The sequence below is a fragment of the Aythya fuligula genome, unplaced genomic scaffold, assembly GCF_009819795.1.
Source record: "Aythya fuligula isolate bAytFul2 unplaced genomic scaffold, bAytFul2.pri scaffold_52_arrow_ctg1, whole genome shotgun sequence".
NCBI classification, from domain to species: domain Eukaryota; kingdom Metazoa; phylum Chordata; class Aves; order Anseriformes; family Anatidae; genus Aythya; species Aythya fuligula.
In genome coordinates this window covers 236296-307112 of record NW_022473991.1, presented here as the reverse complement: position 1 = coordinate 307112, position 70817 = coordinate 236296, and the positions used below count along the sequence as shown (strand labels likewise).

The window sequence follows — 70817 nt, the reverse complement described above, 5'->3', positions numbered from 1 at the left end:
TCCAACAGTAAGACTTTGGGGAATAATAAAGACCAGTTATACTGTTTTCTATATTATATAGTAAAGTATAAAAATAGTACCATGTAACAGAGAAGTGAGCTCAAGAAAAAAAAAGTAAAAATAGATTCCAAAGATGAGAGTGTTCTACTATCGATTTTCAAGTATCCAGGGGAAAAAAAAAAGTGCCTCGTTAAAAAAAAAAAAAAAAAAAAAGTATTACGTAAAAATATACACAGTACGCTATTTTACTTTTTAAAAATTTTCACGATATGGTGACTGGAAATAATGTCAAGGTAAAAAAACATATTTTACTGTTTCTAACAGTCTGTGAGAGAGATGTAAAATAATAACCTAGAAAGCAGATGTGTATTAAGTAACTATTTGCCACTGTCCTTCCTTGAAAGATATGTCTCTAAACTTACTTTGGAAATTTTAATTACTCCTTTCTATTTCAGGTATTTGAAATCTTTGCTGCTTTGATGGCTACCTGAAAGCCTTAAAAAAATGAAACATCATACAGCAAATGTTAAGTTACATATTTCCAAAGCTACCTGCTTAAGTTCGCAGGTAGTAGTCACAAACATTTGCAAGAAATACTGAACTGGGATTACTCTTCCAGTAGAGCACTCCTGTTTTCATTGCAGCCTACTCAAAAAGAACTTTACACCAGTAGGATGCTAATACCAATATGTATTTATATATACATCTTTTTCTCTTTAAGACCAAATATCCCAAAGTCATTACTGTAATAAAGGAATAAAACACTTCTTGGCAAAGCGGGGAAGGAAAGACGCAGGAAAGCGACTTTAGTCTTTGTCAGAAGACATGCTGTCAGTTTCATGAAGCAACTAATAAAAGCAATAAACAAAAAAATAAACTGAAATCTACATGTCCCTGCAACTACATAGTTATTGCCACCATATGCAATGTGGGAACATGCATCTCCACTATTAAATGGATTGAATTTTATCATATGCACATAATCTTCACAGTCCACCGTGTAAGCAGCATTTCTAGTAGACTCTTGCTTCATTTCCAGGGGACTATGTCAAAGTATCGTGGAAGTGATGTCTTCTTCAGGATGAAGGTCAATGTTCCTATATGGAAAGTATTAAAAAGCATGCATTATGTATTTGCATAAAGAAAAAAAAAAACTATTTGTGGCACAACAAATCAAGATTTCTTGTAACACCATATTTATAGACACAAAAGGTCAACTTAAACTCATTATATCCAGATTTAACACATAATTCCAACAATCAAGAGATTAACTAACCTAACTGACCTAATTCACTAACAGACATTCAAAACTTTTTCTACAGACATCAGTAACAACTGCAGATTTTGTGCTACTGATGGCAACCTATCAAGACATGGGATTAAGTAACTCTACGTACCAGAAAAGTCACACACGTAATTTTAAAAATTTCAAGCAAATGACAACAAAATATGTATTACTACCTTCAAATTCTCTTCCCTGGTGTACCTCTTTAAAGGACAATAGGTATCTAACTAAAAGCAGAATTAAACACACCAAACTCTAAATGCAAACACTATTCTGCAGATTACTTGTTTCATGGCATAAGCCAGCCCAACTGCAGACAGTGCCTCTATGCCTCTGTACTTGCACAGAAAAAGTTAATTTTCAACTGGATCAAAAGTATACCTAAACATTAATGCTTTACTCTATTCAAGCACTTTCCAAGAAAATCAGACTCCTGTGCTTGCACACAGCAGGCTGAGATACACAACTGATTTGGGGATCATCCCTGATTTGACATCAGCATACACCTTTTGAGAAATGACCATTTTCTCCACATGCAGCATGGAAAGATAGCTTTAAACTTCAGACCCTTGTCATATTTTGTTGCGTTAATGACCTGAAGGGCTCAGCACCGAGGCTGAACATCATGCCTGGGAGCCACCACAGCTTGATGGCGATATCACCGGGACTCAAAGAGGCTCTCCACGTTTGTAGCGTGTATTTATTAACCAACACAACAAACCACAGAGGTACATTAGCCACATAACTGGCATCGCCACGCTCCTAAGGCCAAACACAACTCCTCGCCACCTCGAAGGCTCCCCACCACGGCAGACCCCATGCCTTGGGGCAGCACCAGGGGAACAACCCGGCCGTGTGGCTCAGCCCCCCTTCCCGCACCCTTCACCTTCCCGCTCCCTCCTTTTCCCTTGGGGGCCCAGCGGCTGCCCCAAAGGAGCCCATCCCACACCGTGCGGCCCCACAACGCTACCAGCAAGGGCCCGGCCCCAACCCCCGGCGCAGCCCCGCTCCTGCTCGGGCCCGGGGGAAAGCACCGAGCCCTCTGCGGCTCCTCCGGGCCCTCCCCACGCACCTCTCCGGCCCCGCACGGCCGCGGTTCCCGGCAGCGCCTCCCAGTCCCGTGCCACACCCTGTGCTTCCGGGGCAGCGGCCCTGCGCTCCCTAATTGGGCGGCAGTGGAGGATTTAAAGTAAAACCGGCGGAAAGGGCCACTAGACGGCTCGCACCGGAGCCCTGCCGGCAGCCCCGGCCTCCCGAGGGCTGCCCGCCCGAGGCGGGCGGGGGCAGCCTCAGCCCGCTGGGACCTCGCGGCGTGCCCGGGGAGCCGGGCGGTGGGGAAGCGGGGGGGACCCTCGGAGCTTGGGGTGGGTCCCGGGTGGTGGTGGCGATGCCGGCACGTAATGCCGGGTATAGGGTCCAGGGCTTGTCCTGCGGGCTTTTTGGGGTTGTTAGGGTGGGTGCTGGCTCCCAGTGACTTGTATTGTTTTTCAGAAGCGTTTCCCGCTGAGGAGAGTGAGGGGGTAGAAACCCCTTATCGAGAGTTTGTTATGCCTGCCCTAGGCTGATTTGTACCTATCCAACAGTTTTGTTTGCTATGGCTCCTGTTTTTTTGTTCATGTCAAAGTAAAATGGGGTAAAATAAAGCAAATTAACTTACTTGGAGGGGGCCTGCAAGAAAGATAAGGAGGGACTGTTCATCAAGGAGTGTAATGATAAGACAAGGGAGAATAGGTTAAAAGTTAAATAACTTTTAACTTTAATAACTTAAATAAAACTTGTGGCTTTACATTAGATATTGGGAAGAAATTGTTTGCTTAGACAATGGTGAGGTGCTGGCACAGGTTGCCCAGAGAAGCCGTGGATCCCTGGAGGTGTTCAAGGCCAGGCTGCATGGGGCCCTGGGCAACCTGATATGGTGGGAGGTGTCCCTGCCCGTGACTTTCCATGGTTGGAAACTGATGGTTGTTAAGGGCCCTTCCAACCCAAACCATACTGTGATTCTAACTCTTCCTCTGCAAACATCTTGGTAAGTAAGTTGTTGCTTTGTCTTGCTTGTTGCAAGATGTCTCTTTGTTTTTCCCACCCCTCTCCTGTTCCTGATCATACTAATTACCAATAAATAAATAAGTGCAGTGGCAGTGTTAACAAGATGAAATAAGGGGAAAGGTTGGGTTTGTGTTCTGAAAGTAAAAGACGGGGGTCATGATTGTGTACTGCATGCAGCGTTAGGGAATTGTGTTTCAGAAATTAATGGGTTTAGAGAAGGCAGTTGAAGAGTCTCAGGTACTTTTGGCTTAGTAAATGCAAGAAAGTGAAAGACCAAAGCACGAAATAGTCAAATTCAAAACTGGTGTTGAAACTCGTTTCCAAAGGAAATAGGGAGAATGATGACTTATGGGAGGAAAGGAAAAAGGTTTTGTGCATAGATAACAACAACAACAAATCAGATTTTTTTTAATAACTTGGAAACAATAGTGAATGTCATCTTTACAGTTTTAAACTGTTTTAATAGATATGGACTGGACAAGCAGTGAAAGCAGGTAGTGCTGAAGATACACTTTAGGGTATTCAGATTGGGTCCTTGTGGAGACAAGAGTGTCCTTTGTAATAACTTTCATTCTTTCAAGTTAGTAAAATATACAAGGAGAATAAGGGGTCTTTGTGAAGACATCATGCATAAGCACTTTTTACCCTGCCTTTTCATTGTTGCTCTGTCATTAGTGAGGTGAGTCTTAATGCGCTGTGTTTAATGGAAAGAACTTATTCTCTGGACTTGATGTAAAAAAAAAAAAAAAAGAAATTAAAAAGAAAACAACAGCAGATATGTAGCTTAATGGAAGGTGAAAACATGCGTGGGCCTCTCATTTATTTTTCACATTTATTTCTCTTAATTTTGTGTTCTACTCTAGACAATGGTTGATTTCTAGCAAAAGATTTTAAACTTGATCAAACGTTTCAGAAGACAATGGCACTTATTTTCAAACTCAGAAAGAACTACTGTATGTGGAACAGATTGCATGCTGATGGTGTTACAACTGTCAATGGCTGAAGTCAATAAACAGGTCAGCGTTCTTTCAGAACATTCTTGGTACTGTGCAAAAAATCTCAAGTTTCTCAGACAGGGTCTTCTGTGAAGCTATTTTATTCGCAGTTGCAGTGGTGAGTGTCCTTCAAGCAGGAGCTCACAGTAAAAGTTTATCATAACCTTATATTCCCTATTATTCGACACCTGATTTCTCCCGTTCCCTCATTGGCTGAGTGCTACAGATTCACACACTGTTCGATGCACTTCTACACCATATATGTACAATTTTATTTGAGCAACTGTTAATTTCTCCTTTTCCTTTTTCTTTCTTTTGTGACTAGAGGGCCTGTGATTTTTGTTTTTACGGATTTTGTACTGCTCATCCTGGTTTTCTTAGCTATCTTCATTATTTTTGGACAGTGGAACCTTCCCTTTATCTGCTTAACATACTCCCTGTTATAAGTTGCCCCCTTAATTAATTTTCAGAGAGCATTGCATTTATAATAGAAAGGAATTTATTGAGTAAGCAACAGCAAGCAAAACAGCGCTGGGCGGCCGGGGAGTCTCGGCTCCACCAACGGCGCGCACCTCACCCCCCCCCACGGTCCCTTTTTATATCTTGGTGATTTCAGGATTACGCAGCACATCCTGGTGTATTCTGCGACTGCGCGCACTGTTGCTAGGGGGTCGTCTCTGTCCCTCTGGTGGTCGTGAAGATGAAGGCCGTAGTCTTCCTCAGCGTTGTGGTTCAACTTCTTTCTTTATTTGGTCATGTTGGCCCAGCGTGAGACAGGAAGGCAAGATGTTGATACACTAGTTTAGCGACTTATCAGGAGATGGTTACATGAACTTTGCAGCAGTGTTTTTTTAACAAAAGAGGCAACTGAGATGCAGAAGGAGAGAAGGGGAGGGGGTTCTCTATTTTGTTACATTAAGCAAAAGAATTTTCATAGTGTCTAGCAAAGGAGTTTTCACAACTCCCGTTCCTCAAACAGAACTCCTTGTTTTTATAATACAAAAGACAATGAACAAACATTTATTGTGTATTACACTCCCCACAGCTGTGTTACTGTCATGCCTGCACAATCACTTTTGAATATTCAAGGTTAGTGGATTTTCCACTGCAAAAACAACTTTAATGCAAAAATACAACTTTGTTTCTCACAGTATTTAGTGCATCTTAAACCAGGTTCACTTACTGGACTTTTTGTTTGGGCACCTATTTGAAACAACCATTTTGGTCAATTCAGTGTTTCATCTGAATGTTTGATGCCATGAGATGCTCTAAAAGTAATGATTAAGCACTTTGTCAAATTAGGGCTTAGAAAAAGAACACCAAGACAGATGAGAGGATAGAAGTGTTTTAAGTATCTATCTGAGTCTTCAGCTTTAAATACTAGTGTATTTTGTTTTCTTGTGCAACTTCAGTTTATTTCTACTGAGGGCTTCTCATTCTCTTTAGAGCAGAGTGAGGTAACTAGCATTTGGGATGTTCTTATCCCATCAAGGCAATTCATTTGGTCCACTGCTCAGCTCAAGGTTCTCCTTTTATCTTTTTCCTAAGGGCTCTGGAAATGCTTTGGAATGATAAGAGAAGAACGAGTGTAAGATGGATTGGGTATAGACTGCACAAGTTGCTTGCAACATTGCATTCTTGGCTGCTGTTTTTCCTAAGGCTCCTCAGTTGAAGTCCTATGCATCTGAGCTGTGAGTGTACCCAGTACTTCTAGGAAGTGTACAGTGTTCCTTGCATGTGATACGTCAAGGGATGAAGAAGAGATTGCTCCCTACCCAGCTAAACAGCGTGTCTTGTCACAGCTCTTTGGAAAACTACAGAAACATTTAAGTCTCATACTTGTAGACTTGAATTTCACTAAGTATAATGGTAGCAAACAGCCTGAGAAAAGTTAACTGAATAGTTGTGATGAAAGGGGAAAAATGTGTAATTTGAGTTCCTCTGAATGTATCTTCTGTTGTAGCTATAAGGCATAAAGCCGTTGGTGGCATATAGTGTGTAGTGAAAGTTAGTAATCAATCTAGGTAAAAGCTAAAAAAACTTAGGTAAACTTTCAAGAAGAGACACCTTTCTTGAGGTTTGGAATAGAAGTAAATTTTCAAGGTGAAGTTCAATTGAGAGTAATTGTCTTGTTGATTATGTTTGTACCTGTGGACCTCCCTTTATTAAAGCAGGGCCACCTAGAAACTGTTCCTAGGATTGGTCCAGACAGCTTTTGAGTCTCAAGGAGGGAGAATTCTCCCTCCCAGGGAGTGAGATTTCATAGCCTTTATAGGCAACCTGTGCCAGAGCTCAGTGACCCTCACAGACTTTCCTGATGATCAGATGGACCCTCCTGTGTTTGTGCCTGTTATATCTTCTCATGTCAGTGGGGCACTACTGCAAGGAGCCTGGCTCCCTTCCTTGCACCCTCTGTTCTGCTGTTTGTACTCATTGACACATTCCCTGCTGAGCCTTCTCTTCTCAGGGCTGAACAGCCCTGGCTCTCTCAGCCCCTCTTCAGAGGAGGGGTGCTTTGATCATCTTTGTGGCTCATCACTGGGGTCTCTTCAGTATGTCAGTGTGCCTCTTGTACTGAGGACTACCCTCTAAAACATTGTGCAGTCCCAAACCATTAGCTGTGCAAGTTACACTGGCTTTTCTAAGCCTGGGATCTTGGCCTGAAAGTTCATTGCCTTTGCTTCTGCCAGCCTTCAATGTCACAGCTATCAGATACTTATGTCTCTATATTTGCTCTTACATGGATGGGTTTCTAAATCTTCATGCAGCCCTATCGACATTTCCTGGAATAGGAAACCCATCTGAAGTGTTGCTTTATATTGCATAATGTGCTTTATAGGCCACAGTTTGGGAGCCTCCCTCTTAGAAGAGAGCACATGCAAGCACTAAAAGCTCAGTGTAGGGTTGGAGACTGCAAGATTGCAGAATCTCACAAATCAGGAAGAGTGCCGGACAGGAATACTGCAATCTAGGAATATGCCTGAAAAACTAGAATTAGAGACAACACCGGGATGGTGGTTAAACACAGCAATCTTGAAAGCACATGTTTGAAAAGTGGTTAATGGCCATTAATTTAGGGAAGGTAGGAGAGACCATAATATTGCTGGAATATGCATCATGTTTGTGTTTTTTTTTTTTTTTTTTTAAACAACTCTATGGCAAAATAGAAATGGCTTTGCTATGTAGTTAGCCCTAAAAAGTTCACAATACCTAGAAAATACTAAAAAGGTGTATTTAGGCATGAAATGTTGCTACTGGATTTCAAACATGCTAAAATAAGAATCCAAGGAGATTTAATGTGCTACATTATCAAGAAGCACAGGAAGTGAAGATGCTTTATAACATGTTTTTTCTATGCCCATGAAACACAATATTTGCAATGTCTATTATGGAATGAAAGTCCAGAACTTTTTGAACTTCATTTAGACATTAGTCAGCTGGCATATGCTTGTTGGAAACCATCGCGCACTTATTTTTTCATTTAACATCAGACTTGCGACAATTGACTGTGTAAGTAATAGAATACACTGCCACAGTGAGCACCTGATCATGAAAGTTAATATCTGGAGTGCAATTTTACTTATATTAGTGCTGCAAAAATATTTTAAACTTTGCTCATCTCTGCATGTCCTTTGTCTTGCAAGGAATGGCTTTGGTTTACTAAATAACTATATTAAAGTTCTACTTTGTTTTTAAACAAATTCTTCCACAAGTACCAAGCTAAAATGAGACTTTTTTTTTCTCTGACCAGCTGCTAATCTCTTTGAGTTGTGCTTATAATATTATATATTTAATTTTTGGAGGGGCTGAAGTGGAAAGAGTTCATATCATAGAATGGTTTGGGTTGCAAGAGACCTTAAAGGCCATTTATTTCCAACTTCCCCTGGCAGCAGGCAGGGATACCTCCCACCAGCCCAGTTGTCCAAAGCCCCATCCAACCCAGCCTTGAACATTTCCAGGGATGGGGCATCCACAGCTTCTCTGGACAGCCTGTTCCAGTGCCTCACCACCCTCACAGCAAAGAATGTCTTCCTAAAGTCTAATCTAAATCGACCCTCTTTTGGTGTAAAGCCATTCCCCCTTGTCTTATCCCTACATTCTCTGATAGAGTCCCTCCCCAGCTTTGCTGTAGGACCCCTTAAGGTCTCTGGAGCCTTCTCTTCTGAACAGTCTCAACTCCCACACCCTGCCTTTGTAGGTGAGGTGCTCCAACCCCTTGATTGTCTTTGTGACCTTCCTCTGGACTCATTGTAACAGGTCTATGCCCTTCTTGTGATGGGGGGGCCCCCAGATGAGTAGCAGAAGCCTTTGCTATGTATTTTAACTTACAGTCAGGTTCTGACTGTAATTCTTTGTGAATGTAGTTTTGCTTAAAGGGATTGAACTTATTTTATGGCTTTCTCATTATTGCAGTCTTTAACCACTGACAATAGTCATCTCCTTTAAATAAGAGATCCTCTAAGTAGTGTTATATACTGTACCCAAGTGCAGCATTTCCTAAACTCTCCCGTCTTCTTGCTGACAATGAAGGTTGTAGGCTGCAATCCAGCTAACACCTCATTCAGTTTTACTCAAATAAGAGGGATGTGTCACTTACTCTTTTTGATTTAAAACTGTGAATCCCATCCTTATTTGTTCCTGCCTTCTGTGACTTTTTTACCTTTTTGCTTTTCACTTGTGCCCTGCTGTTGTTCTTGTAAACCCCGACTATGGCACCTTTGCTAACAACTTTGGTCCTTTAGTTTTCCACTTATTTACAAGACTGTATGCAGTCCATAATCCCATGTTTAGTCTTTTATTTTTAGTCTCTTCGGTTCTTCCATGTAAAGACTTAATAAAAAGCATTTTCTATATTTTCCCTTTTGGTTTCTGCATAATAAAACTGCAAGCTATTGCTTTACAGTCAAGCGTTTGCACATCTCAGAAGTGCTTAGGGATCATTATTTGACGCACCCCTATTTATAAATGCATTTATAGCAGATGACCTTATTTTGATGTAAATCCTTTGGGGGGAGGGGAGGGGGAAAGTAACTGATAGATAAATCAAATGTGATTTTAGTCCTTCTTCTTGATGTATTTTCTGTTTCTGTCTGTCAAAGGTCAACGGAGTGCTCTTCTCTCGAGAGTAGGAAAAGGAAAGGGACGAAAGGGACTGCAGCTGTGAAACCAGCCTCTTACATTACTTGGATACACATGAATTTTATTTTTTGCCTAGAATAGGGAAAGATTCTTCAGTTGCTGAAAACATGCTGGTAGTTATTGTGCTACCCACATTATATCATTTTTTTTTGCCTACTTTATTTGCACTTTATTAATTGCTATTAAATCTTCTAATTGACTGTCAAGTTATAATTCTCTTTCATTTGGGGGTGGGGGGGGGGAAGAACTAAAGGGAAGGAGGCAGATGGGTGCATGGGAATGTAATCTAATCATTCTGTAAGGGAGTGTGGGCCCAAAGCTGGGTATAAGATAGTGCCATATGATTGATGTTATTTATGATACTAGTAAGGGATATATGGATATAATTAGGTGTGTGTTGCTTTAACGCATTTGTTAGATCTGTGTAGCAATGCTATCAACATTATAGTAAACTATTAACATGGGAGGGGGGGAAAAAAGTTCATTTTTGTTGGAAGATGATGTATGTTTTCCCAGATCACTACTTGAAGCATGTTAATATTATTTACTGCTTTTGGAAGGTAAATGTCTGCTGTGATGAATGCTATTTCTGCAAATAATTAACTGTATTTATGCAGTAGTCCTGTGAAAATCAATTTATTTTCTTATGAGTAAAGTTCAAAATATATGCCTGGCATTTTAAAGATCAGGATAAAGGACTTTATTTCAAAAAGTTAGCTCTAAGACCAAAGCACTGGAATAACTTCAATTATAAGTAATACTTTGTTCGTTACAAATGCAAATATTTAGTTTATAATTTTGTTCTGTAAGATATATATATGTATCTTGTTTTAAAGTAACTTTTAAAGCTATGCTGAACATAAAACATTGTGTTTTTTTTTCTGTCCTATTAGCACCACGGAGATTTCACGGTATTACTTAATGATGTGATGGAAACTTGGAAATATTTGTTACATGACAAACTAGGATTATCACATGAAAACATGGAAGAGCCAGAAAATTATGCTGACATTAAAAAAGCCTATGATACCTTCTTAGCAAGCAGCAATATGTTAGATATCATAGATATATGTCAGAAGTGCTATGCTCTTGCACTTGTATCTGAAGAGGAAAGCATAGCCCCTGTAAGTATTTTGTTTGTTTGATCTGTTTTACCATATTTCTGATTCCAGTTATGGATTTACAGTGCATCTAAAATATATACGGAAGTCTTGAATTAGTCACAAATGACTTTCCTGTTCTCTGGAGGAACAGATGACTTTAAATTATTAAATCTTTAAGAGATCTTAGATCCATTCAAAAATTGCATATTTCTGCTGTCTTGCTGGATGGATAGGTCACAGCTCCACTGAGTATATTGTTCTTTCTCACAAACAGAACTGAAAACTGAATTGTAGAGACTTGATGTAGATGGATCAAAGCTTAGTGATTAATGTGTCATGGAGATTTGGATATATGTTGATAGGCAGTCCAAATATTTTTGGTTTTCATTTTAAAAAAATACCTTGCTCTTAATGGCAAAAAAAAAATCTCCATATTCTTTATGTATCGTCGTGTTAGATTTTTCCAGAGACCGCAAGAAGTTCCACTTCAGCTACTCAGTCAAGCATCGGTTGCAGTTTATTGTGCTTCAGATGTTATAACACTACACATGAGGCCGTGCTCCAGGCTAGAGAAGTTGTAGTACATACTGCAGTCTGACTATGAAAATAACAAAAAATTGGTTATATATTTTGATCTGATAACAAAGATCAGAATAAGATGGATGCAGTTGGAAGGGACCTGCAAAAATTGAGTCCAAATGTCATACTGTGAGTCTGTTTTCCTCACAGTTAGGCAATTTGTCTAGAAGGACCATGAGGGACAAAATCAAAAACCATGTGAAAATCCAGAAAAACTACATCCACTGCTTTCCCTTCCTCTACTAAGAGTGTGATCTTATCATAAAAGGATATCAAATTAGTGAGATGGACTTTCCTGAACCCATGTTGCTGGGTCTGATGGTTGTGTATTAGTAGCAATTAAAATAAGTTTAAAATACAAGCATGCCACATGATTGTATTTGATTCTGTGCTCTCTAGAGCATGGGAAGATTAAAAGACAAAGGAAACTTATAATGAAAAAATAGTAAACATTGGATTTAGCTGCACCTGTTTCTAGCTTGTAACAAAAATTACAGAGAGGAGTTATCTGTCTGCTTGCAGGAAGGTAACATGCATTATTAGAGGAAAAATTAGTCAGTAAAGGACAGGATATTTCAATTGCTTGGAGTAACTCTTCCTCCTGAGTTGGGAATAAAGCTGTGTCCATGAAAAAGTAGTCAAATACTGGAGCAGGTTGCCCGGAGAAGATGTGGAATCTTGCCTTTAGAGATATTAAACTTGGCTTGGGGTAAGGGATATGTCTTGTAGGGATAAGACATCACTGAGCAACCTGGTCCAACTTGTCTCGTTTCAAGCAAGTAACTGTACTAGGTGATCTCAAAAGATCCCTTCTAACCTAAATTGTTGTATGAGTCTGACAGGTATGCTTGTAACAAACTTGCCTACTTAAGTTTAGAGAATCTGCACTCAAACAGTTCTACAAAAGACATAAAGGAGGACTAAAATTTAGGAAGATGCAATTGCTTTTCTTTTATTTTTTTGCTACTTTCATGGGGAAGGTAGAAAACTTTGGAGGATTAATGAGTTCTTTATAATTATGGCATAGTGCTAACTTTTTTTTTTTTTTTTTTTTTTTTTTTTTTAAAAAAAAAAAAAGCAGCTGCTTTTAGGGCAGTAACTGTAAAGGTTCTCCTGAGTTAATTTGAATCTTACATGTCATTACTCTTAGAACAGTTGTATTTCTAAAGACTAAAGAAAAAGTAGCTTTTGGTGTTCAAAACATTAGCAAGCTGGAGAAAATCATAGCTTTACTTGGTGTTAGTACTACTTTTGTGTTTCAGTCGTCTTTGTATTTAAATTTATTCAATTCTTTTTATTAAAGGTTCAACTGCCAGAATTTATTACTGGCATAATGAATGTACCAGAAAATAGAGGCTGTGTGCCTTCACAGGACCAGAGCAATGTGAAGGTAAAAAAAAACAAAAACAAAAACAAAAACAAAACAAAAACAAACAAACAAAAAAAAATAAAAAAATGTGTGTGTGTATAAATACATAAATTCTTTTTCAATGCTTTTTAGATACGGAAAATTTAATGGAAGATGAAATACAGATTTCCTTTTCCAGTTATTTCTATTAAGATACTGTTTTTTTAAAGTATATTCAAGCTCTGTATCTCTTTGGTATGAGCGTGTGCATGGGGCAAGTGCACACATCTATTCCCTGGGAGACAGTCCTTTTATGGCAGGGACTTGACGTAGATTTAATCTGCCTTTAAACAATAGGGAATACATATTTTTTGCAAGTATATTATCATTCAAATATTGTCTTGACTGAGAGTTAAAGAATTTGCCTGATGCTGCAAAGTGAAATGGTAAGAGATAAATTTAGGTTTAACTTTTCAACTTAAGTAATGCTTATTTACTTTCAGAAGAAATCTGAGCACCAACTGTAGTGGTAGCTGTAGAAATGCAGACAATGCTGATCTGTTGCAGTAGACAACTGAGGACTTTGTGGGGATACTGGATTCAACCAGCTAAACAGTATCAGTATAACAGTGTTTGAATGGTGAAGCTTAAGTCATTTCCAAGCTTGCTTTCCTCATTGAGTGTCAATTTCAGTACAATATTTGGGTACAACTCAAAATAGTTCCCAACAAGTGAGCAAGCATCTTCCCAGCAATCTGACATCAGGATAACAGTGTTTCAGTAAAATGCACTTGGGTGCTTTTCTCTTTGTTACTGAGTTTATGCCCTAGATAGCACTTCTACCAATAGGTTCACTTGGTGCTCTGATTGTGACATGTATAATAAGAAGGGGCCAAGAATATTTTTTTTGACTGCTTACATTTGTCATATTTCCTGTTGAATACGAAGAAATTCCACAGCTACCAAAGGTTTATATCTTTCCTTTTCTTGTCTTTGCTTTCTTTGCTTATGACAAAACTATAAATTCTTAAATTCTGAGAATTTTGTTCCTATAGGATCCTGAACTGCAATATAAGTAATTATAATTTTGTGTTTTTGGATATAAGGGTAGAGCTGGGTTGTAATTTAATATAAACTTGAAAACTTTAATCAGTGGGACTTCTGTTATTGAAATCCCAGGGAACCAATAGGGAAAAATTAGTGGATCCGAGCTGGAGCTGGTGAGGTGTTGAAAGTCTTTAGCTTATTTGAAGTTAATGTAAAATCATCGTGTTTTAATGGTGTTACTATTTTGGCTTGGGATGTAAAAGGGATATTTGTGGAGAGATTGCTAAATAGAAATAGAAACCCAACTTTAATAGCTGGAGATATAGATCTCAAATATTTTGTGAATACTCAAGTATAGTATATGTAGTGGTATGTCTAGTACTGCGTGCGGTTTTGGGCACCATAGTATAAGACACAAAACTACTGTAGAGCCTCCAAAGGAAGGCTACAAACATGGGGAAAGGTCTAGAGGGCAAGACAGATGAGGAGCAGCTGAGGTCCCTTGGTTTGTTCAGCCCAGAGCAGAGCAGGCTTGGGGGGGGGGCTCATGGTGGCCTGCAGCTCCCTCACGAGGGGAGTAGAGGGGCAGGCACTGAGCTCTGCTTTCTGGGGACAGCGACAGGACCCGAGGGAACAGCATGGAGCTGCGACAGGGGAGGATGAGGCTGGGTGTTAGGAACTGCATAGTTAGGTTCTGCACCCACAGGGTGGTCAGGCACTGGGACAGGCTCCCTAAGTGTCATGGCACCAAGCTTACTGGAGTTCAAGTGTTTGGGTACTGCGCTCAGACATGGTCTGAATTTTGGTGGTTCTACGTGGAGCCAGGATTTGGACTCAATGATCCTGTGGGTCCCTTCAACTCTGGATATTTTGTGATTCTAATTTTAACATATTAATCACGCTTGCCTTTGTCAATGCTTCCATAATAGCATCCATAATTATTTTTCTTGTGTGTGTCTTGGGGCGGGGGGGGATTGAAAGAAGATCTAATCATTTACTTATTTCAGAGTAAGTGTCTAAACTTTAAATATTTTTCTAAAAAAAGTTTAATTTTGAAAAGCAAGTGGGGTAAGCTTTTAGATTTTGAGGGTGTTCCTTGTATCCCAAGGATATTCAGTACCTTGGAGAGCTATTGTAACAAGCTCGGAGGATAAGAGGGTGGTGAAGGAGAAAGGGGGAGTGATCAAGGAGGATAAGGGGGTGGTGAAGGAGAGAGGGAGAGTGATCGAGTAAGAAAAAATATCTTCCCCTTTCCTGTCCACAGATTGACTCCCTGATGAAAAAAAGCAACAGGTATAATTGCTAATAGTTTCCGAGATACAGTTTCCAAAGTATAGAGTTGACGATTTACTAAGTACAAATACCAAGTTAGAGTCATGACCAGATATTTCATTGTCTCATAAGCCACTGTTACAACACACAGTACCATAATGATCTGAAACCAGGGCCTGGATAAGATAAACAACATGACAGAGAGCACATACGGAAAATAATGTGCTATAATACTCAATTTGGAAAACAGGCGCAGCTGACAGAATTTCTAGGTTGGAAGAGACCTCAAGATCATCGAGTCCAACCTCTGACCTAACACTAACAGTCCCCACTAAACCATATCCCTAAGCTCTACATCTAAACGTCTTTTAAAGACCTCCAGGGATGGTGACTCCACCACTTCCCTGGGCAGCCTGTTCCAATGCCTCACAACCCTTTCGGTAAAGAAGTTCTTCCTAACATCCAACCTAAAACTCCCCTGGCTCAACTTTAGCCCATTCCCCCTCGTCCTGTCACCAGGCACGTGGGAGAACAGACCAACCCCCACCTTGCTACAGCCTCCCTTGAGGTACCTATAGAGAGCAATAAGGTCACCCCTGAGCCTCCTCTTCTCCAGGCTGAACAAGCCCAGCTCCCTCAGCTGCTCCTCGTAGGACTTGTTCTCCAGGCCCCTCACCAGCTTCGTCGCCCTTCTCTGGACTTGAGATTAAAGCAATCAGCATTATGACAAGTAACTATTAAGCAGATATAATACTTATACCAATTTTAGTTTAACACACTCTGGTCAGATCTGCCATTATCTCGACCTTTCAGGCCCCACGTTGGGCGCCAAAAAGACTGTCGTGGTTTAACCCGGCCGGCAGCTAAACACCACGCAGCCATTCGCTCACCCTCCCCCCTCCCTCTCTGGGACGGAGGAGAGAAATGGAAAGTGAAGCCTGTGGGTTGAGATAAAGACAGTTTAATAAGACAGGAAAATAATAATAATAATAACAACAATAAAAATAATACAATGGTGATAATAGTACTACTAATAATGTGTACAAACAAGTGATGCACAATGCAATTGCTCACCACCCGCTGACCAATGCCCAGCCTAACCCCAAGCAGTCTGGCCGCCCTCCCCCGGCTGGCCACCCCTACATATTGCTTAGCATGACATCAGATGGTATGGAATACCCCTTTGGCTAGTTTGGGTCACCTGTCCTGGGTCTGTCCCCTCCCAGCTCTTGCTGCACCCCAAGCCTGCCCGTTGGCAGGACAGAGCAAAAAGCTGAGACGTCCTTGGCTTAGTATAAGCACTGCTCTGCAACAATTAAAACATCAGGATGTTATCAGCACTCTTCTCATCCTAAGCCAAAACACAGCATTCCACCAGCTACTAGGAAGAAAATAAACTCTGTTCTAAATGAAACCAGGACAGGGGCACACAAGTATCTCATTGGAGATGGGAAGCATCTCCCTTGGAACCCCAGAGCTTCTGCGGGGGGCAGGAGCCCCTCCCTGGGTCACTCAAGTATGTCAGCAGGGCACCCAAGCATATCCCCAGGGGACGTAAGCATTTTCCTGGTGGACCCATGCATCTCCTATTGGCACTCAAGCATCTCCCTGTGGATGCACTGAAAAATTTTTTCTCCCACACCACAAAAACATCTCCTTGGAGAAGTTAGGATTCTGCGTAGAGCACCAAATCATCTCCCTTGGGCACCCAAGTACATCCTTCAAGTATCTCCTGTTGCATCCCAGAACCTCTTTGCGTTACCCAAAAGCATCTCCCCTTAGAAAAGAAGCATCTCCTTGGAGGGAGGACCCAAGCACCTCCCTGGGAAAGAGCAGCATCAACTGTGGGCATCCAGCTGTGTAAAAGAGGCACCCAAGAACATCCTTGTAGCACCCAGGCATCTCCCTAAGGTAAACCAGCACGGGACAGCCAAACACCTTGCTGGAGAACGCAATCACCTCCCTTGAAGACCAAGGATCTCCCTGGTGTACCCAAGCATTTTCCTAGGGCATGCTGGCATCTCCTCAGGGCATCCAAGCACCTTGCAGGAGCACACCATCTTCTCATGGAGGCACCCAAGAACATGCCCAGAGTGCCCAAGCCTAGATTTGGGGCAAGGAGGCACAACACAGGGGCACCCCAGCATGTCTCTGGAGCATGCAAGCATCTCCTTTGTGCAATGTAGCATCTCCTCAAGGTACACAAGCACAACGTCCAAGGGCATCCAGGCATTTTCTTGGGGACCCGCAGCACTTCCCTGTGGTCCACAAACACCTCCCAGGGGGACACGAGTTTGTTTCCAGTGAACCAGTGCTTCTCATCTGAGGAAACACACATCTCCCCAAAGCACCCAAACATCGTTCTCTTTATTCCTGTCAATAACAAACTACAGTAGTGAGAATCGAAAGCAAACGAGAAACACCTTCCTCGCTTGCACACTCTTCTACCTCCTTCCCACAAGCAGCACAGGAGAATGGGGAAGGGGGGCCCGGGCCTCCTGCTCCACTGTGGGCTGCTCTGCACAGGCAGCAGCTCCACTCCAGAGTGTGCTTCTCTGGGGCTTCTCCACGGACTGCAGCCTCCTTCAGGACAGATCCACCTCCTCCTCCATGGGCTCCTCCGGCAGCGAGTCCTTTTTGGAGCCCTCTGGGGATGGTCCTCGCTTGCCTTGCAGCATCCCCTGGGCTCTTCTCACACAAGCTGCCCCTGCAGAACCCCCCTATCAAAACCTTGCCACATAAGACAAATACTGAAGGATACCAAGGGACTGATCGTGTAGTTGCAGTTTTATTCAGAGAGATCTTCCCCAGGGAAGCTTTGCGGCTCCCTGGCTTTTCACGGCCAGCAGCGCAGTGCTTTTAGCCTAGCCCATCTTGATGCGGGTTGCTGCTGTACTTGACGTTGCAGGATCTCTATGGTCGCAGCTGCCAGGTTACGGACTGATGGATGGGTGTCACATTGCATTCGGAGGACTGCGACAGAAAGACACAGAGCAGAGATGAAACCTGTTGACCTACAGAGACCATCCAGCATCACTCTGGACCGTGCCAACCCCATCGTATACTTCTAGGGCCAGCAGGAACAGGTCCGGCTAGCACGTCCCTTTGCCCCTGCAGCATTTCCCTGGAGCAGGACAAGGCTGCAGACTGCATGGGCTCTGCCCCCTGTCACTTGGTCCCAGCACCCCCAGCACTGCCCTCACTCACAGGTGATGATCGCATGCAGGTCTTCTTTGTCTAGGTCCCTGGAGTGCATTGCAGCAAACGCTAGGAAAAGAGCACCAGTCAGATCCTGCTCCCCATCACAGCCCCTGGTATAGACAGGCGCTGCCCCCTGCCCCCAACCCCCCTGCAAGCACAGTGCCCAAGGAGGAACCTGAGCAAGGCACACACCAGGCCCACGTGCATGGGCAGGGGGCTGAGGGAGGCACAGGGCTCCTGGGGGTACAATCAGGGGCTTCAGGGCCCACAGGGCTGGGCCTTGCTGCCAGGGCAGGGCCCAGACAGGGAAGCAGGGCCTTGGCTTACCGATGAATTTGACAGCCTTCTGTCGCAAGTTGGCCTGAGCATCCTTCAGGTATTGCAGGCTCTGCTGCAGGTATCCTTCCACCCTGCTCTTCTTCTGCTTGAGCTGGAGAAAGCACAAGGGCACAGAGCTCACAGACCCTCCCCAGCCAGCTGGACGACTCCCTCCTGCCAGCACCCCCTTTCCCCTTTCCCCCAGGCCATCCGGAGCTCCCAGCCAGGAGCTCTGTGGGGCTGAGGTTTGGAAAGAGTTGGGAGACCCTTCTGTCCCGCTGCCAAGGCCCAGATGGGCTAGGGTCTCCTCCCGCATCCTGGGGGTGGGGAAGGCAGAGGGGCCTGCAGAAGAGCCCTTGGGGCTCTGTGCTGGAGGGAACGGAGCCACGATGCAGCAGCAGGCGGGGGACTCTGGGCTGGAGCAGCCTGGGCATGTCAGACAGGCTTGTCCATATGGGGCCTGGGGCTGTGTGGTTCTCCTTACCAAGTACTCCCAAATCTTAATGACGTCTTCGTTCTGAGCCAGCTGCTCAAGCTCTTTCCACTTCAGGAACTTTGCACAAGCAAGTAGGACTACTGCAGAGACCTGTGGAGAAGCAGAGGCAGGGAGATGGCACCGCACACACATACCTAAAGTGTCTGATTGCCTGCTGCCCTGGCCCCCCCATGCTCAGAATACCCTTCTGGTGTCAGCACACCCAGTGCCCTCGTCAATGGCCAGGTCTGAAATCTGTACCTTGGCCACACTCTCAGTCTCGTCACTCATCCGGAAAAGCAGTGGAATAATGGCCCTGTGCACGGTCTTCTTCATTTCTCCTTTTTTCCACCACAGCACAGACTCCATCAAGTCTTTGAAGAGGAGCATGGAGCATTCTCGCACCTCACTGGACACCTGTTAGGGAGGACAAAAGGAGGACTTCTCCAACTGCCAGCCTCCCCCTGTCCATGGGGAGCAAGGGCCGTAGGGTGGCTGATGTGAAGGGTGAAGCCTCGTGTTCGGAACAAAGGAGCTGGAGGCCCGCACAAGGCAAAGCAACAGGTTTCCTGCACGGGGTGCCTGTACCATGGAGTGTGCTACAAGCCAGCCCACTTTTACTAGTAGCTGCACCAGCTATGTCAAAGCAGAGCTCCCCTGGGAAAGGGCTGAGGAGGATATATGGCTGGCCTTCGGTAAGGCTTCTGGGGCACACTCTGTCTCCTCAGCTTCTGCCTTTCTGCCTCAGCACAGGGAACTTTTGGCTGTGCTGAGTTGTCTACCTGACAGCGAGAAGCCCTGCTGGACTGCAGAGCCCAGAAGACAGCCCACAAGAGTCCAGAGGAGCAGAGAGAGGAGAAGGCCCGGCGTGAGTGCTGCCCGCAGGCCTGGGCCGAAGGGCAGTGCCATTGCAGGGTGCCCGTCTGCGGGGCTCAGTCACCAACAGCAGTCTTACATCGTTAAACAGAGGCAGGAGTCTCCCAGCCAGTGCCAGAGCGATGGGGCTGGCCTCCTTCTTCTCCAGATGACGAATCACGTTTTTGAAGATAGTCAGGGCCTTCATGTTGATGTGCGTGTTTTCATACTGCAGAGCCTCCATGACTTCTGGCAGCAGGACCTGCACGTCCGTCACCTGTACAGAAAGACACCGTATGTTTTTAGTCAAGAGGTGGACAGCCACCCTGGCCAGGATGCTCTGGTTCCAGAGCACCAGCCTCCTGCTCACTTCCTGGCAGCTGCCATGGGAATCTCACCAGCAACCTTCCATCAGGCAACAGCCACGAATGTGGTGATTAAGTAGCTGGGAGAGCAGGGCATGGGGAAGGGAGGTGATGAGAGCAAGGGCTCCATTTCCCCCCCTGAGTCACCCGCTTTGCACATGTCCCCCAGGGAATCCATCTGGAAAGCTCCTGGGACGCTGCACAGGCAGCCACCAGGCCCCACCGCCACCATCACCCCACCTCCTGACTCCCAGCTAATGACAAGCCATGGTGTTGCCTCCTGTCCCAGCACCAGGCTGCCAACAGGGCTTTGTTTGGCAAAGTCCGACTCACCATCTGAGATGTCTCCGAGAGCATGACGAGGGCTCTGAGCACCAGCCAGAGGATCGGCAGGCTGCTAAGACTCAGAAGCGTCAGGAGCTTTTTTGGGTCACATAAATTCAATAGTACATGTTTGGTTGGATGCATCATCTGAAAAGAACACAGCCGTGAGAGAGGGGCCGAGCCTGCAGCATGCCCATCACCACGCAGCTCCTGGCTCCCCTGGCAGCTCAGGGCAGGGTGTGGGGGACATGCACCCAGGTGCCTGTCCAGATGCTCATCCTGGGGCAGCTGTGCCTGCAGAAGAAAACAGGGCCCCTCTGTGCCCTGTGCATGGCACCACGCGGCACCTTTTCTTTGCCTGCTCCTCCTGCCCTCTGGCTGTCCGCAGCCTCTTGCTGCCATGCCTCTGAGGAGCAACAGAGCAGCATGAACTGGCACAAGGCAGGCTACAGGTGCTACTTGTCCCCGGCCTCACAGCCTGCCCAGGCTGTGCAAAGACCATGGCTCTGTCCCAGCCTCAGCCATTGCTGTGATAGTACCCCTGGCCCTGCCACTGCTGCAGGTTTCCATTCTGAAGGGCAAGGTAGGGGGATGCCGGAGATGGAGAAAAGTGAGCACTGCCTGTAAAGGGGTAGGCTTTGTCTTTGTGCACAGGGACCCCGTATGGCTGATGTAGGGGGGCTGGTGCTGGCCCTAAGGGGCTGTGTCTATGAGTCCTGGAAGAGGCGACAGTTTGGGGAAGATGGGGCAGGGAGAGGACTGTGCCTCTCCTGGAGGAGCACACACAGCCCTGAAGAGGAGCAAGGTGTGTTCTCTGGTTACTCACAGCGAAGTTAAGAAGGCTGGTGTGCACAGGGTGGGCTTGCAGAGACGCGCACACCCGTTTGTCCTGGAGAACATTCTCTAGCTCCTGCAAGATCTTCTCTGAAGTCATTGGAAAGGAAAGCATCACCTTCCACATGTCCAGCGTAGTGCTGCAAGCCCAGAACACTGTGTTGGCAGGGCTGCCCTGGCCACAAAGCTGTGACCCAGACAAGCCCCGCAGGTCCCAGGCTATCCTGCAGCCCTGGCCCTGACCCGCTGTGTGCTTAGGGAGCTGTTGGGGTGGTACCTGTCAAGTGGCGGAAGGTTGGTCAGCACGCTTATGAGAGCTTCCCTGGGAAACTGGTTAGTCAGTGCCTTCAGTACTAAGAAGAAGCTCTGCCGGAGTAAAGATGTGCTGTCGCTCCTTTTCAGGTTTTCATGGAGGAATCTCAGAATCGTTTCCACCTGGAAGGGACACAGGAGAGAACGTGGCTGCCGCTGGACTGCAGCCAGTTGCCCAGCTGCCACTGGAACTGCTGCTGGGTATGAGAGGCAGGATGTGAGCAAGGGATGAAAGGGCTCAAGGGCAGGGCAATCCGCTGCTTACATCCATCAGCCAGGAGGCAGAGTCTCTCGCGGCCACTTCCAGCGTGAACTTGGCCCACTGATTCTTCTCGTCATCGATGCAGCAGTCTCTAATGGTCTCAAGTGTCCTGAGGACAATGGTTGTCCTCTGAGAAGACTGGAAGTATTTTCCAATTGGCTATGGAAGGAAAAAAAGGATGAAAGGGAGGAAGGGAGAAAGGAAGGGAGGGAGGAAAGACATGACACAATAAGTCAGAGAGCAGCACCTGGGGAGGGAAGATCAGGGGGAAGGAGAAAGAAAGACCCTCCCTTCAGGGCAGAGCTGTGCTGACGGCCCCCACCTGTGCCCAGCTTTGCCTCACAGGCACCCCTGAGCTGCAGGCTGCTCTGGAACATAGGGAAGGGCAGACAGCCTGGCTGGAGGGTGCCTGTGTCCTCACCTCGTGATGAAAACGGGTAGAAACGAAACCAATCAGCCTCCAGATCCTCTCCATGGCTCTCTCCTTTCCAACTTTGTTCTGAGAGCTCGTGAAGCATAGCAGCACCTGCAGGAAGCAAAGCTGCTGGTCTACTCTGGGAGCTGACAACTGCTCCAGCAGAAGCAGCACTGCTGAACTCCTGGCTGGAGTCACAATGTTCATTAGGGATTCCCAGAGCTGGAACAAAGCCCTCAGTGGGTCACTGAGCCATGGGGTCCCTTCACACAAATCCCAAGGCCAACCCTGTAGCCAGGCAAGTAGGCAGATGCCATGCCAGGGAAGGCCTAGCTCCTTCCCATTCCTGCCCCCAAAACACAGTTCTCTGTCCCCTCTCCATGAAGGCTGGCTTTTGGAGCAATGTCCTGGTTTCAGCTAGGATAGAGATAATTTTCCTCCTCCTAGCTGGTGTGGTGCTGTGTTTTGCATTTAGGGTGAGAATAACGTTGATAACACGCTGATGTTTTAATTGTCGCAGAGCAGTGCTTACACTAAGCCAAGGACTTCTCAGCTTCTCGCTCTGTCCTGCCAGCAGGCAGGCTGGGGGTGCAGCAGGAGCTGGGAGGGGACAGACCCAGGACAGCTGACCCAAAGTGGCCAAAGGGGTATTCCATCCCATCTGACGTTACACTGAACAATTATGGGGGGGCTGGCTGGGGTGGGGGGAGCGGGTGCTCAGGGATAGGCTGGGCATTGGTCAGCAGGTGGTAAGCAATTGCATTGTGTATTATTAGTAGTACTATAATCATTATTATGATTATTTTCCCTTCTTTTCTGTCCTAATAAACTGGCTTTATCTCAACCCTCTGGCCAGGTTAAACCACTGCAGGCAGAAACGGCCTGGGTTTATGCGGTGCCACAGGGATATGTCTACTTGGAGGACAGGAGAACAGAGTTTTGGGGCTGGGTTCCTGTGCAGGATGGGCAGGTCCCAGGAGAACTCTACCCTATTCACAGCTGGCAAGGAAAACACAGGGGACAAGGAAAGCAGGGCGATAGCTCCAGATGCTGCCAGTGTGGTGCACAAGGACAGGGCTCAAATTCTCTCAAATTCACCACTGCTTTGGTGCAAGGAGAGCTCTGGGGGCAGAGGAGGCCCAGGAGTGCTGCGAGGAAGCTGTGCTGTGACACAGGAAGGACCTGTGGAGGGCAAGGGATGTTGACAGCAGCCAGGGGACAGCGGGGCCCTAGAAGAGCTTGGTGGACAGACCCTGGCTCCCCTGAGTGTGCTGGGCACAGGCCTGGCAGGCACTATGGTCTGTGTGCATGGCACAGGGGGCACTCTTCACTATTATATGTCACCTTGCTCTTGGGTGAGGAACAGCCACTGTGAAGCCTACACTGTGAAAACTACCAACCTGCAAGATACTGCACAAATTCACCGTGAAGCTGAAGGTGGGAGGGCTGATCAGCAACATCTGCAGCATGATGTCCATACTTTTCAGGGTCTGCAAGAAGGACAAATCTTTGTGTTGTCAGGCTTTCAGTGGTCCTTCACAGCTCCAAGAGAATGTGCTAAACTCCCCCTTGTACTGGGTTTACATAGCACGGTTTTGGGGGTCTGCAGGGGTGGCCTCTGTGAGTAGGAGGAGCAGGAGCAGTTGGTTTGGGGGCATCTGCTACCTATGGGAGACACATGTTGGAACAGTTTGCTCCCGACAGATGGACCCCATGGTACGGAGCCATATTGGAGCAGTTTTTGAAGAGCTGCTACCTGTGGGACGCCCACACAGGATCACTTTGTGAAGGATGGCATCCCGTGGGAGGGACCCCACAACAGAGAAGGGGCAGAGAGGGACCGTGAAGGAGCAGTGGAGACAAAGCGTTATAGACTGACTGCAACCCCCATTCCCCGGCTCCTCTGGGGACGGACGGACGTAGAGAGGGTGGATGGGGGAAGGCATTTCCAGTTTTTTTTTGAGTTACTGCTCTAGCTTGTTAGAAATAGGTAATACATTTTATTAATCTTCCTACTCTGAGCCTGTTTTGCCCTTGATGATAGTTGTTGAGGGATGTCCCTTTCCTTAGCCTAAGCCTTGAGCCCTTTCCATCGTATTTTCTCCACTTTTCCCTTTGTGGAGGGGAAATGAGAGAGCAGTTGTGGTGGAACTCAGATGTCCTGCAGGGTAAAACCACCACATTCCTTACTGCCAAGGAAGGACAGCTGCAGCTCTGCGCGCTGCCCGGTGGAGGCCTCAGGGCAGAAAAGGTGCTGTGTGCAGACCAGGCCTCAAGGAAAGGGTGAGAGGGATGTGATGGGGTGAAGCAAGGCTGAGACCCTGCCCAGCAAGGATCTTCAGTCATCTGTAAATACAGGCAAGCCAGGAGGTAGCTCAAAGAGATATGGGGGCTCCTGTAGCTCACCCAGCACGTACCGTATCGTAGAGGCGAATGTCCAGTTCCTCTTTCGGAGGAAGAAGGAACACGCTCTTGAAGGATGCAAGTAACAGAAACATCATTTCATCCTCCAGTACCACCTCCACTGTGCTGCAAAGAGAGGGACACTGGTGTTGGCAGCAGTGCCTCCATGACAAAGGGAGGTGGACACAGACCTCCCATAGGCAGAACTCCAAGGGAGGGATGGGGAGCCCTGCTGGGATCAGTGTCCTCCATGAGGCTGGCCGGGGCAAGAGGGTAGTCCTCACACCTCCCAGCAGAGAGCTTCAGTACTCCCTTTGTCCTCTGGACAAGCCCTGAGCAGGGGAGAGCAGAGGCCCTGCCTGGATGGTGAATGCCTCCTTGCCAGGGTCAGATCTGCCAGGACCATGCCCTAGGGATATGCCAGCTGAGCCAAGGACAGGGCACATACCTCAAGGCAGAGATAGCAAGCATGGCTTGCTGCCGCACCACTGTGCACAGCTTGTCCCTGGGCTCCTCGTCCAGCAGCACCTGCAGAGCAAAACCGGGATGGGACCTGGCAGCCGTTGATACCCAGCGCCAGCAGAGCCAGCACTGCTGGGCAGGACGAGAGGAGCCCTGGGGTCCCCAGCCCAGCACCGGCACCCAGAGTGCCCCCTGCGCCTTCCAACACTGAGGTCCCAGCAGCATCCACAATCTCACAGGGAGCAACTCAACGTCCATGCATTTTGTCCCCAGTCACCCCTGCCCAATGCCCAGAGAGCCTCGCCACCTTCCCCAGCCCGCCACATGTCCCCTCACCTGGATGTTCTCTGCCAGCATATTTCTGAAGCAGAAGATGTCCAGGCCCTCTAACAAGCCCTTCTCTTTTGCGGTTGTGCACACAGTGACGATGTTCCTCAGGAACTTTATCTTCTGCACATCATCCTGGCAGCCACAGAGATACCAAGAGGGAGTGTGAGGAGGGAGCCACAGCCAGCAGGACCGCAGCACTGTGGGGTGCGGAGCTGTGTGGGACGCCTGGAGGGCAGCAGCTCTGCCCAGCCAGCAGCCCTGCAGCAGCCTGGCAGCAGAGCCGGGGCACGGCCAGGACATGCAGGCTCAGCCGCCATGGAAAGGGCTGCTCTTACCTTTTCTGGGTTTTTGACGAAGGCCTCGATGAAGTCCACAGCTTCCTCTTCCTCTTCGTACACAGGTAGCCAGCTAGCATCTAAGACAGAAGGAGAGCAAGGATTACTGTAGAGGGGCTTCAGGATGAAGCAAGGGAAGGGGGCACTGGCTTCAAGCAGGGGGCATGGCTGGCCCCAGCCCTGCGCACCCCAGTGTAGACTCACTCACCAGGCTGCTGCGACTCCACCTCGACGGGCTCCAATACAGAGCTGCTCTCATCGGAGCTCTCACTCTCTTCCCAGGCCACCCTGGGGTGGCTTGGGGGTCTCTCCTCCATTGCGAGTGATGAGGGGTGAGGGTGAGGAGAGGGCCGGCTCGGGACGGCCACCGGCAGTGGGGAAAGACGTGGGCTGCACTTGGGGGCTCCTCGCCAGTCCCACTCGCTCCTGTCCTATCCCCTCGCTGTCCTGACGGACACTGGCGGGGCTGTTGTGCCAGCACCGGCTATTGCCAGGTAACAGCAGTGTGGGTCACAAAGGGTCCTCTTGTGATGTCATGCCCCCGGTTGGGTGATGCTGGCTCAGGGCCCTCCCTTGTTCTCAGCTCCTCTCAGGGCTGCTCTTGCATGCAGGCCCAGGAAATGGCTCCATAAATTTTCATATTGTCTTGCAGTTGATGCTATTTTTAGGAGCCAAGGAAAATGGGAGAATTTAATGCATGCTCAAGGGTTTTACATCTTACTGCGATCAAAAGACCCAAGCTGATTGCGGGCTGAGTGTTGATCATATCATGACATGCATTCAACCGAAATCTAAAGAGAGGACTGAGCTTCTTTATCTCCCCTAAATGAAAAGCGATGCAACTGATTCATGAATATTATTCTCCTTAGGGCCATTTAAAAAGAAAAAAAATCCGTATATTTCATTTGTAAAAATATTTGCAGTAAAGATCTGTGTACTTAAATAAATCTATTTCATGAGGACATAAACCTTTAGTTCTATAAAGAACCTTTAGTTCTTTAGTGTTATTTCATGTTGCTTACGTTCTGGAAGAGGTTAAATTTTAAATACCTGCTTTCTGAACCGAGTTATATAGCACATTACTTACTGTATGTGTTTCCTGTCGTGTTGTTTGTCACTTCTGGGGGTTGGTACATTTTCATTTTTTCCCCTATAGTTAAATTGTTTAGTTAATAATAATCTTTCCCTAATATTTTTTCCCTTTAATTAAATTATCCTTATCTCAACCCGTGAGTTGTTCCATACTTTACTTCTTCCCCTCCTCATCTAGGGACGGGGAGTGAGAGCGTGGTTGTGGTATTTAGCTGCCTAGCACAGTAAAACCACCACAGTCCATTTTGGCGCCTAATGTGGGGTTCAAAGGGTTGAGATAAAAGAACTGATTAAAACACTTACAACTAGCACACTTACTTGCTAGTCACCATGTTCAGTGTCATGTTAATATTGGCTCGTTTGATCATATGTCATGCAATCCGTGTCATGTTGTCCTTTCTCCTCTATATCCAATCTGAGAATGTGCTACAATCTGTGTTCATTTTTTATTTTTTTTAATTCACTGTGCTGCCAAGCACTGGCCTTGAGTTTTGTCTGGCATTCAGGCTCTGCACTGTTATCATTTGGGTCTCATGGAAACTATCTTTTAGAGAATATTCAGAACTACACTGCCTTCTTTTCCTCATCTGGATGTCAGTTTATGAATAATATCAGGAATGGTACCTCCTCCTTCTTTCACAGTGGGCTAATTACAACAGTTTTGGAGTATTCTGAATATCCATGTGTAACCCGTATATTGCGATTTCTAATTCTGAATAACAGGTTTCCTCTTCTCTCTAAGATTAGTCAATTGTTTAGGAAGCTTACCTGGGAATCTGTCTTGAAACAGTCTTGTGACGGGTGGCAACATGTGTGGGAGGATATAGGCAGGTACCTGTCATGAGTGTCTCCTCCAATAGTTTTGAACTTCTCCCCTGAACAAATGCAAAATCCTAAAAACCTGATGGAATGTTTGAGAGTCACATGTCCTGACCCTGATAATGCCGGAGAACGACAGCTTGCAGCATTGTCCTGGGTTTTGGCTTACTCCTATCAAACACTGTTTAACATCATCCAGCACCTTGAAGAGAGGGAGGAAGTCTCTGAGTCTGATGACCAGATAACACAAGCTGTGGCTGACCCAGAGGACCAACCATGGTATCAGTCGCTCCCATAGTCAAGTCAAAACAATAGAAACGGAAGTCAGCTTGTTTAGTAAGGGAAGAAGCCTCTCCTAAGAAGGAGGGAGAAGGGGAAAGGGCAGGCATCTCTAAAGCAGAGCCATCACAAAAACAGCAGGAAGATGGAAATCATAAAGGAAACAGAAACCACTTGATCCCTATCCCTGAGTGAGTTGTGAGAAATACGAAAGGATTATAGTCGACGCCCAGGTGAACACATCCTCACTTGGCTGCTTCGATGCTGGGGCCAATAGCCAACAATTAGAAGGCAATGAAGGCAAGCAGCTGGGATCAGTACATTGATGACATCCTCGTGTGGGGCAACACAGCAGAAGAAGTTTTTGAGAACAGGAAGAAAGTAATCCAAATTCTCCTGAAAGCTGGTTTTGCCATTAAAGAGAGTAAGGTCAAGGGACCTGCACAGGAAATCCAGTTCTTGGGGGTAAAATGGCAGGATGGACGTCGCCATATTCCAATGGATGTGATCAATAAAATAACGGCAATGTCTCCACCAACTAGCAATAAAGAAACACAAGCTATCCTAGGCCTTGTGGGATTCTGGAGAATGCATGTTCCAGGCTATAGTCAGCTTGTGAGTCCTTTATATCGAGTGACTTGAAAGAGAAACTATTTTGCAGCAACAACAGGCCTTTGAACAAAACAAACAAGAAATAGCTCGTGCGGTAGCCCTTGGACCTGTCTTTACCGGACCAGATGTGCCAAACATACTTTACACTGCAGCTGCAGAGCATGGGCTCACCTGGAGCCTCTGGCAGAAAACCCCAGAAGAAACTCGACCTGTGGGTTTCTAGACTGGGAATGTAAGGGTGAACTGTTTGTAGCTGGATGGGCCCAGGAAACATCAGGACATCTGGGGAGGGATGCCACATACAGATGGGCTTGTGATCAAGGGGTGGACCTGACCACGGAGGTCATAACACAGGTTACCCATGAGTGTGAGACTTGTGCTGCAACCAAGAAAGCCGTGAAGGTAAAATCTCCCTGGAACAGGGGGAGGTGGCTAGGGTTTCAATATGGTGAGGCCTGGCAAATTGACTATATCAGACCACTCCCACAAACCCACCAAGGCAAACAGTACGTACTCACCATGATAGAAGCAACTACTGTGTGACTGGAAACATACCCCGTAAACCATGCCACAGCCTGAAACACTATCTTGGGCCTAGAAAGGCAAGTGCTGTGGTGTCATGGTAGACCAGAGAGAATTGAGCCTGACAATGGGAGTCATTTCCGAAACAATCTTGTCACCTCCTGGGCCGAGAGGCATGGTACTGAGTGGGTGTATCACATCCCTTATCACCCACAAGCCTCTGGGAAGGTTGAGAGGCGCAATGGACTGTTAAAGACTATGTTAGGAGCATTGGGTACTGGGACATGGAAACAATGGGACATAAATCTACCAGAAGCCACTTGTAAGGAATATTTCAGCAATTTGTGTCAATAGAGGGCTTGAAAGGTAAACCTTGAGTCTCTGATATCTGGGGGTGTTTCAAACTAACTGCTAACTATTGTGACTATTGTACGGGACACTACGCAAGTCTCTGATATCCGCCAAGAGATTAAGGAGAAAGGAAAAGCTGAAGGACGACTAAAAGACAAAGCTTGCAGGGGACGCTGCACAAGTCTCTGACATCCGGCCAAGACGGACAAAGGAGAAGGACAAGAAAAAAAGCCTGGGAGGAAGACTACAAGCCTTCAGCACAAGAGACCCCCAGAGGGTCCACTGGAGACTGATACGCATGCACCAGTGGGAGGGTTTGGATTCTGGGAACTAATTATACTAACCCTGTTTTTTCTAGAAGTAGTAATGAATATGTATTAGCCTAGAAACATAAAAAACAACCACCTGCTGTAATTTGTGAGTGTGTTGGAGGAGCCCAGATTCCCCTCACACCCAGCGCTGTTTCCTTGCCTTTTATTGACCCCATAAATAAATCTTATAAAGCTAAATTGACTCAGAATTTATAACAATTTGGTGACCCCAATGTGATCCTTTTGGGTCCCAAGGCTGTGAACAGCTAAGGGAGGTGCCCCCACCCTTGTTTCGTTGTGGCCCTTTGCAGGAAGCAGTAAGGAGCCCAGCAGGATTACGAACATAAGAAGCAAGTAAAGAACAAAGAGCTCTCCCCTCCTCTGGATTAAACCCGTAATTCTGCACGCGAAGATCCTGTTCTAAATCGCTCAGTCCCAAAATAGGATTATAATCAAAGTTTACAATTTATTAAAAGAATAGAGGTAAGCAAACAGCGCTGGGTGCGTCGGGAGTCTCTGCTCCACCTAGACGCACACCAGTTACATCAAGCAGCTGATTTTTATGCTCCTAGGCTGATACATATTCATTACTACTTCTAAAAAAAATGGGTTATTATAATTAGTTTCCAGAATCCAAACCCTCCAACTGGAGCATGCGTATCAGTCTCTGGTGGTCCCTCTGGGGGTCTCCGGGGGTCTTTCATGCTGAAGGCTCATAGTCTTCCTCTCAGTTTTTTTTTCTTGTCCTTCCCCTTTGTACTCCTTGGCAGCATGTCAAAAGCTTATACAGCATTCCCTGCAAGTTTTGTCTTCTAGCCGTCCTTCAGCTTCTTTCTTCTCCTTAATCTCCTGGCCAGATATCAGGGGCTTGCATAGTGTCCCATTCAGAAGTCATAACAGTCACTAGTTGTTAGCAGTTGTTCTGAAACCCCCAGACATCAGAGACTTCAAAGAAAGAACATCCAAATACAAATAGCTCTTTATTGACACTTCACGAATTGTTAAAACATTCCTCACAGGCCATTCACAGAGACACTCCAGTCACATCTATAGCAGTGCTAAATCAACCACAAAGAAGGCAAAAAGGCTGTAACTGTTAGGAATAAGAGTTCGGAATCAGTAACAAAAGCAAATAGGCTCATGGATTTGAGGAATATTTCTGAAGATTTGATAAATTGACTATAATGAGGGGGAGACTGGGACACGGGGAGGAAAGGGAAGAAACCACATCTGTGGAAGAACTACATTGCCAGTGCAGGACTCAGAGACAGACAGAACTGCTCTCTATTGACATGAATCAGATGAACATATCTCACAATCCGAATGAAGATTTATCGTTTTGTGAGTATGCCGTTCGGTTGGGTGGATTCAGTTGTGTGACTGTGTGTAAGGGTGTGATTGAGATGGAACTTAGTTCCGAAGCGAGTGCGGAGGCCTTCTAACCACAGTTCCAATATCCCGCAAGGGAGTCGGCCGGTGAAGGACTGAAGTGATTGTTCTAGGTATTTGTGGGTGGGATAACACTCACAAGACACCTTTACATACAGGCACAGGCATGAGTTTCAGAACTTTTTTTTTGTATAAAAAGAAGTTCCAGGAATGGGTCAGGGACAAAGCAGATCCTTAGACTCAGGAGGTTTGAGGAGGGGCCTCTGGTTTAAAAAGAGCGAAAAATTACCAGATACTCCACTGGATAGTCCCTTAGGGCTGTTAAGATATTGGGATAGTTTTAGAAGCACTAAACATAAGGATAAGGCAAGAATGATTCATTTTGTATAGTTAAAAAGCCAAAAGAAACCTTAAGACCCCATGTACATGTATCTTAGTCGATATTTGGGTCCACAGAGGACTGGGTCTGTCAGGCATTGAACATTTATGTTAATAGTAGAATACCCATGGATCCAGAAGAGAACAAGTATGCTGCAGCCTAGTTGGGACTAACGGTATTGCCCACCACTCATATATTTAATTTAATTACAAAAAGGAGGATGAAGAAGATAAGGAGGGGAGGGACCCCCTAGATAATTTGCCTCCTCCATATGACCAACCTTAGAAAATATTTAAAGAAGATTAGGGGTGTCAGGGGCTATACCTTCTGGGGACCCAAACATCTACAGAGCCCTTGATAAAGTTATTAATAGGTCCCCACAAAGAAGTTTGATTTCTGGTAGATACGGGGGCTGAAAGATTGACTATTCAGAATATACCAAGGGGACTGAAAAAAGGGAAAAAGCAAATGTCTGTGGTAGGGACAAAAGGATGTCAATATTCCCTGTGTCAATATTAGAAAACGTCGAGGTGGAATCTGAGACCCATGTGGGTCTTAATGATCTCCTGCTTGTTCCAGAAGCAGAATATAACCTATTGGGAAGGGATTTGATTATCAAAATGGGCTTAAAGCTTATAGGGGAAAATGGGAAAGTCTGGTTATATGCATTAACAAAAGATGAGGGCGATATAGATCCCCGAGTATGGTATAAGGAAGGGGAACTGGGAAAGTTGGAAATGGAACCCCTAATGGTAGCAATAACAGAATCCCAGAAACCTATAAAACAGTATCCCAATCCATTAGAAGGAAGGAAGGGATTAAAACCAGTCATAGACCAGCTATTACAAGGACGGTCTTTAAAACGTATTTCCCACCATAATATGCCTATATTACCCGTAAAGAAAGCTGATGGGACATACCATTTGGTCCAAGATCTAAGAGCTGTGAATTGAAGAACAGTGACTACATTCCCGGTAGTAGCAAATCCTTATACACTATTAAATCATTTGATACCATGTTGTGGTTTAACCCGGGCGGCAGCTGAACATCACACAGTCATTCACTCACCCTCCCCCCACCCTCTCTGGGATGAGGGAGAGAAATGGGAAAGTGAAGCCTGTGAGTTGAGATAAAGACAGGTTATTAAGACAGAGAAAATAATAGTAATAACAATAATGATGATAATAGTACTACTACTAATGTGTACAAAACAAGTGATGCACAATGCAATTGCTCACCACTCGCTGACTGATGCCCAGCCTAACCCTGAGCAGTCCAGCCCACCCCAGCTAGTCACCCCTATATTTTGTTTAGCATGACGTCAGATGGTATGGAATACCCCTTTGGCTAGTTTGGGTCAGCTGTCCTGGGTCTGTCCCCTCCCAGCTCTTGCTGCACCGCCAGGCTGCCCGTTGGCAGGATAGAGTGAGAAGCTGAGACGTCCTTGGCTTGGTGTAAGCACTGCTCTGTAACAATTAAAACATCAGCACGTTATCAGCACTCTTCTCATTCTAAGCCAAAAGGTAGCATTCTACCAGCTACCAGGAAGAAAATTAACTCTGTCCAAACTGAATCCAGGACACCCCACAACATATTTGGTATAGTGTAATAGACCTGAAGGATGGGGCATGTCCATTAGAAGAAAAATCTAGGGATTATTTTGCTTTTAAATGGGAGGACCTAGAAACAGGAAGGAGACAGCAGTTACGACGGACAGTACTACCACAGGGGTTTATTGAGTCTTCTAACCTGTTTGAACAAACTTTGGAAAAATTATTACAGTCTTGAGCAGTAGGGAGAAACGTGGATCCTACTGGATGGCAGAAAGATACTGCCTAAGAGTCAAGCAAAGAAGCTGCTATTTTGGATGCATTTGCAAACCCACTGGGGAACTCAAGCATTGAGCAATCAGTTTTTGAAATTTTACAGGTGCATTGGGATATATGAGATTGCTCAGCAAATTACTCAAGGGTGTCTAACATGTCAGAAAGTAAATAAGAGTAGTGTGAGGCAAGCACCTACTGGGGGACGGAGGATTGCATATAAGCCATTTGAAAGAGTACAGGTTGATTTCACCAAGTGTTGCAGGAAGAAAGGCCGAAAACACGACAGACACCAGTATGGTCAGATCATGCTCTTTTTATTACCCAAATAGCCTGACTTTTATAGCAAATTTAATAGGGGCAGATGGTGTCTCACACAAGATTATTGGTCAAAAGCACTCAGACAAACAACTACAAGAAAACAACCCCACCTGCAAGAAAACAACCCCCTTGTGATTAGCAGTCACGTAGATCTTGTCCTTGAAGCCAGCTGCTGGCAACAATATTTTTTAAATCCTCAGACGGGCGATGTGGGAACATTGTCATGGGAACTTCTCATAGTCGTTCTGGTAGCTTAGTTTGCTCAGCTGAAGCAAGCCATGGGATTCTTGCTGTTTCAAAAATCCCTCAACAACCAAGCTACTGAAAATAGGATGATAGAAATATTTGTTGGTGGTAGTGGATCAACTAACCCATTGGGTAGAGGCCTACCCTGCTGACTCGCGGAAAGCTGACTCCACAATCAGTAAGATCGTAAAGTGGGTATGTTTATTCAGCACTGGGCAGCACGGGGGTAGTCCCACCAAAGTTGTGCGCACCTGATGTGGCAACTTGCTTTGGTTATATGCAGTAAAGAATTACATATGCATGAAGTTTCCCAATACAGCTATATATATGCATAATCTGTCCTCGCTTAATATTAAAATTAGCTACAAGATGTCAGTTCCATAAATTCTTCTTGTCTGCGCTTGTGTGGTGCCTTGTGGTGGTGGGCTCTGAGGGTCGTGGGGATGAAGTAACCATCAGGGTTGAAGTTTTCACCTCATCTCCTTGTGCATGCTCTCTGAGGCCTTGGTCACAATCTGGGCCATCAGGTTGTTTTGATCTGGTTCTTGGGGCCTGAGGGGCTCCTGTTATCTCGAGGCCTTGCATGTTTGACATTCTTTATCTTGTCCCTTTGTGACCAGTCCTCCTTATCTCAGACCCCTTGGTTAAAGTCCAAACCATGAGGTTGTTTTGATCTGGTTCTTGGGATCCGAGGGGCTCCTGTTATCTGGAGGTCTAAGCGCAGCACAAGCACAGTACATCACAAATGTAGCAGATACTCATTCTTAATCAATCACTCTCTAATTTCTAATTCCATGTTTCAGTCCCCCCTTTTCTAGAAAGTCTAGTAAATTCTTTTACCTAATACAAAATTCTTCCCAATCTCTGTGATATGTATCCCTCAATGCCTTGCCATGTACTTTTATCAAGGAAGATAATATAGCCATTCGTTGTAACAATTTCCAATTCCAAACAAGTATTACAAAGGACAATAGTAAACTTATACCAACTAATATCAATAAAACAATAATTGGGTGACACAATGTGTTCAAAATCCCAGTTGCAGTTGGTGACCATCCAAAGAGTGTGTCCCACCAGTTGTGATTTGTGTCTTGTTTTACTCTTTGCAAAACTCTGCTTATTTCCTTTGTATTATGACGGACAGTGATTAGAGTCTTCTCTCCATTTTCCTGAACTAGTTCCTTCACCATCGTGAGGTTCATCCCAGTAGGTGTAAGTAATAACTTGTGATACATTGTGTTGTTAGATTTGGTCAAGTAGTGGGATACTACTGGTGCCAAATATAGAAAATTACACCTGATGATTCTAACAAAGTTACAAATACAGAAGTTAGAATAATTTTTGTTAGGGGGAGTTATGTTCTCCTTATCTATTTCTACAAAAGCACAAACAGTTCTTAAACACACACAGCCTTGACCAGTATATACAAGCACAGTCTTTTGACTGGTAAGTAGCTGCACATTATGGGGAATCACACGTCCTTAGAAACAAAGACTGTCTTGAAACCTTACAGCTTATTCTCCTTATTAACTATCAGACAGTTTATGATCCTGAAATATGGGACCAAACTGAGGTCAAGGTGTGGGACTCTGCAACTAAAAATGACAAGGTTGCAGTGGGATTGCTTGGCACCTGGCAATGTAAGGGTATGTAAGACAGAAAGTCACATTCATCATACCATGCAGCCCTAGCATTATTACATACTGACACGAATCAGATGAACATATTTCACAGGTGTACTTGGGTTTAGTATGTAAAAGCAATGTTCTGTGTATTTAGAAAGTTGGATGTTTGTGTGTGCTTGTTGGTGGAACGTAGACTCCCTGCACACCCAGCACTGTTTACATGCCTTTTATACCTTTTACAGAATATTTTATAAATACTCTTTTATAAATATTACTAAATTCAGATTGAGTTGAGACTTCATTTATAACATAGCACATATTCATTCTTAATCAATCACTCTCTTATTTCTAATTCCATGTTTCACAGGGACCAGGACAAGAACAGGAACATTGATCGCCTCATGAAGATTGGTTTGGCCAAACTCAGCAAACCGCTCAAAGAAGCTCGTACAGAAAGTTGCTGGAAATAGGCACACCGGAGCTGGGAAGAAGCTCGAGCTGAGAGAAGAGGACCCACACACACAACTGCCCTTCGCTGGGGGGCATATAAGCTGTAATAACCTTACAGCTTATTCTCCTTATTAACAGACAGTTTATGATCCTGAAATATGGGACCAAACTGAGGTCAAGGTGTGGGACTCTGCAACTAAAAACAACAAGCTTGCGGTGCACCCAGACTCCCCATGCACCCAGCACTGTTTACTTGCCTTTTATAAATATTACTAAATTCAGATTGAGTTGTGACTTCATTTATAACACTACCCTCTATTTTGGTTGCATCTGAAGCTAGAAGGGGTAATAGAAAGTGTTCTTAAGCTTTCCTTTGTGCTTACTGCTAATTTATCTTATTTTTTTCTTCTTGGGAGATTAAGAAAGGAATTGCAGTCTTCCAGTATTACAAATAATGGGATCTTCAACATACTTGATTTCTAATCTCCAAGGCATCCAAGTTTCAAGGCAGTGAAAAATAAGAAAAAAAAAAACATCATCCCAGGGTACCCTGGGATGGCACATAACCAGAGAACACAAGCTCCCTGTTTGAACAGCAAAGCATCTTCCCGTTGCATTCAAGCACCATTCTGGAGCATCCAAGCTTCTTCTTGGACCTGGTTTTAAACTAACAGAGGATTCATTAGATATTTGGAGTAAATTCTTCATACTGCCCACTGTGACACCTAGGTGCATCCATGAGGGCAGGGTTGGATGTGAGCAGCTGAGGGGGGACCCTGAGAAGTGCCTGGGTGCTACGAGGACACCACAGGAGCCAGTGGGACATGCTGACAGGGAGCAAGGCCAGCTTCTTACGGGTCTGCACTAGGGGCAGCGGAGGCCACCTGGGTTATCGTCCTCCTCGACTCAGTGCTGCTGTGGCTACCTCTGGAACAGTGTGGCCCAGGGTGTGGCTCCAGGTTTTGGAGGAGTGCAGAGGAACTGAAGAGAGTGGAGGGGAGGTCTGCCGGGAAGGGCTTCAGTGGTTGAAACTCTCCATCTGTGTGGGGAGGTTGAGAGACCTGGGCTTCTTTGGCCCTGTGGCATGGAGGCAGTAGAGGAGTAGGCTGAAACTGGTTTCAGAGCACGTGGAGCTTTTCTTTCTAGTGGGAAAGAGTATAAGAAATATCAAGTGCATTAAGTGCAGCTTGGGGCACTGAGATTGGGTCTGAGGAGCAATCTTTTTTTTGCACCTGTGGTGCAACAGGTCCCCCAGAAAAAAATCTGGATAACCCCTTGGCTTTGTATGTTGTGGAATTCTCAGGGCAGATACAGAGACATCAGTCAAGGCAGGGAGGTGCTCAGGTGAGAGCAAGGTGGGGAAGCAAGGTGGATGTCGGAGGCCAGCAAGGAAGGAAAAAGGTGCACATGCATGGGATACCATAGAAGACCCTGTGGTGGTTGTGGTCAGGGATAGTTTGCAAGGTTGAAAGCCTTCAACAGAGCCAACAGCTTTGTCTGCTGGGCTCTGGCTTTAGTCTCTGTCATGGATGCCTATGAGGAGACACCTTCTCCTTACAGTCTCATTGCCTCCTCATCCTCCTTGGGGAGTCTAGATGTCCTCCTTGTCGTGGTTTAACCCGGCTGGCAGCTAAACACCACGCAGCCGTTCGCTCACCCTCCCCCCTCCCTCTCTGGGACGGGGGAGAGAAATGGAAAGTGAAGCCCGTGAGTTGAGATAAAGACAGTTTAATAAGACAGGAAAATAATAATAATAATAATAATAATGATGATACAATGGTGATAATACGAAAGTAATAATAGTATGTACAAACAAGTGATGCACAATGCAATTGCTCACCACCCGCTGACCGATGCCCAGCCTAACCCCGAGCAGTCCGGCCCCCTCCCCCCGGCTAGCCACCCCTATATATTGTTTAGCATGACGTCAGATGGTATGGAATACCCCTTTGGCTAGTTTGGGTCACCTGTCCTGGGTCTGTCCCCTCCCAGCTCTTACTGCACCCCCCAGCCTGCCCGTTGGCAGGACAGAGCAAAGGCTGAGATGTCCTTGGCTTAGTATAAGCACTGCTCTGCAACAATTAAAGCATCGGGGTGTTATCAGCACTCTTCTCATTCTAAGCCAAAACACAGCATTCCACCAGCTACTAGGAAGAAAATTAATTCTGTGCTAACTGAAACCAGGACACTCCTGTAGCCTTGTGCTTGGCATTGCACATCCCCATATTGCACTGACCCAGGAAGAGCCCTGAACACCACTGGAGTGACAGGATCTCCCTTCCCGGGGGCTGGGGTCAGGGTCTGACTGGCTCACATCAAGGTTTCCTCAGCCTCAGGTCCACGTTTCCTTGGCCTTGGTCTCCCTGTAATCACTACCTGCACTTTTCTGCTCTAACAAGGCCACGGGGAGGCTTTGTCAGTAATGTCCCTCAGTGGGACCGTTAGCACTGTGAGAGGCTTTGGAGTTTGCATCAGACTTGGACTACTTGAAAAGCTGCTTCAGCCACCCAGGAGCAGCTCCTCTGCCAGGGGCAGCAGGGCTGGGGGCACTGCGTGCAGCTGGAATGGGGAGAGGAGAGAAGGGGGAGAGAGGTTCAGGACAGCCTGGGGAGGGAAGGCAGAGGAGAGCTGTCGGGGGGAGAAATCATCAGAGCCACCTCCCCTTGGTAGGTCTCTGGGTGCAGGGCAATGCTGCTGCGCTCCCTGCCAGGCTCTCCTGGAGCTGGCACAGCCCTCAGCTGATGGGAGCTGTCAGGAGGACGCTTGGTGTTGGAGTTGAAGGCCACGCAGGGCTTGTGTGCTGCAAGGTCAGCGTGCAGGGCCCGAGGGCTCCCTTTCTCTTGAGGCCGGCTGCAGGCTGTGCAGCCGGAGGTGCAGGCAGGGGTGCCCAGGGCTGTGGTGCAGAGCAGGGTCCCTGCTGTGCCCCAGGGACTGTGTGTTGGGGCAGGGCCTCTGCCGCCTGCCAGGCTCAGCACTCAGCCTGGCCGGGGAGCTGCCCAGGGGCTGCGGGGAGAAGCTGCAGGTGGAAGGAGCCCCCCTGGCATGGCAGGGCAGGGCAGGGTCCTGCTGCTGCCCAGAGCCTGCTGCCTGGGGCAGGCTGCTCACAGCCCCACACCTCCCCAGGGCACTGCACTGCAGAACTGCCCAGCAAGAACTACCTGAAGGCAATGCACTTTGTAGAATCTGCTTCAGTTTCCTGCCCATGTGCTGAGGCAGGGGAATGGTAATGGAGTAGTAACGTCTGTATTGGAGTCTAAGGCTCCTTAAGCATTGCTACACGTCCATGAGGCACCTCAGAAAATCCCTTCACAGACCTCAACCTACAGACAGTACCAACATCACCTTTGTTGTTTCATAGGGAATTATTTGAACTTCTCCTCGTGTCCTGCAAACAGGGAGATGTCCCTGGTCAGTGGACTTCTCAGATCACTCTGGGTTCCCTTTTACATGATGCTGAAGGCCAGGACTGACTGCTGCAGAGCACTCAGCACAGCCCCCTGCTTTGTTGTGGCACCTTCAGAGCACCAACCAGAGGTAAGTAAAGGAGCAGCAGAAAGCTCTTCCTGAAAGGAACGAGGCACAGATTATTGCATGGGAGGGTATTCTTTGAGACATGAGATGGGTTTTGGTCAGAGAAGTAATTAAATTTTGCACTGTCATTTCTTCGTTTCATCAGGCTCCCTTGCTCAGCGTAAATGTGTAACAGCAGCTCCATCACTGAGTTCCTCCTGCTGGCATTCACAGACATGCGAGAGCTGCAGCTGCTGCACTTTGGGCTCTTCCTGGGCATCTACCTGGCTGCCCTCCTGGGCAACGGCCTCATCATCAGCGCTGTAGCCTGTGACCACCGCCTGCACACCCCCATGTATTTCTTCCTCCTCAACCTCGCCCTCCTCGACCTGGGCTTCATCTCCACCACTCTCCCCAAAGCCATGACCAATGCCCTCTGGAACATGAAGACCATTTCCTATGTGGGATGTGCTGCACAGGTCTTTTTGCTAATCTTCTTCTTTTCAGCAGAATTTTCTCTTCTCACTGTCATGGCCTACGACCGCTACGTTGCCATCTGCAAGCCCCTGCACTATGGAATCCTCTTGGGCAGCAGAGCCTGTGCCAGTGTGGCAGCAGCTGCCTGGGGCAGTGGCTTTCTTCATGCTGTGCTGCACACTGCCAATATATTTTCATTACCCCTTGGCCGTGGCAATGCCCTGGACCAGTTCTTCTGTCAAATCCCCCAGATCCTCAAACTCTCCTGCTCAGACTCGTACCTAAGGGAAGTTCGAATTACTATGGCTAGTGCTTTTCTGCTGTGTGGGTGTTTTGTTTTGATTGTTCTGTCCTATGTGCAGATCTTTGGGGCTGTGCTGAGGATCCCCTCGCAGCAGGGACGGCACAAAGCCTTTTCCACGTGCATCCCTCACTTGACTGTGGTCTCTCTCAATTTCAGCACAGTCATGTTTGCCCACCTGAATCCCCCCTCCATCTCTTCCCCTTCCCTTAATGTAGTGGTGGCAGTTCTGTACTTGCTGGTGCCTCCAGCAGTGAACCCCCTCATCTACTGCATGCGGAACCAGGATCTCAAGGATACTGTGCAGAAATTGATGACCAGCTATATCTCATAAGCAATAAACTGCCTGCCTTGTTCTGCAAATCACTCTTAAAGGTACTTCTGATAAGCAAAGCCTGTCTTATGTTCTTGTGCTGATTATTTTTCCCCCAGTTTTATTCTTACAAAAGTTGTCCAGAATATAATCCTGAATTCCAGAATATAACCCTGCATTTTGCCTGTGTATTTTATCCAATTAAAGTGATTTTTTTTTCATATATCTTTCTTGGGAGACCTTTTCTGCATGGGCAATGCCCGTGTGCAGAGGTGGAGAGAAAAATAGTCCCAGCTCAGCAGCACAGCCAGGGAGCACCAGCGCTGGGTCCATGCAGAGCTGCTCTCCTACCACTGCCACCCTCTCCTTTTGAGCCCTGCTGGTTGGGTCAGGCCTGGCTGCTCATGTAGCTTGATGCCAGAGCTGCTGTGTGGCCATGCTGGGACTGCAGGCAGTGGGCACTTGAGTGACACAGCTGGCCTCCAGAACAGCACTTCCCTCCTGAAAGGACCATGCCTGAAGGCTCACATCTGTTTTCAGAGCTGCTGACATCTCAGAACTTGCTGAAGGATGAGAGTCCGAAGAGGCTCCTCGCTCTGCCAGGCCAGGCAGCTCTGAGCACCCTATGGCCACAGAAGAGCTGTGGGAGGTGGTCAGTGGCAGGGCCCCCACCAGCTGGCTCTACCCCCTGTTATAAGTTGCCCCCTTAATTAATTTTCAGAGAGCATTGTATTAATCATAGAAAGGAATTTATTGAGTAAGCCAACAGCAAGCAAAACAGCGCTGGGCGGCCGGGGAGTCTCGGCTCCGCCAACGGCGTGCACCTCACCCCCGCCAGGGTCCCTTTTTATATCTTGGTAATTGGTAAAAAAAAGCCAGGGTCCCTTTTAATATCTTGGTAATTCCGGGATTACGCAGCACATCCTGGTATATTCTGCGACTGCACGCACTGTTGCTGGGGGGCCGTCTCTGTCCCTCTGGTGCTCGTGAAGATGAAGGCTGTAGTCTTCCTCGGCGTTGTGGTTCAACTTCTTTTTTTATTTGGTCATGTTGGCCCAGTGTGAGACAGGAAGGCAGGATGTTGATACACTAGTTTAGCAACGTATCAGGAGATGTTACATGAGCTTTGCAACAGTGTCTTTGAAGAAAAGAGGCAACTGAGATGCAGAAGAAGTGAAGGGGAGGGGGTTCTCTTTTTTGTTACATTAAGCAAAAGAATTTTCATAGTGTCTAGCCAAGCATTTTGCAGCTCCTTACTTCAGCAGGGAGCTTTCACAACTCCCGCTCCTCAAACAGAACTCCTTGTCTTTATAATACAAAAGACAATGAACAAACATTTATCGTGTATTACACCCCCCAGCCTGACCAGCATGGCCCTTCAGAGTGCCCCCATGCCCCAATCACCACAGCCCCCTCTTCTCTGCAGAGCAACACCACCAGCTGGGGCTGTGGGGAGCGTGGTGAGGGGCTGCAGCAGTGGCTGACCAGGCCAGCACAGATGTGCTCACCTGGGAAAGGCTCCCTGGGCGATGGGATGTCTCGGGATAAGAGAAGGGCCCTGTCCATGTGCAGAGAAGAGGGCAGAGCAGGGTGATGCACTGCAGGGCTGAGGTGCCTTCCAGCCTCTGGCAGTGGCTGCAGGAGCCAGAGGGATGCTACAAGTGCTGCAGTGCACTGCCTGTGTGTGTGCAAGGCAGGGACTCAGGTCTCTGAACAGCCCAGTGTGGATGAGCAGTGCAGAAGGCCGGCTCAGATGTGAGCACCTCACAGAGCCCTGACATTTCTCTGTGCGGTACTCAGTAATTATCCCCAGTGTTCACATGACATTTCTGTCACCCTTCTTGCACAAGTTCATTGCAAATGCCCTTCTCTGATATATCACACTACCTTGCCTTCTGGTCTGGTGGTGGCAGCAAACTGGTGGCTGTTGGTGACAGCCAACATGCTTCACTAAGGGCAGATCATGCCTGACAAATCTGGTGGCCTTCTACGATGGGCTTACAGCATTGGTAGAGGGGAAGAGCAACTCAACGTCATGAACCTTGACTTGTGCAAATCATTTGACACTGTCCCAGACGATATCCTTGTCTCTCAATTGGAGATACATGGATGTGAGGGATGGGTCACCTGGTGGGTAAGGAATTAGCTAGATGGTCACCCTGAAGGAGATGGAGTCTACAGCTCAATGTCCAAGTGAATATCAGTAAAGAGTGGTGTTCATCAGGGGTCAGTATGGGGACCAGCACTGTTTAACACTTCGTCAGTGGCATGGACAGTGTGATTGAGTGCAGTCTCAGCGAGTGTGCTGATGACACCAAGCTGGGTGGTGCAGTCGATACACTGGAGGGAAGGGATGATATGCAGATGGACCTGGACAGGCTTGAGAGATTTTCCTGTGAGAACCTCATGAGGTTCACAAAGGCCAAGTGCAAGGTCTTGCAACTGGACTGGGGCAATCCCAAGCACAAATACAGGCTGGGTGGAGAATGGATAGAGAGAAGCTCTGAGGAGAAGAACCTGGGGTGTCGGTGGATGAGAAGCTCAACCTGTGCCGGCAACGTGAGTTTGCAGCCAAGAAAGCCAACCATATTCTAGGCTGCATCAAAGAAGTTTGGCCCAAAGGTTGAGGGAGGTGATTTTCTCCCTCAACTCCGCTCTTGCAAGACACCTTCTGGAGTACTGCATTCAGCTCTGGGGCCCCAAACTCAAGAAGGACATGTAAGAATTAGAAGGAGTCTAGAAGAGGCCAAGAACATGATAGAAAGGCTGGGGCACCTTTTTAATGAAGACAGGCTGAGAAAGCTGGTTCTCTTCAGCCTGGAGAGACCCTATAGCAGCCTTCCAGTACCTAAAGGGGGCCTTTAGATAACGTTTTAAAATTAAAAGAGGGTCCATTAAAATTAGATATAAGGAAGAAATTCTTTCCTTTGAGGGTGGTGGTCACCGGAACAGGTTGCCCAGAGAAGTTGTGGCTGACCCATCCCTTGCCCCTTTGTGGCCAGAAGCCTGCCATGCCAAACTCCCTCTGGAGAACCCCTCTGCAAAGCTGCTGTTTAACCTCCTATTTTCTGCATGGGGCCTCCTCTGCACCACAGAGCCCAGTCTCAGCTCCCACTTCAGGCTGGATGTCTCCAGGCTGAAGGGAAAATATTTCAGGCATGGTACAGGATAGGACAACCTGTGGGGAGATGGCCAAGGGCACTGACAGGGCTGGAAGGCCCAGACAGAGCAGAGGTCTTAATCCCCTTGGCTATGGCTGTTGTCTATGCCACTGGGGCCTATGAGATGACACATTGTGCTCCTGACACTAGAAGCACGTAGCCTTCTTGCAGCCCTGTACAGTGGTGGTGTACTGTTGTCCTTTAGTTGCCATCACACACCCCATATCCCACTGCCCCTTGAAGAGCAGTGTGAGGGACAAAAGCTCTCTTCCTTGAGGCTTGATGTCAGGCCTTGGTGTTTGCTTTGATAAAACACATCAAGTTTTCCTCAGCATCAGGGCCACCTTTACTTTGCCTTTGCCTGCCTGTCATCACTGCCTCCCATCTTCTTCACTAACAAGTCCATAGGGGCGCTGTGGTGGTAATGGGCCCCAGTGGGATCCATCAACACTACAGGAAATTTCAGCATTTCTTCTGGCTTTAACCTCTTGATAGCCTGTGTTATTTCCTCTCAGCATCAGAGGCCCATGGACTCAGCACCAAATACACCCTGGGGCTCATTATAATGCAGAGAGACCTCCTGTGCCCTCTTTCTGCTCAGCAGTTCTTTCAAGGCTTCAGGGCTTGTACGTCTAATTGGGGAGATTTCAGGAGGATAGTGAATGAGGCAGATTTCAATGAACAATTGATAATAAGGGAGTTTTCTCTTCAAGTTGGATTCCTTATTGATTTATTTCAATTCCCTGCCATCTCCCATTGCTATTGATCCAGTGGGTCTCCTAAGGAGGTCTGGTCAGCTTAGGAAAGCAGTCCTTTGAGGCCAGGCACTCTGTGGTCAACCTTGCTCATCACTTCCCCAGCCCCACCATTTCTTTCAGGAGCCACCTGGGACTTGCAGCACTTCTCCCATCAGACTTCTCCACTCAGGTCTGAAGCTGCATGCTACAGCTCCTTTGCATCAACTCCCATCCCTTTTCCCCACCGAACTGTCTGCACACCGGCACTGAGAGCAACAGAGAGGGACAGGCTTCCCATGGAGAGCAATGTATCAATGTTTTAGAACTTTGCCTTTGTCTTTTTCATTTTGTTGCTTTGTTTTGTTTTCATTTTTATTGACATTTTCCTAAACATTTCTAGTACTGTTAGGCCAACAACATTAAATAAGATTATTCTGTGTCTTGTACAAAGCCCCATGCCCCTTAAAAACCTTATCTGCCCAGGAATGTTCATGACAGTTCACAGTCTTTGCACAAAGTGAATCACACTGAAATGTTGACCTTTCTACAGAGATGGAGGAAAGCAGGGCCAATAACATCCATGCAATGTTCATTTTTCCAGGTGAAAAGTCCAGGAGATGTGGAAAAGTGGCAAAAGTAGAACACTTGCTCAGTTTTATGGCCAGCACAGAGTATGCATTTCCTTTCAGGTAGGAAAGAAAATGAAAAATGAAGCAATCTACAAGAGTAGCAGAATGAAGAGGGAGAGAATTAACACCCCAGAAAACTTCAGATTTCTTCCCACACCTCAGAGCACATCCAGACAATGGACTTTCAGGTGCTTACAACTGGAAGATAGGAGCTTGAGGTGTAATGCAGAGGTGGCTGAGGCAGTGCCTGCCAGGCTTCAATTACAGACAAGGGAGAAGAGAAGGAGTTCACCTGCCTGGCTTTAGATGATCCCCTACAGCACAAGAAGATTCAGTCCCCACAGCATCTCCTCTGTCAGCACCAGAAATCGGGCCTGAGGTCAAAGGACCATAAGACATGTTGGCAGGGACCTCAGGAGGCCTGCAGCCCAAGCTGTCGCAAGCATGGTCAGAACAGGCTGTTCAAGGCCTGATTCTGCTGCATTTTGCAAAACCAGCGAAGATGGAGACTGCACAGCCTCTGGGTGATACCCGGCTGAGCTCATGGTGAGAAGGCTTTTTGCCTTCTCTTCAGCCTGAAGCTCTCCTCTTTCACCTTCCCAGCTGTTGTCTTTTGTCCTCCCACTCTGAACCCAGCTGAAGATCCTGGCTCTGTATTCTCCACAACCCCCTTAGAGATACAGCCAGAGGAGGTCCCCTTCGTCCTGCCCTTCTCCAGGCTGGACAAGCCCAGCACCTTCAGCCTCTCCTCACAGGCAGAGTGTTCCAGAGCATCTTGGGGGCCTTGTGCTAAACCCTCTGCAGCTTGCTGACATCCCTCCTGATCTAGGGACCTGAAATCTGGATGCCATCTTCCAGATCATCCCTTCCCTGCATCCCCTGGCCATTCCCAGCTCACACAGCCCAGGATGCTGCTGGCTGTCCTTGCTTGTTCTAATTCCTTTGTTATTATGCTCCCTTCCTTTTCTGTCCCCTTCAGCTGTTTTTACCTCAACCCACATTTTTTTTCCATTTTCTGATTCTCTCCCATATCCCTGAGCACAGAGAAGAGGGAGATTTTTGGCAAAGACTAAAGCAAAAAGAAGGGACTGAGTCCCTCAGCCCCATCTGCGCCCGCTGCTATGAAATGACCTCTTTGGCACAGAGGAGACGTTGGCCTCCCATGACTGGTGTGTTGGGATAGAAGGACACGGGCTCTTTAGGAAGGGCAGGCTGGGGACACGAGGAAGGGGCATCGCCCTCCCTGTCAAGGAGCAGCTGGAGTGCCTGGAGCTCTGCCTGGGGATGGATGTGCCTTAGAGAGGTTCTTGGGTGCCCCTGTAATACTTTTATACCCCAGGGAGGTTCCTAGTGATCCGGAGAAAACCTTGGATGCTCTGTGGAGATGTATTGCGTTTCCAGAGACATGTCTGTGTACCCCAGGGACGTATTCATGAACCATTGGGAGGGGCTGGAGGTCCCCATGGGGGATCTCGGCTATCCTTTGAGGTGCTTGTGTATCCTGGGGAGATGCTTCTGAGTTCCATGTCAAGGCTTTTGTGTCCAGGGCAATCTTTGTTTGTACCTAGAGGTGCTTGTGTGCCCTGGGGAGATGTTACAATGCTCAAAGGAGATGCCTGGGTGCCCCAGGGGCATGTCTGGTTGCTCCAGGGACATCCCTGGATGACCCAGTGAGTGCTTGGTTGCTCCAGATAGATGCTTGGATGTTCTCAGAATGTACTTGGGTGCCTCTGGGAGATGCTTTTGTGATCTGGGAATTATTTGGGTGCCCGAAGTAGTTCTTGTGTGCCCTGGGACATGTTTGTCTTCAATGGAAAGAGCCCAAAAGTGCATGGATGGTCTGGGGTGGTGCTTGGGTGCTCCAGAGAGATGCTCATGTGCTCCAGGAAGGTTGCTTGGATCAAGCGAGGAGATGCTAGTATGCCCTGGAAAAATGCTTGGGGATTCCAGGGAGATCCTTGGGTCCTCCAGGAAGGTGCTTGTGTTCCCCAGGGAGATGCTTGTGTGGTTTCTCCAAGGAGGTACTTCATTGCTGTGTGGAGATGCTTGGGTCCTGCAAGGATTTACTTGTGTGCCCCATGGAGATGCTTGGGTGCCCATGGTTGATGTTACTCCTCCACAGAGAGGTGCTTGGGTCTTCCAAGAAGATATTAGATAGAACTATGGAGATGCTTGGGTGCTTGACGGATATTCTTATCTCAGGTAGATTCTTGAATACTCTAGGTAGGTGCTTAATGTCTCCAAGGAATTGTTTGGGAGCCCTGTCATGATGACTTCAGGAGGTGGGGAGGTGCTTGGGTTCCCTAGCTTGAATCTTGCATATTAAGGGATGTGCTTTGGAGCACGAGGGGATTGTTTGGAAGCCTCGGAAGGTTTGGGTGCACCACAAAGTTCCCTGTGTTCTCCAGGAAGATGCTTCTGTGTTGTTAGGAAAGGCTTGTGTCATCCAAGAAGTGTTTTTTGGTGTTTTTTTTTTTTCTTTTTTTTTTCTTCCCTGTTTTTGTTTTGTTTTGTTTTGTTTTGTTTTTTGTTTTGTTTTGTTTTGTTTTTTGTTTTGTTTTTGGGTGGGGGGATATGCTTGGGAACTCAAAAGGGGTGCCCTGTGGAGATTTTGAGTGCCTCAGGAGGTTTCCCCAGGCAAATGTTTGTGTGCCCAGCAGAGATGCCTGGCTTCTCACAGCATATACCTGGTTGCCAAAGGGAGATGCTTGGGTGTCAAAGAAAGATGTCAATATGTTCTGGAGATGCTTGAGTTCCCTTGGAAATGCCTCAGTACCTGGGTGAGATGATTGTAGGATACAGAGAGTTGCTGGAGCTTGGAGCAAGCAAGCATCTCCATGGGGCACAAAAGCATCACTCATGGGCACCCCAGTGTTGCAGGAAGCACGGCTGAAAGCACGACAGACACCAGTAGAGTCAGATCATGCTCCATTTTATTGCCCGAATAGCCTAACTTTTATAGTGAACTTAACAGGGGCGGACAGTGTTTCACACAAGATTATTGGTCAAAAGCACTCAGACAAACAACTACAAGAAAACAACCCCACCTGCAAGAAAACAACCCCCTTGTGATTAGCAGTCACGTAGACCTTGTCCTTGAAGCCAGCTGCTGGCAACAATATTTTTCTAAATTCCTCAGTTGGGCGATGTGGGAACACTGTCATGGGAACTTCTCATAGTTGCCCTGGTAGTTTGGTTTTCTCAGCTACAGCAAGCCATGGGATTCTTGCTGTTTCAAAAATCCCTCAACACCCCAGTATCTCCATAGGGCATGCATGAACGTTCTTGGAGCTCCCAAGCACCTCCCTACAGCCATCGAGCACCTCCAAGGAGAATACATATATGTCTCTGGGATGCCCAGGATTTCCCAGTGTCACCCACAAACCTCCATGGACTCCTGAAGCCCCTCAGCCTGGTACACCACATGTCTCTGGGGCACTCAGTCATCTGACATCCGAGTCCAGAGAAGGGCAACGAAGCTGGTGAGGGGCCTGGAGAACAAGTCCTACGAGGAGCGGCTGAGGGAGCTGGGCTTGTTCAGCCTGGAGAAAAGGAAGCTCAGGGGCGACCTTATCGCTCTCTATAGGTACCTCAAAGGAGGCTGTAGCAAGGTGGGGGTTGGTCTGTTCTCCCACGTGCCTGGTGACAGGACGAGGGGGAATGGGCTTAAGTTGTGCCAGGGGAGTTTTAGGTTGGATGTTAGGAAGAGCTTCTTTACCGAAAGGGTTGTTAGACATTGGAACAGGCTGTCCAGGGAAGTGGTGGAGTCACCATCCCTGGAAGTCTTTAAAAGATGTTTAGATGTAGAGCTTAGGGATATGGTTTAGTGGGGACTGTTAGTGTTAGGTCAGAGGTTGGACTCGATGATCTTGAGGTCTCTTCCAACCTAGAAATTCTGTGATTCTGTGATCTCTTTAGAGTACCCAAGCTTATCCAAAGGGTAGACAAGCATCTTCATGGAGGAGCCAAGGACCTCCTTGGGGTAGCCAGGCATTTCCACAGGGTACCCAATCATCTTCCCAAGGGAAACAAACACCTCTCTTGAGGCACCAAGCATCTCTGAACAACACTAAAACAGTCCCCTGGAGCAATCAAATATTTCCCCAGGACAAAGAAGCATCTCCGTCAGGTACCCAAGCACCTTCCCAGGGCATCCAAGCACCTTCCTGGAACACTCAAGTAACTTCTTGGGACACATAAAGTGTCCCTAGGGGAATCCTAGAATCTCCTGTGTAGTCCCCAGCAAGTTTCTGGACCTTGCCAAGGACACATCCAAGGCACCTTGCGTTTCCCTGAAGGCTCCAGGCATCTCCCTGGAGCAGCCAAGCATCACTGCAGGGCACATTAGCACAACTATTTTAAGGTCTCAAACATTTCCCAGGAGAAGAAAAGCATTTCCAAAGGCAATAGGGATCTCCTCTGGGCACATAAGCATATGCCTGGGCACATCAACACCTCTCTGGAGCACCCAAGATTCTGCCCTGGTCAGTCCCAAGGTTCTCCCCAAGTCACCCAAGCATCTCCCTTTAGCACAAGTCACCTCCCTGGAACACCCAAGCACCTCAATGGAGTACCCACAGTTTCCCCACTGCACTCCAGTATTGGACTGGAGAAACCAACATCGCCACAGGGAACCCAAACATATCCTGATACACTCAAGCATCACCATAAGGTGAATTAAGCACCTCCTGGGGCAGACATGCAGAGTCTCTTGTGTACACACAGAAGAGGTTTGATCCTGGTTAATGCGTTGATCTACAATGAGGATTTTGGAAGATCCAGGGAGGTGTTTGTGTTCCTTTGTTAGATGCTTGGCTCCAGGGAGATGCTGGAGTGCTATGGGGAGATGCTGGATTCCTGCAGGTTGGTATTTGTGTCCCCTGGGGAGATGTCTGGGTGCCCATGGGAACATATGTAAATGATGGTTGCAGATGCTTGTGCACCCCGTGAAAGCTGTTATGTTCTAAGAGAGGTGCTTACCATCTCCAGTGAGATGTTTGTGTGCCTGTGGTGGTTTTACCATGCTGGGCAGCTAAACCTCACAACCGCTCTCTCACTCCCCCTCCTTTAGATGAGGAGGGGGAGGCGTAAAACAAAGAACAACTCACGGGTTGAGATAAGCAGCACTCAGTGGTGGCGTGACTTCATTCAGGCCTCGATAGTCCACTGTTAGCCTCCACTCGCCATTAGACTTTCGTACTGGCCATATAGGACTATTAAAGGGTGAGCGAGTCTTGCTGATTACTCCCTGACTCTCCAGTCGGTGAACCAACTCATGGATGGGAATCAGGGAGTCTCGGTTGTGTGGTGGTTTTACCGTGCTGGGCAGCTAAACCCCACAACCGCTCTCTCACTCCCCCTCCTTTAGATAAGGAGGGGGAGAAGTAAAGCAAAGAACAACTCACGGGTTGAGATAAGGATAATTTAATTAAAGGGAAATAATTATAATAATTAAATAAAGACTACCATGAACTAAACAACTTAACTAAGGGGAAAATAAAAGGGAAAGGGGAAAAAAGGGAGGAAAACAAACAAACAAAATAAATGAAAGCTATATGGAAGTGCAGAGGAAAGAAATTACTCTCTACTTCCCACAAATGAGCGATGATTGACCACGTCCTTGAAGCAAGGCCTCAACGCACGCAGCCGGTGTTCGAGAGGAGGACCGACGTCTTCTCAACGAGAGCCCACCCCTCCCCTCTTCTTCCTGTTTCCACCTTTTATTGCTGAGTGTGACACCACATGGTATGGAATATCCCTTTGATTGGTTTAGGTCAGCTGCCCTAGTGATGTTTCTCTCCTCACTTTTTGCCCACCCCCTAGGAGGGTTAGAGAAAGGCCCAGTGCTGTGCCACTCTGCTCAGCAGTAGACACAACACTGGTGTGATAACACTGCTGTTCCAGCTACAAGTACAGAGTACGGCACTGAATGGGCTGCTGCCGGGAAAGTTAACATTCCAGCCAGACCCAGTACAGGTTGGTGCGATATTGCCGTCGGTGCACCGTTGTAGTAGCCATTGGTACCTGTTGTTCTTCAACCTTCAGCAATCCTACAACAGAAGGGTCTTCTGAAAGGCCAGGCAGTGTAGACAGCTGCCTAATCTTCTCTGTGCTCAAAGCAGCTATGCCAGAAGCCCACCGGTATCCTTTTGGATCCTTGAAGTACCCTCTCTTGAGATAGTCTATGCCAAGGATACACGGAGCCTCTGGGCCAGTCACAATGGGATGCTTTTGCCACTCATTCCCAGTTAGACTCACTTCAGCTTCCAGTACAGATAGTTGTTGGGATCCCCCTGTCACTCCAGAGATACAGGTGAGTTCTGTCCCTTGGTAGCCTGATGGCATTAAGGTACATTGTGCCCCAGTGTCCACTAGAGCTTTGTATTCTTGTGGTTCTGATGTGCCAGGCCATCGGATCCACACAGTCCAATAAATCCGGTTATCCCTCTCCTCTACCTGGCCAGAGGCAGGGCCCCTCTAGTCCTGGCTGGAGCGTCTGCCACTTAATTCTTGCAAATGAGAGGCAGAGGTCCCTTCATCAGGGTCAAGAATAACATCAGCTCTTCTACTGCCTCTGGGGTACTGCCCAATAGAAACTGGAGCAGCATTTCTCTTAGGAGCCCCTCTTCTTGCTGCTGTGTTTCCTTTCAGTTCACGTACCCGAGCAGCTAGGGTTGAAGTAGGTACACCATCCCATTTCCTCATATCTTCCCCATGGTCACGCAGATAAAACCACAAGGTGCCACGTGGTGTACGTCTTGGGTACTCTCTCTCTTGAGCAGGCGAATGATGATTCTTAGTGGCTGAAGTATCACTCTGTCTAAATGAGGGGGAATATACTTGTTCCATGAGCTTGTCAAGTCCTTTAGACAGTTTCTCCACAGCTGAGACACAGGACTGTAGCGGAGCAGAGAGATTGTCTTCATATTGTTGAAGCTGGCAGGAGACATCATACATTGTTGGTCCCATCCCCTCCTCCCAGCGAATTGCTGCCAGGGTACTGGCATGTGCTGATGGTGCACTCCGCACAAATTTACGCCACGTGGATGTTGTGCACTGGACTTCATCGGGGTCTTGAGGTGTCTGGGCATTGTCCAAATCACTATAAACCATCTCCCGCACAGCTAATTCCCGCCGATGCTGGAGACCTTTATCCATAGTGGTCCACTTGCCTATGTGATATACAATATCTTCTTTATGGGGATATCTTTCTCTCATAGATGCCAGGAGTCATCTCCAGAGGCTGAGGGCCTGTGCTCCTCTCCCGATTACTTTGTCGATTACCCTTTCTTTAGAGAGGGATCCCAGCTGCTTGGCTTCATTGCCTTCTAATTGTAGGCTATTGGCCCCAGCATCCCAGCATCAAAGCAGCCAGGTGAGGATGTGTTCACCTGGGCGTCGACCATAATCCTTTCGTATTTCTCACAACTCACTCAGGGATAAGGATCGAGTGATTTCTGATTCCTTTATGATTTCCGTCTCTTCTTCCTGCTGTTTTTGTGATGGCTCTGCTTTAGAGGTGCCTGCCATTTCCCCTTCTCCCTCCTTCTTAGGAGAGCCTTCTTCCCTTACTAAACGAGCTGACCTCCATTTCCATTGTTTTGACTTGACTATGGGGGCGACTGATACCATAGTTGGTTGGTCCTCTGGGTCAGCCACAGCATGTGTTACTTGGTCATCAGACTCAGAGACTTCCTCCCTCTCTTCAAGTTGCTGGATGATGTTAAACAGTGTTTGATAGGAATAAGCCAGGACCCAGCACAATGCTGCAAGCTGTCGTTCTCCAGCATTATCAGGGTCAGGACATACAACTCTCAAACATTCTACCAAGTTTTTAGGATTTAGCACTTGCTCAGGGGAGAAGTTCAAAACTATTGGAGGAGCCACTCATGACGGGTATCTGCCAACGTCATCCCACACACCTTGCCACTCACCACAAGACTGTTTCGGGACAGATTCCCAAGTAAGATTTCTAAACAATTGACTAATCTTAGAGAGAAAATGAAACCTGTTATTCAGAATTAGAAATAGCAATACATGGGTTACAGATGGATCTTCAAAATACTCCCAAACTGTTGTAATTAGCCCACTGTGAAAGAAGGGAAAGGCATCATTCCTAATATTATTAATAAACTGGTGTCCAGATGAGAAAAGGAAGGCAGTGTAGTTCTGAATATTCTCTGAAAGATAGTTTCCATGAGACCCAAATGATAACAGTGCAGAGCCTGAATTCCAGATTAAACCCAAGGTCAGTGCTTGGCAGCACAGCGAATTAAAAAAAGTGAACACAGATTGTAGCACTTTGTTGGATCGGATATATAGGAGAAAGGAGAATATGACACGGATTGCATGACATATGAACAAAGCTATTATTAACAGGACAATGGACATGGTTACTAGCAAGCAAGTGTGTTAGTTGTATGCGCTTAATCAATTCTATTATTATCTCAACCCTTTGAGCCCCACGTTGGGCGCCAAAATGGACTGTGGTGGTTTTACCGTGCTGGGCAGCTAAACCCCACAACCGCTCTCTCACTCCCCCTTCTTTAGATGAGGAGGGGGAGAAGTAAAGCAAAGAACAACTCACGGGTTGAGATAAGGATAGTTTAATTAAATGGAAATAATTATAGTAATTAAATAAAGACTACCATGAACTAAACAATTTAACTAAGGGGAAATAAAAAGGGAAAGGGGAAAAGGGAGGGGAAAAGGAAAAATAAAAAGAAGGGAGGAAAACAAACAAACAAAATAGATGAAGGCTATATGGAAGTCCAGAGGAAAAAAATTACTCCCTACTTCCCACAAATGAGCGATGATTGACCACGTCCTTGAAGCAAGGCCTCAACGCACGCAGCCGGTGTTCGAAAGGAGGACCGATGTTTTCTCAACGAGAGCCCACCCCTCCCCTCTTCTTCCTGTTTCCACCTTTTATTGCTGAGTATGACATCACATGGTATGGAATATCCCTTTGATTGGTTTAGGTCAGCTGCCCTAGTGATGTTTCTCTCCTCACTTTTTGCCCACCCCCTAGGAGGGTTAGAGAAAGGCCCAATGCTGTGCCACTGCTGCTCAGCAGTAGACACAACACTGGTGTGATAACACTTCTGTTCCAGCTACAAGTACAGAGTATGGCACTGTATGGGCTGCTGCCGGGAAAGTTAACATTCCAGCCAGACCCAGTACAGTGCCCCAGGTGGTGTTTTGGAGCCTGGGGAGATGCTTGGATTCTCCACTCAGATGTAGGAGTGCAGTGGGGAGATTCTTGGATACTCCAGTGAGGTGCTTGGGTGTTCCAGGGAGGTGCTTCTGTTGGAAGATGCTTGGGTGACCTGGGGAGAATTTGGATGCTCCATAGAGGTGTTTGTGTGTCTCAGGGATATGTTTATGTGCTCTGGGGAGAAGCTTGTTTGGCCTGAGAATATTCTTGGGCTCACTAGGAAGATGCTCTTCTCCTCTGGGAGGATACTTGGAAGCCCCAGGGGGAGGTTGGGTACTGCAGAGAGCATTTTGTGTGCTCCAGGGAGATGCAGGAGTGCTCCAAGTGTGCTGTTGAGTCCCTTAGAGAGCTGCTTGGTTGCCCTTGTGAGATACTTGGCTGACCCTGGATGAAATTGTGACTCAAAAACAGGTGATTGGAGTCCCCAGCAAGGTGCTTGGTGCCCCTCTGGGTGCATGGGTGCCATGGGGAAATGCTTACAGACCCCAAGAAGCTCCTTGGGTGCTCCAGAAAGGTGCTTGGATTCTCCAGGGAGATGCTTGCATGCCTAGGGAGATGTTTAGCTGACCCAGGGCGATATATAGTTTCTCCAGAGAGGTGCTTCATTGCAGGAGGGAGATTCCTGGGTGCTTGAAAGATGTTCATGGGTGACCTATGCAGATGTTGGGCACCCATAGGTGATGCTACTGTTCCCCAGATAAGTGCTTGGGTCTTCCAAGTCAGTGCTTGGTCCTCTAGGTACCTGAGTTCTTTAAAATAAAGACTGTATGCCTTTGGGTGATGTCTCAGTGTGTTACCCGTAGACATGCTTGTGTGTCCAAGGGAGGTGCTTGGGTATACCAAGGAGATGCCTGGGTTACACAGGAAGATCTCTGTGTTCCCTGAAAGATGTACTCAGTGGGTACACAGCCGAGATGCCAATGTGACTCAGGAAGATGGATGGAATCCCAAAGGATCTCCTTGGTTGCCTCAGGAAGATTCCAGGGTGCTCCAGGGAGGTTCTTGGTATTGTGGGAAGAGCATGGTGTGCCCAGGGAAATCCTTGTCTCCTCCAAGGTTCTGCAGGGCTGTTCCAGGGAGTATGTCCTGAGGAAATGTGGAGCTCTAGTGGAATGCTTGAGTTCCTGTGAATTATGCTTGGGAGATCCTTTGGTGGTTCAGAATGATGCTGGGGTTCCCAGGAGGTATTTAAGGGTGCCCCATGGACATGCACCTAAGATTCTCCGCGGAGAAGCAAGGCATTGCCCTGGTTCATGCCAACATCTCCCTTAGGCACAAAAGCACATCCCAAGAGTACCCAGGCTTCTCCAAACACCACACAGGCATTTCCCCAGGTTGGGTGCTCACCCTGTGGCAACCAAACATCTCCCCAGACCACCAATCTGTCTTACTAGGGGTATCCAAGAACCTCCTCAAAGCACACATCTCTACCTAGAAGCATTCAGGCACCTCCTTGGAGAAGCCAAGCACCTTCCTGGGGAAAGCAACCATCTCTCCTGGGAATACATGCATTTTCCTGGAGTACCCTCCGTGGCACCCAAGCATCTCCCCACACAAGCACCTCTTCATATCACCTGAGCTTTTCCCCAGGGCACACAGACTTTGTGTTTGAGTGGACAAGCACCTCCCCATGACACGTAAGCACTGCCTTCTACCTCTAAGATATCATCCAGGGACATTACAGCACCTTCCAGGAGATCCCAGCATCACCCTGAGTATCCAAGGTTCAGGCTGAGTCACACGGGCATCTCGCTGGAGCACCCAAGCCTCATTGCAGGGCAACCAAGCATCACACAACAGCTAAGAAGCATGTCCCCAGGAACACAGATGAATCCCTGAGGGATCCAAGCATCACCCCCGAGAGCACAAGTGTCTTCCTGGAGGACCCACACATCTCTCCACAGCACTCAGGCATCCCACTGCAGCATTATTGAAACATCTCCCCAGGAAGATATTTCAATATCTTGGAACCCAGTATCTTGGGTTCCCAGGGAACCCAAGCACATCCCAAGATAATCTGATGTCTCTCCAGAGCTCCCAGGCAAGTTCTTTCAGCATCTCAATGGTTCAAAAAGCACCTCCCTGAAGCATGCCAAGACCTCTCTGTAGTAGCCTAACTTCTCTCTGGGGCACCAGGTAGATCCCCAGGATACCTAAGCATCACCTTGTATTACCCATCACATCCTTTGTACAAACAAGCACCTCCCTGTTCTGTATATGTTATTTGCTGGGACAGCCATACTTGTCCCCAGAGCAGCCAAACACCTTCCTGAGAAACCAAAAACTCTACCTGAGGCAACCAGCTATCTCAACAAGCCACCAAGGCATTTCCTGGAGCATGCAAGCATTTCTGTGCAGCACTCAAGCATATCCTCAGGGCAGCCAAACACCTCACTGGAAAACCTAAGCCTCTCCTTCGTATTACCCAAATATCTCCCTAGGGAATCCAAGCACCTCCCTGAAGCACATAAGCACCTTTCTGCAGCACCCAAGAGTCTCTCTGGGGCAGCCAAGCATATATTTACAGAACCCAAGCATCATTCTTTGTCCCCATCTTTTCTCCTTGAGCAAATGAAGGGGCACCAAAGGATCACCTGGGGGCACCCAAGTATCTCAGTGTGCTCAGGTGGCCAAGAATGCCAACGGCATCCTGGCTTGTATCAGGAACAGTGTGACCAGCAGGGCTAGGGAGGTAATCGTCCCCCTGTACTCGGCTCTGGTGAGGCCGCACCTCAAGTACTGTGTTCAGTTTTGGGCCCCTTGCTACAAGAAGGACATTGAGGTGCTTGAGCGGGTGCAGAGAAGGGCGACGAAGCTGGTGAGGGGTCTGGAGAACAAGTCCTACGAGGAGCGGCTGAGGGAGCTGGGCTTGTTCAGCCTGGAGAAGAGGAGGCTCAGGGGCGACCTTATCGCTCTCTATAGGTACCTCAAGGGAGGCTGTAGAGAGGTGGGGGTTGGTCTGTTCTCCCACGTGCCTGGTGACAGGACGAGGGGGAATGGGCTTAAGTTGAGCCAGGGGAGTTTTAGGTTAGATGTTAGGAAGAGCTTCTTTACTGAAAGGGTTGTGAGGCATTGGAACAGGCTGCCCAGGGAAGTGGTGGAGTCACTATCCCTGGAAGTCTTCAAAAGACGTTTAGATGTAGAGCTTAGGGATATGGTTTAGTGGGGACTGTTAGCGTTAGGTCAGAGGTTGGACTCGATGATCTTGAGGTCTCTTCCAACCTAGAAATTCTGTGATTCTGTGATTCTGTGATCTCCATGGGGCACCCAAGATCATCCGAGGAAGACCCGAACATCTCCACATAGCAGCCATGCACCTCCCTGGAGAAAGCATGTCTCACTGGGGTACATAAGTGTTTTCTTGGAGCTCCAAAATGTCTCCCCACAATGTTCAGGTATGTCGTTGGAGCAACCAAGCAGCTTCCTGCATCCCCAGGCATCTCAGCAGGGCACTTAAGAACCTCCCTGTATCCAATAGGCATCTTGTCCAGGTAGCCAGGCATCTCCCAGAGCACTCCAGCATCTGCACAAGGCAATGGGAGGTGCTTGCGTGCCATGGGAAGACTCTGGTATGTCCAGGGAGATTCTTGTCTCCTCCAAGGCTCTGTAGGGCTGATCCAGGGAGGTGCTTCTGTGCCCCAAGGCCGTATTTGGTTTCACCAAGCAAGATACTTGCTTGTTCCAGAGGGATACCTTAGGACAGCCAGAAACTAAGCAGACTTGGGGAGAAGTCTGCGTGCCTCACGAGTATTTGTTTTGTTTTGTTTTTTCTCTTTCCCCTCCCTTTTCCCCTTTCCTTTTTTTCTCTTTAGTTAAATTGTTTAATTAATAATAATCTTTAATTAATAATAATAATCTTTCTTTAATAATTATTTTTTCCGTTTATTTAATTATCCTTATCTCAACCCATAAGTTGTTCTTTCCTTTACTTCTTCCCCTCCTCTTCTAAGGAGGGGTAGTGAGAGAGCGGGTGTGGTGTTCAGCTGCTTAGCTGCTTAGCACAGTGAAACCACCACAGCCATCATAACGAGAGATAACAAAGAAGGTCAAGAGTGTTGACCCAAGTGTCCAATAACAATCCATACAGACCCGAGCTGCAGCTGGTGTCTGCAGATTATTAACAATGACCACAAAACGGAGAATAAACCTCATACCTATAATGTACGACATTTTCCATTATATGAAGAACACAAATGTAATTTCTTGATTTTGAAATACATCAAGGTATCACTTTCCTCAAGACATCCTTGAGCTCCTGGTTCCTCATGCTGTAGATGATGGGGTTCACTATTGGAGGCACCACAGAGTACAGAAATGACACCACCAGGTCCAGGGATGGGTGGAAGACAGAGGGGGGCCTCAGGTGGGCAAACACAACAGTGCTGAGAAACAGGGAGACCACGGCCAGGTGAGGGAGGCATGTAGATAAGGCTTTGTGCCAGCCCTGCTCAGAGGGCATCTTCAGCACAGCCCTAAGTATCTGCACATAGGATACCACAATGAAAACAAAACAACCAAAGGCTAAACAGGCACTAAATGTCAGAAGCTGACCTTCCCTAAGGCAGGCATGTGAGCAGGAGAGCTTGAGGATCTGGGGGATTTCACAGAAGAACTGGTCCACAGCATTGCCTTGGCAGAGGGGCAGGGAAAATGTACCGGCTGTGTGCAGGACAGCATTGAGAAAGCCACTGCCCCAGGCAGCTGCTGCCATCTGGGCACAAGCTCTGCTGCCCACGAGGCTCCCGTAGTGCAGGGGCTTGCAGATGGCAACGTAGCGGTCGTAGGCCATGACAGTGAGAAGGGAATATTCTCCCCCAAGCAAGAAGACTAAAAAGAAGACCTCTGCAGCACACCCTTGGTAGGAGATGGCCCTGGTATCCCAGAGGGCATTGGACATGGCTTTGGGGAGAGTGGTGGAGATGGATCCAAGGTCGAGGAGGGCGAGGTTGAAGAGGAAGAAGTACATGGGGGTGTGGAGGTGGTGGTCGCAGGCTATGGCGGTGAGGATGAGGCCGTTGCCCAGGAGGGCAGCCAGGTAGATGCCCAGGAAGAGAGCGAAGTGCAGCAGCTGCAGCTCCCGTTTGTCTGCGAATGCCAGCAGGAGGAACTTGCTCACAGAGCTGCTGTTGGGCATCTGCTGGTTCTGGGCACAAGATCCTGCACAAGAATGAAAATAAGCATTAATAAATAAGAAGACTTATCAGAGAAAAACTTATTTGTAACTTAACACTTCCCAACTCCCCCCACCACGAAAATGCTTGTCCTCTTTCAGGAAGATGTTTGGCAGGTCCCTTTCATGAGTTCTGATTGGTTATGCATGTTGGTCTCTCTGGGTGACTGGGACTCTGCTGTGGGTAATGCAGGAATCAGTGTTGCCCTACAGCAAGAGGTAAAGAGGAACACGGAGTAATCTCAGTGTCAATCTCCTGATAATAGAGAACTTTTCCATATTGTTTCTCCCAATTCACCTAAATGAAGACCAAGGTTGTTGGGATTTATTTTTGTGTTTTTTGTCTCGCTGCCCATCCAAATCCTGAGGACTTTTTCCAAACAGAAATCCTGTGTGTTTCTGCTGCTCTCCAGGTGAAACCCTATGGATCCTCAGAGGCAAAGGGACTGTCCCTTCAATGCAGAGTGCCCCTCAGAGACTACAGCCAGTCTTTCTATCACAGCTGGCCACAGCTGCCCTGTGCTGGCATCCTTTAGAGCTGCAGGACAATTGAACTCAGATGTTCACAGAGTCATAGGATCATAGAATATCCTGACTTGCAAGGGACCCACAAGGATCATCAAATCTCACCCCTGAGTCTGTACAGGAACTCCCCCAAATCAGTCTATATGCCTGAGGGGTTTTTCCGGACGATTCTTGAACTCTGTCATCCTCAGTGCTGTGACCACTTCCTTGCAAAGCCTGTTCAACTTTCTGCAAAACCAGGACACTGCAGAGAGCAGAAGAATCCAGGCTCAAAGTGCGCATCTCCAGACTCCTCACCCTGTCCCCGTACTCCCCTCCCCCAAGCACACCGAGGGCTCACTCCATGGGCATGTGAAACCCCCATCCCCAGCCAGCCTGGGAACAAGAACAGCAGCAGCATGGACAGGTGGAGAAGCCGGCAGGAATGCCAGCTTGCTGCTGCCTTGGGATACAAGGCAAAGGAGAGACAGACGGACACTCAGCAGACCCTCCTGTGCTGCAGGTCTGCCTGCAGAGGAGGCAGCTCTGCTGCTGGGGACACCGGGAGTTTGAGGGCAGAGGCTCTACTGGTGGGAGAGGACGGCAGGGGGTGTCCCAGGGAATGTGCCTGTCCTGCAGAGGATGGCACGGAGGTGCCTGAGCCATCCCTCACACAGCATTTCTGGCAGCAGCTCCCTCTCCCTGCCTGCCCATGTCCCTGCTGGGAGCTGTTTCTGTGTTGCCACCTCTCTTCCCTGTCCATGCTCAAAGACTCCATCCCACAAGTTGTGTTCTCAGCTCTCCCCTGTCCACGGGCACTGTCCATAAGCATCACAGGGTATGCAGCTCCTAAAGATCAGTTACAGTAAGCCCTGAGGAGACAACAAAGATGATGATGCAGTCTTCCAGATGAGGTGGCTGAAGGGACTTCAAGTTCATTGCTGGCATATTGAACTCTCAATGCAGTCAGTACTCTAGGATTCTCTGTCTCCCGTACCATCCTGAAAATCCATTGCAATGAAACCTGCCTCCCCTCCACTTCAGGAATCTGAAAGCACAGAACCGAAAAATGCCTGCCCCTTCATATAAATCAAGCCTCAGTCTTCTTGTTGAAATGCCTCCTCATAAATGCCCTTCTCTAAAGCATTTTCTAACCCACATTACAGGTCCAGAAAGACCCATGCTGACAGATGCTATCAGGCATCGGATGTGGCAGCTGTGCAAAACCCCTTTGGCAAATGCATCTGCATTGCCTTGCTGCCAGAGACTCACAGTGGCAAGAGTCTGCAGATCTGTCCTGCCACATGCTGCCCTCTGTTGTTGCACTCTTCACTGCCTCCAAGCCCTCTCTCCTCTCCTCTCCTCTCCTCTCCTCTCCTCTCCTCTCCTCTCCTCTCCTCTCCTCTCCTCTCCTCTCCTCTCCTCTCCTCTCCTCTCCTCTCCTCTCCTCTCCTCTCCTCTCCTCTCCTCTCCTCTCCTCTCCTCTCCTCTCCTCTCCTCTCCTCTCCTCTCCTCTCCTCTCCTCTCCTCTCCTCTCCTCTCCTCTCCTCTCCTCTCCTCTCCTCTCCTCTCCTCTCCTCTCCTCTCCTCTCCTCTCCTCTCCTCTCCTCTCCTCTCCTCTCCCTGTGCCACCTTCAGTCAGAGCCCCTGGTGCTGCTGTGCTGTGCAGAGGAGCTGCTCCTGGGCAGAGCTGTCTCTCTGCAGCGCTGCCTACTTGCCAGGAGCTCCCCTGGGGCCCAGGAGCCCAGCCCAGCTCAGCAGCACAGCACCCAACCATGGCATCGCTTGCTCTGTGCCATTGGGCTCCCTCGAGGGGTCCCCAAGGCCTCAGGGCTGACAGCTCCTGAAGGCAGCAGGGTCTCCCTGGGCTGTGGTGTTTGAAGCAGGCTGAAGTCATCAGCAACTGCTTCTCTCTGTAGATGTCAGAGGCTGATTTAAGAAGTGTGATTTCTGCTGTTGGACTGTGGTTGTCTGACATGAATACAAATGTTTGCCTCCCTTAACCCCTATTACATCCCCCCTGCATTGCAGGACCTGCGCTATAGTGTCCATGGTCAGGTCCAGCCCTCGAGCATAAGCCCACCTGTATGTTGCATCTCTACCTTGATGGCCTGAGGTGTCATAGGCCCATCGGGCTATAAATAATTCACCTTTATGTTGCCAGTCCAGGTCCACCTGAGCCACTTCAATCTTAGCAGCCTGATCCACCTGCTGGTTGTTTTGATGTTCTTCAGTAGCCCGATTCTTGGGCACATGAGCATCTACGTAGCATAACTTTACAACCAGGCTCTTCACCCGAGCAGCAATATCTTGCCACAATGCAGCAGCCCAGATGGGTTTGCCCCTGCGCTGCCAGTTGTTTTGCTTCCATTGCTGTAACAACCCCCACAGGGCATTTGCTACCATCCATGAATCAGTGTAGAGATAGAGAACTGGCCACTTTTCTTGTTCAGCAATATCTAAAGCCAGCTGAATGGCCTTCAATTCTGCAACCTGACTCAATTCACCTTCTCCCTTGGCAACTTCTGCAACTCATTGTGTAGCACTCCATACAGCAGCCTTCCATCTCTGATGCTTTCCCACAATATGACAGGACCCATCAGTGAGCAGGGCATATTTCTTCTCATTTTCTGGTAGCTTGTTGTACAGTGGAGCTTCTTCAGCATGGGCCACCTCCTCCTCTGATGATATCCATAATATTTGCCTTCTGGCCAGTCCATAATCAATTCCAAGATTTCTGGGCGACTGGGGTTTCCTATTTGAGCCCGCTGAGTAATCACTGCAACCCACCTGCTCCATGTAGCATCAGTTGCATGATGTGTAGAGGGGACCCTTCCTTTGAACATCCAGCCTAGTACCATCAGTCGGGGTGCTAGGAGGAGCTGCACTTCAATACCGACCACCTCCAAAGGAGATTGAACTCCTTCATATGCTGCCAATATCTCCTTTTTCTGTTGGAGTGTAGTGGGCCTCAGACCCTCTGTATCCCCGACTTTAAAACCCCAGGCGTCGACCTCGAGTTTCCCCAGGTTCTTTCTGCCAGAGGCTCCAGGTGGGGCCATCCTCCCCGGCTGTGGTGTAGAGCACATTCTTTATATCTGGTCCTGTTCGGACTGGCACAAGGGCTACTGCATGAACTATTTTCAGCTTAATTTGCTCAAAGGCTTGATGTTGCTCAGGGCCCCATTCAAACTCAATCTTCTTACAGTTTACTTGGTTTACAATCAGACTGTAATTTGGGATATGTATTCTCCAAACCACCACGACCCCTAGGAAAGTTTGTGTTTCTTTTTTGCTTCTTGGTGGAGACATAGCTGTTATTTTGTTGATCACATACATTGGGATTTGACAGCGTCCATCTTGCCATTTTTTTCCTAAAAACTGGATCTCTCGTGCAGGTCCCTTGACTTTATATTGTTTTATGGCAAAACCAGCCTTCAGAAAGATTTGGACTATTTTCTTCCCTTTCTCGAAAACTTCCTCTGCTGTGTCACCCCACACAATAATGTCATTGATGTACTGCAGGTGTTCAGGAGCTTTCCCCTGCTCTAGCGCAGACTGGATCAGTCTATATTAAATGGTAAGGCTGTGTTTCCACCCCTGGGGCAGCCAGTTCTAAGTTTATTGGACTCCCCTCCAAGTGAAAGCAAATTGTGGCCTGCACTCTGCTGCTAGAGGGATGGAGAAAAATGCATTAGCAGTATCAATTGTGGCATACCACTTGGCTGCCTTCGATTCCACTTCATACTGGAGTTCTAGCATGTTTGGCACTGCAGCACTCAGTGGTGGCGCGACTTTGTTCAGGCCACGATAGTCCACTGTTAGTCTCCATTCACCATTAGACTTTCGCACTGGACATATGGGACTATTAAAAGGTGAATGAGTCTTGCTGATCACTCCTCGGCTCTCCAATTGATGAATCAGCTTATGGATGGGTATCAGGGAGTCTCAGTTGGTGCAATATTGCCGCCAGTGCACAGTTGTCGTAGCGCTTGGCACTTGCTGTTCTTCAACCTTCAGCAACCCCACAACAGAAGGGTCCTCTGAGAGACCGGGTGAGGTAGATAATTGTTTAATGCCCTCTGTCTCTAAGGCAGCTATGCCAAAAGCCCACCAGAACACTTTTGGGTCCTTGAAATATCCTCTTCTAAGATAGTCTATGCCAAGGATACATGGAGCATCCAGGCCAGTAACAATACGCTGCTTTTGCCACTCATTCCCAGTCAGACTCACTTCAGCCTCCAATAGAGTTAACTGCTGAGATCCCCCTGTCACTCCACAAATACAGATGGGCTCTGGTCCTTTATAGCTCGATGGCATTATAGTACATTGTGCACAGGTGTCTACTAAAGCCTTATACTTCTGTGTGTCTGACGTGCCAGGCCATCGAATCCACACAGTCCAATAAACTCGATTGTCCCTTTCCTCCCCCTGGCTGAAGGCAGGGCCCCCCTAATCCTGGTCAGAATCTTCTTCATTTCTGTGTTTGAAGGACTGTCTGCTGGAAGTTGGAGCAGCAAACTTTTCAGAGAATCCCTTTTTCTTGATTGTTTTCTTTTGCAACTCACGTACCCATGCCTCTAGGGTTGCGGTAGATTTTCCATCCAATTTTCTCATGTCCTCTCCATGGTCTCGTAAGTAAAACCACAGGGTGGCACAGGGTGAGTACCCACCATATCGTCTTCCTTGTGCAGATGAATGCTTACCCCTGATAGCTGAGACACTGCTTTGTACAGGTGGGGAGGAAAATGATCTCTCTTCAAGTTGGTGAACCTTTTCAGAAAGTTTCTCCCAAGTGTTCTCTTTTGGTCAGTGGACACTGGTTGGTTCAGGTGGAGAGGAAGATAGATTCTCTTTAAGTTAGTGGAACTCTTCAGAAAGTTTCTCCACAGCTGAGACACAGGCCTGTAAGGAAGAGGAGAGACTTTCTTCGTACTGCCGGAATTGTTTAGCCACTTCATCCACTGTGGGTTCCTCATCCTCTTTCCAGGCCATTATTGCCAATGAGCTGGCATATGATGATGGTGCACTCCGTACAAACTTCCGCCACATGGGTCGTGTACACCTGACTTCATCTGGATCTTTGGATGTTTGTCTGAGGTCTGGATCCTCATAAATCACTTCCCGTACGGCTAATTCCCTCAGGTACTGGATTCCCTTCTCCATAGTGGTCCACTTGCCTGGTAGACATAAAAGTTCTTCCTTGAAGGGATACCTTTCCCTCACAGCTGAGAGGAGATGTCTCCAGAGGCTGTTAGATTGTGCTCCATCTGCAATTGTTTTGTCAATGCCTGCATCTCTAGCAAGGGATCCCAACCACCTGGCTTCCCTGCCATCTAATTCCACACAATTGGCTCCAGTGTCCCAGCACCGGAGCAGCCAGGTGACAAGCTGCTCACCTATACAATGACCAAAATCTTTTCACACATCTCGTATTTCATGCTGGCATAGGTTTTGGGTCGTTACTGTTAATTTTTCGGCATCCTCATCTTCCTCCTCCTGATGGCCCAGCATCATCATGAATACACTACTCTAATGCCAGACCTCAAAGCATCCCTTAAAGCCAAAACTCAACCCATAGCCTCTTTCCATTATGCTTAATCTCTTGCTTACCTTGATCCCTGCAATTAATACTAGCATTGAAATGCTCTGTTTAACCCTAGACAACTTCTTAACAGACCTAAACAAAACACTAAACCACAAATCTTGCCCACACCCTAATCACAGATGTAACACCTTAAACAGAACACCAAACACTTCCACTAAATTTTCCTTAATATGTAACTCAGAAAGGTGATCCCTAGTCCCTAATCCCATACATGAATAACTAACACTCAAAGCCCCTGTTCCTGTGCATTAACCTCCTCATCTTCAAACCCTCTCCTAAACCTTAACTTAAGGTGCTTGGCGCCTTGGGGCAGTGCAGGAATCGTGAGGTTGCTCTGCAGTCACAAGGCATTCAAAGATGAATGTGAGGGGCCATGGATCTGATCAGCCTGTGGTCCACAAGGAGGAGATGGGTGGGAATGCTCTGATGAGCTCAGCTCTGCCTCAGGATCTCCTGCACCAGCAGAGGAATGTGACTGTGGCAGTGACTCTGAGGTCACTTCTGTCTCTGCAGTTGATAGGGCAGCAGCAGTAATGCGTCACAGAAAGGGACTGTGAGGTCTGAAGGTCACCCTTGACCTGGGATCAGTCCTTTTTGGCTGACATCTGGCAGTGGCCCTGGTAGGCCAGCAGAAGGCACCTGGTTGGCATACCGACTGTGGGATCCCCTCTGCCTACATACTCAGGAGGACCCAGACAGAAAGAAGGCTCGCATATGGGTTATCCTGTCCCTTCGTCTTGAGTACATGACTGGACAGCAGGAGGCAAAGGCTTGGCTCTGTCTAGCCAAGAAGCTGCAAGGCCAGAAGCAGGCCCATGGCTTGGAAGATGCTGGGAGAGGTGACTTGTGTCTGGTTGGCTAACAGGCCGCAAGGAGCCAGATGGGTTGGGATGCCTACTTTAGGAGTGGATTCCACGCTGATGGAGCTTACTTTGGTAGTAGGCAGGAGCGGGAGAGAGAAAACTGCCAGAAAGTGCACCTTAGAATGTTTGCACTGGCCGCAAGGAGGAAGAAATGTCAAAGGGTCATGCTCTGGTGCCAGAAGTCACCCAAAGAGCATCTGTGATCAGACTATGGCTTTGTGTTTCAAGGAAGAGCTGATGGGGATTGATGAGACATCGGTGAAATGATGGAAACACCAGAAAGGTGGTGAACAGAGATGGGTGTCTACAGACTTCAGGGAAATAGGACAAAGTGTTGGATAGCATAGCAAAGCCTGTAGAGGAGAAGGCAGAAGGTGCTGGTAAAAATGGAAAGTCCCAACAGCCCTGACATTTTTGTCCCTTTGGCTAGAGCTTATGAGAAGATGGGATATAGTCATTGCAATGCAGCCTCTTCCCTTCCTTGCAACTCTGTGCAGATGCAGAGAGGTGTCATACTACTGTTCTTCTTGTGGCATTACACTGCCCACCGGATACCTGAGACCCCCAGGAAGAGCCTTGAGCCAGACATGGGGTGCAGGATCTCCCCTCCCAGTGGCTCGTTCAGTCCTTGACCCTTCTGCTTCACCAAAACAATACAATACTTTTCTCAGCACAGTGATTTGCCTGTCTTTAACCTGGCCTCCAGTTATCTGCCCTAACATGTCCCTGGGGAGGCTTTGTTAGTAATCTCCCTCACTGGTCCATTAATACTCCATTAATACTCCAAGTCACTTCAACATTTCCTTCTGACTTTACTTGCTCAAGCAGTTACATCACTCTTCTCTCAGTACCTGAGCTTCATAGACTCAGCACCAAAATCCACCATGGAACTCATTAAAACGAAGAAACTCCTAACATCTCTTCCATAGTTTTCTTCAAGCCTTCACACCTTGTACAGCTAACTACAGAGCTTGCATGGCATAGCTGAGGAAGAAGATTTCAAAAAGCACCTAAGAAAAATATTTTCTTGTTTTAAAGGCTGAATTTTGCTGCAGTTCAGTTTTGAGTATCATTCTCCTATGGATATTGATCCAGGGTGAATTCTTTAGAGACTTCCATCTGGAGGAAAAGCAGACTCTGGAGGTCTGACACCTCCACTGCCAGCCCTGGTCTTCACCCCTGGAACTGCAGCACAACACAGCACATGAAACCCTTTCTAAGAAAAGTCAGGGGTTCCTTGGGAAAAATTTAAAATAAAATAATAAAATAAAATTGAAATGACCATTGCAACCTGAGAAATTCAGCTTGAATCTTAGTAGGCACCTGGACATCCATGGTCTCTCTTGGGTCTTCTGTGGAAAACTCAGGATGAAAAGTAAAGAAAATATTTCTTCTAGTGGCTGTAGCTGTACCCAGGAGCTTGGCCTCTTTTGGGAAATTTTCCCCTTCCAGCCACAGAAAGCTAAATTGAGTAATGTGAAAAGACCTATCCAGCCAACAGAGTAGGGCAAAGTCATACTTCCTGTGCTACAGATGCAAAAGGCAAAAAGAATTGCATTGTGCCTTACACTACTCAGGGACATGTAACCCAGATCTTGCAACTTTAACTTAGTACTGACAAGTCCATCACTAAACCATGCTACTAAGTTCTACACCTACACACTGGCTCCACAGCTGATGAACCAGATCATGGATGGGAATCAGGGAGTCTCGGTTAATGCGATGCTGCCTCGGGTGCGCCACCATGGTAGCCATCGACATCTGCTGTTCTTCAACCCTCAGCAAACCCACCACAGAAGGATTCTGTGGAATCTTCTAGCAAGGTAGACACAACTGTTTAATGTCCTCTGTCTCCAAGGCAGCTATGCCAAAGACCCACCTGTGCCCTTCTGGAACTTTGAAGTACCCTCTCCTGAAGTAGTCCTGCCAAGGACGCACAAAGCCTCCAGGCCAGTCCCAATGGGGTGCTTTTACCACTCCATCCCAGTTCAACTCACTTCAGCCTCCAAGACAGTTAACCCTTGGGATCCCCCCGTCACTCCAGAAATACAGGTGGGTTCTACCTCTTTATAGCTTGATGGCATTAGGGTGCACATTACTCTGTGCACCGGTGCCTAGTAGAGCATGATACATTTGTGGGTCTGATGTGCCAGGTCATTGAATATATAAAGTCCAGTAAACCCGATTGTCCCTTTCCTCCCCACCTCCCCCTGGCTGGAAGCAGGACCCCTCTAGTCCTGCTCACGGTGTTCATTACTGTGTCTGGTAGACAGCCCACTGGAAACACATTGCACCATAGCACGGTCATCCCACAGGACAGGGGAGAGGGAACTGACAGCCAAGGGATGTATTTTGGTGCAGGAAGTGGAGCCCAGCAGAGACAAAGGGTCAACGCACTGGGGTTGGGAAGGCCAGGAGAAGCAGCCCAAGGGGTGGTGCTGGTTGTGAGGACATGTTTGTGCCAGCTGTCTGTAGGTGAGGGGAGGCCAGGAGGTGCATGCCAAGAGCTCTCCTACCAGCAGAGACAAGACCAGGGCCTAGGCCAAGGGAAGAGGCAGGCCCAGGGCAGGGGGCTGCAAGGGCCATGCTGAGCTCCCTGCCCCAGCAGCAGCCACACTGGCCCTCAGCAGATGAGCTGGCCGGCATGCACTGGGAGGTCCTGGTGTGCATCACAGAGCAGCAAGAAGGGCGCTGGAGAGGGCTGGGGCGAGGCGTGTGGCAGAGTCCCATGCAGGGGCTGGCTGGGGGTCCCCTCTGCTGCAGCCACTGAAAGGAGCGTGGCAGGAGGAGGGCAGGCATGGCTCATGGCTGTCTTGCTGTGGATGAGCCCCGAGCTGGGGGACAAAACTTTTCCTGCTATGCAGGGCCACCATCTCCTGCTTCGCCCTACACCCCGTGGCTTTGTTCTCTCCCTGAGCACCACAGGGCAGAGCCTGGCTCTGGATGCTCCATGACCACCTTGCAGGTTCTGGCAGGCTGCAGCGAGGGGAGTTATATATGGAGTGGTAATTCGTGTCGAGAAAATGGTTGATATTAATAAAGAAGGAGGAGATTTGGGAGTGTGGCCATGGGGGTTGGAAAGCCCCATGGTTGAGATAACATTAGACTCTTAATGATGAGGACATCAGGAATATAAAAGAGTTTAGAGGGAACAAAGAAGGATGATTCAGGAGACTCCATGCAGTCTCAGGTTTCTTGTTCTCCAGCTGGTCTCTTGTTCTCCAGCTGTTAAGGCATGGATGTTTCTGGGTGTTTGCTGTTGTTGTTACATTCAAAGTTGTTTGACCAATGAAAAGTTGTTTGGAAAAGAACTGCTGTGGAGAGAAGGGTATAAGAGGGGAGCCTGCCCTCAAGATAAGAAAGGCAACACGATGAAGTTATGTCATCAATAAAGAAGCAGGAAAAAGAAGTGAAGAGGAACACGCTGGCAGAATGGAGACCAGGATGGGAACAGGCACTTTGATTGCCTCATGAAAATTGGTTTGGCCAAACCCAGCAAACTGCTCAGAGAAGCTCGTACAGCAAGTTGCTGGAAATAGGCGCACTGGAGCTGGAGAGAAGCTCGAGCTGAGAGAAGCGGACCTGTGCACACAGCTGCCCCTGGCTGGTAAGCAGTTGCGCATTATGGGGAATCATACGTCCTTAGGAACAAAGACTGTCCTGGTAGCCTTACAGCTTATTCTCCTTATTAACGACTGGACAGTTTATGATCCTGAAACATGGAACCAAATTGAGGTCAAGGTGTGGGACTTTGCAACTAAAAACGATAAAGTTGCAGTGGGATTGCTTGGCACCTGGCGAGCAATCTCTGAGGCCTTACAGAGCCCTGTGGGACCACAGTCAGAAACGTGTGGTTTGCCAGACAGTGAGGGCGCTGCGGGCTCCTTTACTGATCCGACTGCTACACCATGGGCCCTTCTGCCGCTACAGTCACCGAAGGCTTTTGCTGTTACGCCCCCTGCTGACCTGGACGTGCCTTTTGACCCAGGCCCTATTGGCCTTGAAAACGAGATGGATATGCTTTTCTCCGATCCAGGTAGAACAGGATACATAAGGCCTGAAGACCGAATTGCTTGACAACTTAAAGCGAGACATATTGTCCAAAAGGAATGGAAAATGGAGACTTGTTTGTAGTCAAGAAAAGGAATGGAAAATGGAGACTGTTAAGTCATGGAACTTAAAAGATTGTTTGTTACCTTTTCTGATTGTACAAATGTATAGGTGTACTCAAGTTTAGTAACTTAAAGGATTGTTTGTTATCTTTCCTGATTGTACGTATGTATAGGCATACTCAGGTTTAGTATGTAAAAGCTATGTTCCATATATTTAGAATGTTTGATGTTCGTGTGTGCGTGTTGGTGGAGCGTAGATTTATTTTTTGTTGCTGTTTATTTTGTTGCTGT

General features: G+C 47.6%; 2 protein-coding genes and 1 long non-coding RNA gene across 3 annotated transcripts; all 3 read right to left on the bottom strand.

Moving 5' to 3' along the window:
* Nucleotides 1-17667: 17667 nt before the first annotated feature.
* LOC116501596 lies at nucleotides 17668-18412 on the bottom strand. Its single transcript, XR_004254465.1, has 3 exons — nucleotides 18343-18412; nucleotides 18022-18081; nucleotides 17668-17787 (listed from the first exon to the last, which is right to left on the bottom strand). It is a non-coding gene; the product is annotated as an uncharacterized LOC116501596 (long non-coding RNA).
* Nucleotides 18413-19003: 591 nt separating this feature from the next.
* LOC116501600 lies at nucleotides 19004-21313 on the bottom strand. Its single transcript, XM_032207194.1, has 4 exons — nucleotides 21179-21313; nucleotides 20362-20499; nucleotides 19764-19940; nucleotides 19004-19225 (listed from the first exon to the last, which is right to left on the bottom strand). The coding sequence occupies exons 1-4, from the start codon at nucleotides 21311-21313 to the stop codon at nucleotides 19004-19006; spliced, it is 672 nt and encodes a 223-aa protein (XP_032063085.1).
* A 2202-nt stretch (nucleotides 21314-23515) lies between these two features.
* On the bottom strand, nucleotides 23516-26022 carry LOC116501599. Its single transcript, XM_032207193.1, has 6 exons — nucleotides 25914-26022; nucleotides 25706-25785; nucleotides 25377-25502; nucleotides 25027-25106; nucleotides 24593-24704; nucleotides 23516-23665 (listed from the first exon to the last, which is right to left on the bottom strand). Exons 1-6 carry the CDS (start codon nucleotides 26020-26022, stop codon nucleotides 23516-23518), a joined length of 657 nt encoding a protein of 218 aa, XP_032063084.1.
* Between the last annotated feature and the right edge of the window lie 44795 nt (nucleotides 26023-70817).

Excerpts from the sequence above, each read along its gene's own strand:
- LOC116501600 (XM_032207194.1), bottom strand. The coding sequence starts at position 21,313 with ATGTGGAAGGTGATGCTTTCCTTTCCAATGACTTCAGAGAAGATCTTG. Across the intron at positions 20,500-21,178 it reads CCAGCCTTCTTAACTTCGCT|ATGATGCATCCAACCAAACA; the intron begins GTGAGTAACCAG and ends TGTTCTTTTCAG. Across the intron at positions 19,941-20,361 it reads TCTCGGAGACATCTCAGATG|GTGACGGACGTGCAGGTCCT; the intron begins GTGAGTCGGACT and ends CTTTCTGTACAG.
- LOC116501599 (XM_032207193.1), bottom strand. The coding sequence starts at position 26,022 with ATGGAGGAGAGACCCCCAAGCCACCCCAGGGTGGCCTGGGAAGAGAGT. Across the intron at positions 25,503-25,705 it reads TCGTCAAAAACCCAGAAAAG|GATGATGTGCAGAAGATAAA; the intron begins GTAAGAGCAGCC and ends TGTGGCTGCCAG. Across the intron at positions 25,107-25,376 it reads TGCTGGCAGAGAACATCCAG|GTGCTGCTGGACGAGGAGCC; the intron begins GTGAGGGGACAT and ends TTTGCTCTGCAG.